Source organism: Amyelois transitella, chromosome 17 (assembly GCF_032362555.1).
Source record: "Amyelois transitella isolate CPQ chromosome 17, ilAmyTran1.1, whole genome shotgun sequence".
Taxonomy (NCBI): domain Eukaryota; kingdom Metazoa; phylum Arthropoda; class Insecta; order Lepidoptera; family Pyralidae; genus Amyelois; species Amyelois transitella.
Window position 1 is genome coordinate 111,316 of NC_083520.1, and position 72,089 is coordinate 183,404.

The 72,089-nt window shown below is 38.1% G+C and overlaps 2 protein-coding genes across 4 annotated transcripts; one reads left to right on the forward strand and one right to left on the reverse strand.

Moving 5' to 3' along the window:
- Positions 1–31,766: 31,766 nt before the first annotated feature.
- LOC106139613 (transcription factor Adf-1) lies at positions 31,767–40,581 on the reverse strand. 2 transcript variants are annotated; one of them, XM_013341092.2, is made up of 5 exons: positions 40,457–40,581; positions 38,768–38,921; positions 38,121–38,280; positions 32,653–32,833; positions 31,767–32,257 (listed from the first exon to the last, which is right to left on the reverse strand). In XM_013341092.2, exons 2-5 carry the CDS (start codon positions 38,910–38,912, stop codon positions 32,153–32,155), a joined length of 591 nt encoding a protein of 196 aa, XP_013196546.1. In that variant the 5' UTR covers positions 38,913–38,921; positions 40,457–40,581; the 3' UTR covers positions 31,767–32,152. The 2 variants fall into 2 exon arrangements, with proteins under 2 accessions (XP_013196546.1, XP_013196545.1); XM_013341091.2 differs by having other exon boundaries at positions 40,453–40,581.
- Positions 35,021–37,619, forward strand: LOC106139611 (uncharacterized). Of its 2 annotated transcripts, none has more exons than XM_013341090.2 (2): positions 35,021–35,173; positions 36,378–37,619. In XM_013341090.2, exons 1-2 carry the CDS (start codon positions 35,079–35,081, stop codon positions 37,003–37,005), a joined length of 723 nt encoding a protein of 240 aa, XP_013196544.1. In that variant the 5' UTR covers positions 35,021–35,078; the 3' UTR covers positions 37,006–37,619. The 2 variants fall into 2 exon arrangements, with proteins under 2 accessions (XP_013196544.1, XP_060804925.1); XM_060948942.1 differs by lacking the exon at positions 35,021–35,173 and adding an exon at positions 35,486–35,591.
- Positions 40,582–72,089: the final 31,508 nt, after the last annotated feature.

Genomic DNA, 72,089 nt, shown 5'->3' on the forward strand with positions numbered 1-72,089 from the left:
TACGTGTATTTAAATTGGAAGTGAAGTCTTGCGTCAAAAGATGCTTTATAATTAGTCCAGGGGCGCAGGCACAGCAAAGAAGTCGGCCTTGATCTTGAGAAATGACCGCGCCATCTAGCGGGATCTAACGATTTTTTGCGAGAAGAATTGGCTTAATGCCACACTTATCTTACCTGAAGACGCCAAGTTGATACTAAATGAACATCTTGTGTGTGACAGTGATATATTCAGCAGTGACATTTCTTTTTGATATTTTGCAAATAAACTAGACGCGAAGGTCAGTAACAATGATATTAGTGGACATTCGGACGAAGACATGACGTTAATAGTAAACGTTACAGATTCTATGAATAATCATGTTGTTACGACGGTTCAAAATATAGCAATTGATAACAATTTGACAAGTATAAAAGTATCTAAATGCGCATGTTTTTTCATTGGTACGAACGAACTATATCGTTACAAAATTTTGTTAGAAAAAAGGCTACCTTTAAATGCAAAATATATCCAATTCGGTCAAAATGAAATTGAGAAAAAAGACGTTGTAACAACTAGGCAGGCTGTTTGCAAAATATAACATTTTCAAACGCAAATGATAAGAATTAAGTACCATTAGCATTACTCTATTATATTTACAATATAATTATTGTTGTCATTCTACTCCGTACAAGCATATTTAGATTCAAAAAGTAAATAAATGTGACGTATTGCAGTGCCTGTAAAAGGTTGCAAGTTATAAGCTCCATTCCTAATTTTTAGACCAATGTATGGCACTTAGTTGCCAAATAAGTAAATATAAACATTATTGTAAATTTGTCCATCCCAGCCCATCAGCTGATTGACGTTTCCCGTGACCAGAACGCTGGAACCTTCTTAGGTCATCGTATAAGCAGTGCCATTAACGTGACAATGCTCCAGCCTTCAGGGCGCGATGCCGCAGACGAATGAAATTAAACTTTCTTAAAAGATCTCTCTCAAATAGGGATGCTTTGATGTCAACCGCAATAGTTTAAAATGTTTCTTGTATGATTTTACTAGCGTCTCGCCTCGGCTTTCGTTTGTACTAGCGTCCCGCCCGGATAGCATTTATAGATAGAAGGTTGATACCTTCTTAAAACCCTCTTTCCATCATTTTAATAAATAAATATATACGGGACAAACTACACAGATTGAGTTATCATCGAAGTAAGTTCGAGATTTGTGTTACGTGATACTAACTCAGCGATACTATATTTTATAATAAATACTTATATAGATAAACATCCAAGACCTAGACCAATCAGAGAAAGTTCGTTTCTCATCATGCCCTGGCCAGGATTCGAACCCGGGACCTGCGGTGTCACAGACAAGCATATTATCGCTGCGCCACAGAGGCGGTCACAAATTCAAATCAATCCGTCTACAAATTGCCAAGATTAGCACATACCTATGTACATACAGAGAGAAATGTGTAGTGATACGTGCCATACACATTATATTCTCCTCATAATTCAGAACAGAAATTTTACATCAACAGTAATAATTCATCCATCAATATTATGAAATAATGAAATACCTCCGTATTTCATACTCAAGTTTGATTGATGGAAAAAGAATGGAGAATCCTCGGAAGCCAGAAATTCCTTTTGCACACACGTGTAATCCCCAATACAAGTACTTGTCCCGAGTGTAGGGGGGGGGGGAGGGTTCCCACATCGAAGCGATGATTCCGTCCAAACTGAAAACTTTTCCTAGGAAAACCAGTGAACATAAATAAATATATACAGACATATAGTCACGTCTGTATCCCTTGCAGGGTAGACAGAGCCAACCGTCTTGAAAAACCAATAGGCCACGTTCCACTGTTTGGTTTAATGATAGATTGAGATTCAAATAGTGATAGGTTGCTAGCCCATCGCCTTTCAAAGTTTATGAGCATATCTCTTAGTCGCCTTTTACGCTATCCATGGGAAAGAGATGGAGTGGTCCTATTCTTTTTTGTTTTGGAGCCACACGGCACGGAAAAATATATACGGAACAAAATGGTATTGAACTGAATTGAATTAGCCTCGCGGTAAGTTCGAAACTTATTCAACGAGCTATTAGAATTCTTGGATATACCCTCGGGAGCGAAGATCGGGGGAAAACGTTAGTTTTACAAGATTAGTTAGTTTATTAGTTTTTCAAAATTTCGCGTTGCATTTCGATGGCCACTGTGGCGCAGCGGTAGTACGCTTGTCTGTGACACCGGAGGTCCTGGGTTCGAATCCCGGCCAGGGTATGATGAAAAATAACTTTTTCTGATTATTCTGGGTCTTGGATGCTTATCTATATAAGTATTTATTATAAAATACAGTACCTATCGTTGAGTTAGTATTTCGTAACACAAGTCTCGAACTTACTTCGAGGCTAACTCAATATGTGTAATTTGTCCTGTATATATTTATTATTTATATAGGTATATTTATTATACCAGTTGCGGTATACGGTCACCGAGCGACCACGGATCATTGTGACTTGATTCCAAACATCTGACATAAATTAAAGGTACGTTACGTGCGCGTTTAATACCTTCGTCCGCGTGGAATAGTTATTTTGGGCATCATTGAAGCCCTCAAGGATGAATAAGTTTTCCCGTTTTTTTCACATATATGATCACGTCTTTATCCCTTGCAGGGTAGACAGAGCCAACAGTCTTGTAAAGACTGATAGGCCAAGTTCAGCTGTTTGGCTTTAAGATAGAATTGAGATTCAAATAGTGACAGGTTGCTAGCCCATCGCCTAAAAGAAGAATCCCAAGTTTATAAGCCTATCCCTTAGTCGCCTTTTACGACATCCATGGGAAAGAGATGGAGTGGTCTTATTATTTTTTTTCACATTTTCCATTATTTCTTCGCTCCTAATAGTGGCAGTGTGATGTTATATAGCCTAAAGCCTTCCTCGATATATGGTCTATTTAACACAAAAAAAAATTCAATTCGAACCAGTAGTTCTTGAGATTAGCGCGTTCAAACAAAAAAAAAACAATCTCTTCAGCTGTATAATATTAGCATAGATAAATAGTATAATAGTCTTACAGACCGCCTTTCGGTGCTTTCCACATTCAGTGTTGCGACTGTTGTTTCCACCCCAATAGGGATGAAGACATGTTAAATGTAATATGTTCATAATGAGTTTTATGTATGCTCATGACGCATGGTAACCCTATTCGGGGGTGAGGTGGGAGGGGTTCACCTGCTTCATCCCGCTACAGACGAGCGGCGATCGTAATCCCGCAAGCAAACACTGCCCTTATAAAATACTCTCATGTAAGCACACCCTTATTACTGCTTTTATACTTATTGTAAGACACCGGATCGAGTGCTGACGATGCGTGAAGGTACATAAATCTGGATTAATTAGAATAGAATCACCCCATATCTTTCCCGTGGAAGGCGACTAAAGGATTGCTTCCATGGAATTTTCCACAAATTAAAGTAGGTACAAATGTTTTTTTCCAGAAGATCTAGTTCCTTTGCCACATTTTATCCAAATCGGTGCATAAGCTTTTGAATATATTCGTTACAAATGAAAAGTTTATGTATTTCCGTTAACACTTCTGTATGTTCTTTCTGTACGTTAAAATATGAAAAGGTTTCCTCTTGAAATATAAGTACATATTAAATAACAGATAACCTGATTTAGAAACATAACTAGCGACTAATACCTTCGACCAAAAAAAAAACGTACAAGCGGATCTTGGTCGTACAAAGTAGTATAAAGTTACAGTTAACGCCAGCTGGCTTTTGTTTTTTGTTGTTCCCAGCACTGGCGGGATGTGGCCGGTTCTCCGAAACTGTTGCGAATTCGGGATGTCCGCTTTTTCCTGTTTTTGTGGTCACCTGGCCGGGCGACACAGGATGTTGTCCGCCATTTTATGTTTAGGGATAGTGTTAGCCTGCGGTTGTCGTGTGGTTCTCGACATTTTAGAATTGGACCACTCCTTTCCATGGATGTTGTAGAAAGCGACTAAGGGCTTCCCGTGCAGATTGTAAAAGTCAATCGAGGGAACAGTTTATAAGCTTGGGATTATTTTTATAGGTAAGCGATGCTCTAGCAACCTGTCACTACCTCAATCTGGCCTTCCAGTCTTTTGAATATTTTGTCTACCCTTTTAGGGGATAAAGACATGATTATATGTATGTATGTATAGATAAAGCGACAGAATGCACGCAAACATTCATAGATAGTTAAATGTAATGTTGGAATTGCGGGGGAGCGTTCCCGGAAATTGATTCCCAATCGGATGGAAATGAGCGCCCGCTGGCGCCCGAATTCAATGATGAGAAAAAGATGTTATGAAAAAAAAACAAGGTCAAACTGAACTGGTTTGCTTTGCAGGAACTATAGATGTTCTTGAGACAGACTGTTGGTGGCGGCCGCTACTAGATGACTTAGAAGCTCGAATTGAGAAACTTACTACTACTGTAACTTCCGTAAGTTCAATAAAAGCATGAGTTAACCTGCCGTGTTGTGTGGGGCCGGCACTTCAGAATAGAACGACTTCATATCTTTCCCATGGATGTCGTAAAAGTCGACTTAAATAAATAAATAAATATATACGGGACAAATTACACTGATCGAGTTAGCCTCGAAGTAAGTTCGAGACTTGTATTACGAAATACTAACTCAACGAAACTATTTTTTATAATAAATACTTATATTGATAAACTTCCAAGACCCAAGCCAATCAGAAAAAGTTCTTTTCTCATCATGCCCTGGCCGGGATTCGAACCCGGGACCTCCGATTTCACAGACAAGCGTACAGCCGCTGCGCCACAGAGGCCGTCAAAGAGACTTAGAGAGAGGCGTTGCAGGCGATGGTCTAGCAACCTGTCTCTGTTTGAATTTCAATTCCACCATTACGCCATACAGCTGAACAAGGACGCTCTGTCTACTCTGCAAGGGATAGAGACGTGATTTTTATATAATTCGAGGTGAATAAAACAGTTTTGTATGCTTCAACCATCCAGATATAGAACCACAGTGTGGGACATTTCTACAGGGTTTATCATGGCCCTTTCTTCCTTTAAAATCATTTGTCAGATGTTGTCCAAAACAAATGATTACAATTCAATAATGACCCCTCATCGGTCGGCCATCTCACCAACAGATTGTATGAAATTCAAACGCGCCATTAGGAGGCGGAGACTTCCCGCTACGCCGGCGTGGAAACAACGTTGTTATGCTGAATAAGTAATTTCAATTTACATTTGTTTTGCTGGCACTAGAAAGAATCGTTGTTTCTTTATTCTTGGTCCATGGTAAGTACTTGAGTAAGTATAAAACATACTTCCATACGTACATATAGTCACGTCTATATAAGGATCTATATAAGGGAAGGTAGGGCAGGGTAGACAGAGCCAAAAGTCTAGAAAAGACTGAATGCGTCATGAAGGAACTGAGATTTAAATAGTGACAGGTTGCTAGCTTATCTCCTACAAGAGGTATCCCAAGTAAATAAGCCTATCCCTTATCCGCCTTTTACGACATCCATGGGAAAGATATGAAATGGTTCTATTTGAAAGTGCCGGAAACCACATGGCATAAATCTTTAAACTGAACCTAATTCAAACACTAAAATCCTACTACTATTATAAAGGCGAAAGTTTGTATGGATGTATGGATGTTTGTTACTCTTTCACGCAAAAACTACTGAACCGATTACCATGAAATTTGGTATGTAGGTAGCTGAAGACCCAGAATAACACATAGGCTACTTTTTATCGCAGAGTTCCCGCGGGATTGATAGGGTTTCCATGCGGACGAAGTCGCGGGCGGCCTCTAGTATCTAATAAACAAAATGAACTCGGTAAATACATGTTGATAACGCACGCTTCTTTCTCGGAGGGATAGGCAGAGACTATGTCTTTCGCATCTTTCCCAGAGATTCTTTTCTTAATAACCTGACTTTTCATCGAAACGTCTTTGATTAGATAATTTAACAAACAATTGACAACCTTTATGCTGTGCTTACCAATAGAATAAAAACTTTACGTTAAATTATGTTGCGGGCCTGAGAGTTTCTCAATATAGAAAAATGTCTATTATTAATTCGTACAAATAAATATACATACATACATAAAATCACGCCTATATCCCTTGCGGGGTAGACAGAGCTACCAGTCTTAAAAAGACTGATAGGCCACGTTCAGCTGTTTGGCTTAATGATAGAATTGAGGTCATATAGTGACAGGTTGCTAGCCTGTCGCCTAAAAGAAGAATCCCAAGTTTATAAGCCTATACCTTAGTCGCCTTTTACGACATCTATGAGAAAGGGATGGAGTGGTCCTATTCTTTTTTCTAAAGGTGCCGGGAACCACACGGCACAAAATAAATATACACTCACTAAATATCACCGATGCTCCTGAAATTTACCCTACACAAGGTTACTGCTCAAGTGCGCGCTTATTGAGCAGGATATAACTGATAATTAATTCTATATCGACGTAGAGGAAGTTCGAAAGCAATCGGATTGTCTTCGTGGGTCTACATCACAGACATAGATCTAGGTAGATACCGCAATTTTACTTATCTATTTAAATGAAAATCAAGCCTGTTAAGTTCTTTTTTCTTTACTAAGCAGGCAACAGGGTATGTGCTATGTCCTTTATATTCCGTCTAATTTGAGATGAGTGGATTGCGAAGGTCTACATGAACGTACCTTGATCAAATCGGAGACGTTCTGGCAAAAGGTCAGGTTAAGAGTACCCCAAAACCGATGACCTTGCATGAAGAGAGCTGTGAATGTGGATGACGCGAAAGTATTGATGATTGTTGCAAGTGGATAGATGGAGTCTTTGCCTACCCCTCCGGGAAAAAAGCGTGTTTTATGTATGTAGTGAAAGATTTTTAAAAACAACTCAATAGCCCAATTTAACACATACTTTCATATAAGATAATACTCGTTTCTGAGAACATTTCACATAGACGTATGAAATGTTCTCGGAACTTCTAATTATAGCAAAATACTACAGCGAGAGCTATGATTCCGGCTGGGCCTCTTCAACGTGAACGATCTTCAAAGAGTCGATGTTAATTTATGTTATTTATTATCTTTCTCCATTGTGGCTTATTGGCTAATGTAGGTAGATAATACTTATGTTGACGTTGTTGAGCAATAATTTATACATACAAAGATATGTACATACATACATATGGTCACGTCTATATCCCTTGCGGGGTAGACAGAGCCAACAGTCATGAAAAGACTGAATGGCCACGTTCAGCTATTTGGCTTAATGATAGAATTGAGATTCAAATAGTGACTGATTGCTAGCCTATTGCCTAAAAAAGAATCCCAAGTTTGTAAGCCTATCTCTTAGTCGCCTTTTAAGACATCCATGGGAAAGAGATGGAGTGGTCCTATTAAATATAATATCCTATATCAATGCAAAGTGATGATATCACAGCGCTCTTCCACCAGCGCAGTCTACCTAAATCACCTCTATGGTGGACACTACCTCGAATTGATCCGACCAATTTAGATAGGTATTTAGTAAGTCGGCGATAGTGCGTCTCCAGATTAATTTCCACTTTGGTGATTTATCTCGCGGAGGTTGACGATCGAGGCGGCGCTCGCTGCGGAATTGATGAGATCAGGAAATGGGGCGCTCCGGTTACAATCCGACCGGTCGTGATTGATTCCAGGGTTTATGATCCAATATACCATTAATGTAATGTTGATGTGATATAACAAATCTTTCGGTTGCTCAGAAATTAAGGTAGAATTACATATGTAGATACGTAAATGTCACGTATATCCCTTGCGGAGTAGACAGAGCCATCAGCCTCGAAAAGACTGAAAGGCCACGTTCAGCTGTATGGCTTCATGATAGAATTGAAATTCAAATAGTGACAGGCTAGCCTATAGCAAGAGGAATCCCAAATTCATAAGCCTATCCCTTTATCGCCTTTTGTCCATGGGAAAGATGGGGATGACCTAAATGGTAATGAACGTAGGTAATTTCAGAAAATAAAAGAAAAGCTTATCTATTTATTTCATTAAAACATGTAAAGGCCACTTGAGTAAAGTACCTACCTAACGAACATTTTCTATGACGTTAGGATAAAACGTAATATATACCTACGTAATTCCGTCATTTGGCAGTTTGTCTATAAATTATTTCGAGTATCTGGTTAGCGAGCGACTCCTGGTGTGACCCTCATTCTACACTATTCACAATGCAATGAAAGCTCTGAGCTCACTGCGGAGACGGAAGTAGCTATAACTAAGGTTCTATATGCTCCTTCCGTGAGCGATCACAGATTACGTAGAACCGGATGGCATGCCACATTGAATTGACCACCGACCTCTATAATTTACTCTGGACTTAATATTGGCGATATCAAATTATATAAATACATTCTTTTTCACAATTTCTACAGTGATTTTGCTTCCGCCTTGATAACGAATTTTATAATTTACTAATATTTCTATGATCAATATAAAAATACCAATAGAGAATTGAATAGAACCACTCCATCTCTTTCCCATGAATGTCGTAAAAGGCGACGTAATGATAGGCTTATAAACTTGGGATTTTGTTTTAGGCGATTGGCCAGCCTGTCACTATTTAAATCTCAATGCTATTATTAAACCAAACAACTGTCGCCTATTGGTCTATTAGGGACTGATGGCTCTGTGTACCCCGCAAGGGAAGAAGTGACTATATCTAGTATATTATTGTTAAAACCACTTGATGCCCTTATAAATGGGGCCGAAAATTTGGCTGTCATCTAAATAATAGAAGCCACTGATATAACTGATGACATATGACAATGCACACACACAGCCCAATCCACTGGTTCTAGAGATTTGAAATTAGGCTCGTAGATCTTTATGTTTTCTAGGGGTTCTATTACTAGAGGACTCCCCGAAATACCCCCGAGGGCCGCCCTTCCTATACTTTGTATAAAACATTTTGTCCAGCATATTTATATTTCAGGTCAGTGCTTGACAATAGAATAGAGGCCACGTGGCGAAGCGATTTATAATGACAATCGCAATTAATATTATGAGCCGTAACGTTATGATGATGGACTTGCTTTGTTTGGAGCTGTGAAATGTGATCGTTTGTTATTTACAGCAGAAATTGTCGGCAAAGGGGATTCGAAGCCGAATGAGGGTCATACAATATTTTATGACAATTTATTATCATTTTCTTATTCATCCCTTAAGACTTCTCAATGCATTATCGTTCTATAGCTTCGCATTATTTAATTAAGTTTTTCTCATTTATACACTTGCTTATGCTTATTTATACTTATTTATGCAAATGCACTTTTTTTCTCTAAAAGAAAACTGTATTTACGGCTGAATTTTTTTTAAGCTGATCACCTGAGTCACCAGTCACTGCGTTATGCGTTTAATAACTGCCATCCGAATTCGTAAAAGTACCGATGAAATCGTATTCCAATTAGAATAAAATAAATAAAAAAGGTATCTTACTGTTTAATATAATTTGAATTGTGCAACCTCTTTTCTGTTTAGTCCAGAATGTGTCATAACTGGCCAGTAAAAAAAAAGAAAAAGAAAATTTTTAAATGTGAATTTGATTCTTTTTTACAATGTAATATCTAGTACAAATCAAATTGTTCAAACATTATTGTATCAATAAGTTCAGCGGTTTATTACATTGCATATTTAAAGTTAAACCAAAGTGCAGTTGTACTTCATCCCAAGAGCAACCCAGTTTATTTCCATATCTAAGTTTTACTTTTTATAGAGTGCTTTACCGTCTTTAACACTTACAAAGATAATAAGATAATAGAAACTTCGCGCAATGGCGTAACCAACTTTCTGTACTCTGCTTGTACAACCTCTGTGCGTCAAATAATATCACTCACGCGATCTGATCATCTGAATTCAGCATTATTACCATCAACATTAAGTTCAAAATAGCTACTTACGACCTCATTCACGAACGTTGACTTCGCATCATTTCTTCTCTCTTTTCAACACTTCGAATTACCTCAAAGACAGACAGAGTGGGGAGATTATGTCTAGTTTTGAATCCTGGCCAATTCGCCGTAGACCTGGTGGCGCGGTGACGTCCAGATATCGTCGTCAGTCATCGCTGGCAGATTACACCCACTTTAATTATGTGCGACCAAACGTCGGCCGCTCTCAGCAGTTTCCCTCAGCGCTAGAGATATCTTGGTGATGTTTAACTGGTAATAATAAACATATATAAAGCCACGTCTATATCGCTTGTGGGGAACACAGAGTCGACAGTCTTGAAAACACTGAAAAGCCACGTTCAGCCGTATGACTTAATGATGGAATTGAGATTCAAATAGTGACAGGTTGCTAGCACATTGCCTGACAGGAGAATCCCAAGTATATAAGCCTTTCCCCTAATCGCCTTTTACGACATCCATGCGAAAGATATGGAGTGGACCACACGGTAATAATATCAAACCCATGTTTTTCCTAGTACCGGGTTACTATCATACTACATCAGTTTACTAATAAAAACATGGTAGATCTCCACATGCCTGCTGGCTTTGTCTACCCCGCAAGGGATACAGACGATATTGTATGTATGTATGCATGTAAATACACCAAATAGATTATACTGCACTAAATATATCAATCAAGTTTTTCATGCTACATCGTTTGGAGTTAGTCCCAGTTGTGTCCCTAACTTTTTGTCTGGAGAAGCCCGGATTTAACACTATACCTGTATTCATTCCTGTGTTTTCACCTGTGATGAACAAGAGAAGGGTTACTAGCTCGTATGATTAATTTATCAACGAAAGCAAATTCGTATCACTTCTTGGCACGCTCGCGCTTGGCATGCCCGCCTCCCGTCACATTACTGTCATTGCTAAAATTATTGCGGCATCATTATCTATTACTGCTTCTTGTCTTTAAGCTCTTAATTTACAATGTGAATCGTGAGAAATAAATGTGAATAAGAACGTGGCCTTTTAGTCTTTTCGAGATGTTGGTTCTGACTACCCCGTAAGGGATAAGGACGTGATCATATGTATGTTTGAATGATAGAAATAACGCGTTTTTAAATTTTTACACCGACAGATTACTATGGTTTTTGTCATACTTCTTCGTAATTATTGTAGTTCACAAATTTATCGTTTATCGTGATATTAAAATAGGCTACTATTTGAACAGAAATTAATCGAAATTCCCGGACAAAGAAAATTCCAAAATAAAGACATTAAGAATCCAGGACCTACAAGAAGCCTACGCCGACACATTCACCGATTAGTCTTATCTAAAGTTAGGCACCTAAAACTGAATAAAATCCTTATTTCAGATGAAAATGAAAGCGACAGTGCCGATGATGTAAGCGGCAGTGAACAAAGACGTGAGGTCACAGCCGGGAATAGAACCGGCGGCCCTGAACTGCTCACTGTCACCACTCGGCCACCGGTACTTTTAGATCTTTGGCCTGATCGTGGACAGTTTGTTTTTCATAAATTAGCGATGAAATGCTGTGTTCTGTTAAAGGTCAGGTCAAGAGTATAAAGCAACGAGTTTGCGTGAACAGATTGATGAATGTGGATGAAAGAAAAGTTGTACAGGGAGCGATGTTCTCGGCCGTTACAAAGGGAACATCTTCTTAGCTAGGTTTAAAGCCTGGGGAACCGCGCGACAGATATTAATACAATGTTGTATTTGTGCTTCAATTCGTAGAATTTTGCCTGTGTGATTTACAATTTTGCTATTTTATGTCGTAATAGGACGTCGACAAAGAATTATGCAAAGATCGTAAAAATTGTTGTGGCCCCATAGGGAAAGGGGCGAATTTAAATATAATATACGAGTATTCTACCAATTGCACTTATTTTTTTTAATGAATGAAGAAGAATCCCATATTTTGTAAACAGTTCCCTTGATTTCCTAATTAATATAATCTAGCAGACAGAAAGTCAGCGGATACACTACGTTCTTTCTGCGTTATCAGATCAGAAGCATGGAAGGTTTCACTGGATGAATCATAGGGCAGATAACTACCCACCATATGAAAGGCAATTTGAATAAAGACCACTTTGAGGCCGCCATCAAACTTTTTCATCCCACAATGCTACGCTTTTCTCTCAGAGATCAGCAATCGAATTAACGAATGAACCCCTAACCCCCTTTCCCAAAAGCCCTGTGTTATATAACTCATTACAGCCCCAACATGTGCCACGAAATTGAATCAGCGCCGTCGCCCAATCAGCCGAGAGATTTGAATATCAAAAAATAATTTGAGAACGGAGGGATGCCGGATTACTTTCTTTATAAACAGAGTCCGCTGTAATGAGGGTAAAACTTGACAATGGCCGGTTTAAGGAAACATTCCGGGATTCATTTCTTTGTCAGAAGGTCATCATTAGATGAATGAAGTATTTGGAAGTTGGGGATTAGGAAGAAAGAAAGCGGGTACTCGACTGTGAAATTTTTTACAAATCTGTTAATTGAAGTCTGATGTGGAATAGAAAGGGAAAGGAGGACGGTATTGACTTTATTTAAAGTGCAAGCAGCTGGCAATACTTCTGAATCACTGAATATCCTGAGACATACATACATACATACATACATATAATCACGTCTATATCCCTTGCGGGGTAGACAGAGCCAACAGTCCTGAGCGGACTGATAGGCCACGTTCAGCTATTTGGCTTTAAGATAGAATTGAGATTCGAATAGTGACAAGTTGCTAGCCTATCGCCTAAAAACAGAATCTCAAGTTTGTAAGCCTATCCCTTAGTCGCCTTTTACGACATCCATGGGAAAGAGATGGAGTGGTCCTATTCTTTTTTGTATTGGTGCCGGGAACCACACGGCACTTGAGACATAAGTATAATACCATTAATAAGCGTTACTTTTGCCTAAACATACTTAAATAGTGTTTAGCTGCTCTTATCTTGGGCAACGCCTTTTGGAAATTAACAACATGACAATAATTAGTTGAGAAAAAAATAAGATAAATAGATTTAAATTTTCAATTTCAATATTTAACTTGTTTTTGCCGGGGCTCGCCACAACCGAGAAAGGTTAACAAAAGACCAAATTTAGTTCTCACTTGTAATGGCATCGGCGAGTTACTTATCGGGTTTACGGGCAGACTCGGGGCACACAATTATGCAAATTCAGCCTTAATTTCACTCTCTGTCCCCGTGTTCTTAGTTCTGAATTAGGATGAGGAGACAAGATAACGTGAACGGCAATAAAGCTGAATTAACGACATTAACTCGACATTTTATCGCGTCACTGAAAGTTGCTGCCTATGAAACTCTTGAAGTAAAACCCTTGATGTAGTGAAAGTTCTAATTATAATCTTAATCTCAATACCATCATTAAACCATCTGGCCGAACTTGTTCTTAGAGTCTCTTCGAGATTACTAGCGTTCGCCCGCGGCTCTGCGCGCCTAGACCCATCGCGGTTATACATACGTTGTTTGTCAGTCACTCAATCAATAACACAAGAATTTTATATATATAGATTGCCTGTGTCTCCCTCTTAAAAAATAAAGATGTGATAAGAAAACCTCATTCTGATTTTTTAAGCGCAGTATTATCAACCTGTCCTGATATCGGAATCTTAATTCCATTATTACGCCATCCAATAAAGTATCATATATCCAACTTTGAGACTATGACTACCCTACTACTTTATATTTATTTTATTTTTATTTCTTTTATCTACCCATGTATGGGGTAGATAAAAGAAATAGCTGATAAAGTCGGGGTCAAGTGCGTTTCCGAGTGATTTTAAATTAACGACTTCAAAATAAAGAAGTAAGTACCGGTGTATATGGAATCGTGCCAGGTCGTCGCTTCTCGTGACGGCCCTCTCATTATCACCCGTCTGTACCTGTGCCATGGTCACAAACACACCCCGGGCTCCTCTCCAGAAAGGTGAGGATGCCACCAGGACTAAAGCCGAAGGTCTTGTCTGTACCTACTTGTTCGTGATGAAGTGTTGTACTCCTAAAATGTAACGCAATTTTAACGACCGGCAGGAGAAACGTGTTAAAAAGTATAAAAAAATGAACTGGCGGTACGATTAGTGCTAGGGTATTTTGCACCATTGGCTCGGCACCAACAGTCCAGTCCGAACGAGATGTGACGTGCGCGGGGGCAGCCCGTGCCAAACGCACTTTAGCTGCTGTCAGCTTACAGGGATCCGCGGGTGAGATGGAACCCTTTAGTTTCGCTATATCGGCCTCTTCTTCCTCCGGATGTTACATCCTCAGCTCTCTGGAGAGGAGCTGAGTATGCGGCTTTTGATCAAAATCCTGGATTGGGTCAGTCAGGTGTTTACATGAAGAGAAAGTTGTACAACCTTTGCAGGAGCACCTGTAATGGTAACGGTAGGTCTGCCTATCCGTCCACAATCCGGAGACATCTTTACCCCCACACTTACTATGTGATTCTTCTGTACGTTGTACATACTCAGGTAATAGCCAATGGACACGAAAGGCTAGTCACGTATCTGGATGGCTTCACAATGGAATTGAGATTCAGAGTTTACTAGCCCAGTGCCTAAAAGAAAAATTTAGTGCTTACATCTCATGTATATAATCACGCCTTTTCCCGAAGGGGTAGGCAGATAAAATACATATTCATACCGCTTTTACTTCATATTTGCTTCAATAGTAAAGTAGCAAGTAAGTTGTTGAAAGTAAATTTTAACAAAATTCTTATGCTATTGACCACTCATTAAAAGTTGCTCCTCGGAAGCTACCATTGCGTGTCCAGACACGCACTTGACCAGTTGTTTTTCTAAACCTGACTAAAAGTTAGTTCCCAGTCACACTGTACCGCTTGGCAAGCGGCTTGACAGCGGGGATATGGGTAGGCACACATACCATTAGTTACTTTGTATTTGACATGATTTTAGAGACGAGCGAAAATGGAACATCTAGAAATTCGTTTGCATTACAGAAATCAGTATAGCTTATGTATACCTATTGGGCTGATGTTAGTTAGTGTTTATTTCATAGTTAGTCTTGCAGATCTTTATTTTGATATGAATATCGCTATAGCTAGAACAGGCGTTATTGTGCATATTACATTCGTATATATCATTACGTCTTCAAACCGTCTGTCCAACAGACTTCAAAAGACTGAAAGGCCACGTTCAGCCGTTTGTAATAATGTTATCGACAAGTGCCGTGTGGTTCCTGGCATTTTAGAATGGATATCGTAAAAATTGACAAAGGGAATACCTAATACGTTTCTTGTGGGCGAAGGACTCTACCAGCATGTCATTTTTTCAATCATAAAAGAAGTCATATAAAGCTGAACGTGGCTTTTCAGTCTTGTCAAGACTGTCGGTTCTGTGGACGTGATTTTATGTATGTATCTATGTTCTCAACAAGTAATTAAGTAAAATATTTTCAGAGTGCTAACATAAACATGTAAGCAGTGACTTATTGTTCGTGTTTGCTCAAAATAAACATACTTTTATTAAAGCACAACTTGAAAACACGATGCAGTACCCGCAGGAGGTAAAACAACAATAAAAGCTTGATTGATGAACACGTGGTCACGTTATTTACATTTCGTAAGGTGCAGGGCATAAACAAGACTAAACAGAGGTTATTTCCAATTTTAGACGCAATGCACGGTCTTGTAAACTGTTTGTCTCAACGAACAATGTTAATCTTAATTCAGGCCGGCTTTGACACGCTCATGTTGGTCTCATTCCAAGATTCCCAAACAAAAGTGTTTACAATCATAAAGTTACACGGCCTAAAAGAGTAATTTTGTCACAATTCCACCGACGAGAAAATTTTGGCATCTGCTTCGTGACAGATTACGATCTTTTGGCAAAAGTTTACGGATTAATTTCCTCCATTCCCTGCTAAGTTCGGCTTCATCACAACGCTCATTTTATGCCGCGAAACAAATCAGATCATAATGAACTTCTTGAAGTTGATGGTAATCACGTCTTTATTCCTTACGGGGACGATTCAACAATTTCGAAAAGACTGGAAGGCGACGTCCAGTTTTGAGATTCCGATTTCTGTCTTAGTTGAGACGTGAGCGAGTTCGGTGTGGTACGAGGTAGGTATTGATTGCTCTCAACTCAAGTAATTTATTTATTCTTCTTGTCATTAGTTGGTATTTATTGTTTGTCGGTCGGATGCGTCCCTTCATCATGTTTACTAACATCACAAATCTTGAATTTCTCAAAAGTATTGTTGGACTAATATCATGATTTAATGAAAATAGTCACACTTACTATTTATAATTAAAAGTATTAAGCGCGCACCTCACGTACTCCTTTAATTTATCTCGGACGTTTCGGTCTCATGTTACAGCATCAGCATGATGTTAGTAGCATGTGATTTGAATTTATCCTATCATTGAAATCGTAAAATATAGATGATGATTGAAGAAAATATCTGCATTCTAAAATTTTTATTGAAGCTAAAAATGCGACGAGCTTGTATGAAAAGTGTGCTGAATGTGGTTGAAGCGAAACAAGATCGGGGCAAGTGGGAAGATGTGGTCTCTGTCCACCCCTCCGAGAAAAGAGGCGTGAGATTTTAACGTGTGTATGAAAAAAAAATTCTCCTATTTTATCACGGAGAAACAAGTCGAACAAGGCTTGTCTGTAGACATTATTATAAATTATTTTTTTTCTGGTTCTATAAAAACATTTTGAATGTTACAGGATACGAACCCAGGAATTTCCCACAAAGGATCTTTCCCAGACATAAGACCCGATCCACTAATCCGACCAAATACTAAAACCTCACACGAGTTAAACGACACGGGAGTCATCCAGAATGCCGACCGGGAGCGGCTGCTATCAGCGGGTTAATTAAGTCCCGAGGGAATAGGGGGCCCGTATGTATGTGTCTACACACACATTCGTGTTAACCTTTGAATTATAAAGGCGTTATTAGCAGTGTTGAGTCATAATCTTCATAGGGAATCTCGACTGAAGGATCGCGGCTGAAGGTGCAATTGGGAACCCCAATATTACAGCATTGAAAGTTCCAGTAAAAATAAAAGTAGAAATCGTAAGAGATTCAAATAGTGACAGATTGCTAGCCCTGCGAGTACAAAAATAATCACAAGTTTATTTGCCCATCCCTTAGTCTCCTTTTACGAAATCCATGGTAAAGAGATGGAGTTGCCCTATTCTTTAGTGCCACCACCGCGATAAAATCAGTTCTTAACAAACTTGTTAGAAAATCATCAGTCGTCAGCCGGCGAGAAGTTGGCTTCAAAATACTTTTATTTATATCCTGGTGCTGTGAAGTGCCGTGGGTGACTGGACGCGGCGGGTGACAGGTTCAGGGTCGCGGAGACACGGTCACGGCTGATGTAGCCGTGGCCTGAAAGGTTTCGGCTAATTATAAATCTTTTTCTAGCAACGTAAAGACAGACGGCCAAATTTTATATAATGAGTTAATTAATACTGAAAAATAACATACATACATACATACAATCACGTCTATATCCCTTGCGGGGTAGACAGAGCCTACAGTCTTGTAAAGACTGATAGGCCACGTTCAGCTATTTGGCTTTAAGATAGGATTGAGATTCAAATAGTGATAGGTTGCTAGCCCATCGCCTAAAAGAAGAATCCCAAGTTTATAAGCCTACCCCTTAGTCGGCTTTTACGACATCCATGGGAAAGAGATGGAGTGGTCCTATTCTTTTTTGTATTGGTGCCGGAAACCACACGACACTGAAACATAATATGAAAAATAATATGACAACTTAACACTAACTAAACATAAACTGAAAAATAATATGACAACTTTAAACAAGATCGTAATATAAGTGAGAAATCATTAATTCCTCTGACTGAGATCAATTTCTTAAATTTATCTTATTTTCGTCAGACAAGTAACGTATTCCTTTATTTAAATAGTTTGATTTATACATTGTCCAGTGCTAACATGGAACATGACAGCATTATTTAACTTCGAGTGTAAATAAAAAAAAATCTCACTGTTGTATTAAAAATACCTAGAAATAAAATGTTAACTAATAGTCAAATTTATATCTCTAGGTATACTAATACTAATTTATCTCTCTCTCTCAAATGCCGTGTGGTATCGGGCACCAATAAAAAAAGTATAGGACCACTCCAATTCGCTCTCTTCTTTTGTTTGGGTTCTTTCGTGGCGCTAAATTCACGCGGGCGAACCTCCGAGTAAAAGTTAGTATGAACATAAAAGCTAGCATTAAGTAACATGCAACAGGCACAAATAATCTTTTTTTATTAGTTCTTCACACTATAACTGTAAATGCATTAACGAAACATAAAACAAACACCTCTGCGAAGAAATTAACTATAATTAACCCATAAATAGAGAAACGAAAGTCGTAAACGTCGAGCAGGAATACCTCGCTGGTAATTTGTCAGGAATTAGGGATTGTCATCCCGTAACTGTTTGAAAATCTATAAGTAGACTCATTAACTTAAAATTAAAAAGTCCATATACTGCCATATTCATAAATTCACTTCATTCTTTTCCGTGTGTGTGTTGATTACACTCAGTTTCATGAATTTTTTTAAGACATAATTTTAAGGTGTGAACGATAAAGGGTAAAGGGTTTATTCCAACTAAGGGATAGGCTTATAAACTTGGGATTTTTCTTATAGGCGATGGGCTAGCAACCTGTTAACAGCTGAGCGTGGCCTATCGGTCTTTTCAAGATTGCTGGCTCTGTCTACCCCACAAGGGAAATTCAATTAAAATTATCCTTTTTTCCGATGTTTTTCTTTAAAGTTCACAAAGCTAGTACCTATCTAGTATTAAGAACTTTGAAAAGTATGTGCATGCGAACGACTCGAGAATGTGTGCTAAGAATGGATGGCCCGAAATTCACCCTTCGAATCTCAAAGGCCCACCTTCCGCATTCCTCTCACACTCCACACAAAAAGCTACGTGTGCATGTGCATTGCATTCTCAACATTTATAATGCACTTGCAATGTTATCAAGTTTTTGTGAACAGTTACATTTCAGACAAAGGAACAGCTGTTCAGAACACTCGTTAACATCGACAACAGAAAAACGCGAAAAATACGTTAGGTAGGTACATTACAATACAACAATGCATAAAGGACGAACGCTAACTATAAATAAAATCGATAGAATGCCAACGAAATATTGTCAGCTGATGTGTTGCTAGGCGCCTCGCCCCGACCCGTTGCTCGATCGGTTGCACAACTTATCTAGCCTTACTGCGCATGGTAGCCGTATCGACTACCTGGGTTAGACCTGCGAACGATTCCAGCCTCTCACACTTTACAATAAAGTCCACGGTAAATTTGGGAATATCAATAATAACACCGATGTTGTGTAAAGGAATTTCGTCGCTATCCCCCTGGAATAGAAGTGATGAAGTAGGTAGGCAGGGTGTAGGATCATCCTAATTATAACAAGGACTATACTTAGCACGTGTAAGTGCTGGGGTAGGGGGCGAGGGAGCCAAACAGTACCTAGATAAATTTATGTTAAGAGGAAAAGCTAATGTAAGTATTATATACGGAACAATTCCAATAAGTTCTTCACAATGACGGTCTCGGTAGTGAACTTGTCTGTGACATCGGAGGTCCCGGGTTCGAATCCCGACAAGGGTCATCATGATGAGTAACGAACTTTAACTGATTGGCTAAGATGTTTATCTATACTTGATCACCTATTTATTACTAAATATAGTATCGTTGAGTTAGTATCTCGTATCACAAGTTTCAAACTTATTGCGAGGCTAACACAATCTGTGTAATTTGTCCCGTATATATTTACTTATCAAATTGCAATAAGTTAAACCCTGTCTTAGCATGACCAGTTGGCGTTCTTATCCATTTGTCGGAAATTTATCTCACACGTCAACGACATCTGAAAACGTACAAATTGTTACTCCTTTTCACAGCTGGGTAAAATTCAAAGATTCTTCCAATATTGAAAGCTTTGATAATTATAATCAAACGTTGAATTAAATACAAAATGGTGGTCGCTTCATAGTAGGCACGTTTGAATAGGACATACATACATATATGCACAACTGCCTGACAGATAATACTATTCCCGTGCTATTTTTTATAAACAACAATGTACTTACTGGAGCGAAGCCGCAGAAAGTGACTATTATACGAGAAAATTATGTCGTAAGTATAAAATAAACTGCCTTAGCAACAGCATTTAATAGTAACAGCACCCATTATATGTAGATACACCAGCCTGTCACCTAAAAATAACGAAGCCAATTTACAAAAAAAAAACGATTGGAAACACCTTTTCCATTGACGTAAGACAGAAATGCTAAAATGGTCCTTATACGACGTCAGACGACAGATGGCCGGTGTCTGGAGTGTCGTCGTCACCGACTTTGTGCGTAAGAGTGTGAGTTAAAAATCATAAAGAGTTTCATAACATACATACATACATATAGTCACGTCTATAGACCTTACGGGGTAGACAGAGCCCACAGTCTTGAAAATACTGAAAGGCCAAGTAAGTCATAACACTAATATACGGTTTTCTATGCTGGTCTGGAAGCCAAGAAAATCATAGCGTGTGCTTCTTTACCCTGATATTATATGGGTCCATAGCCTTCCTTGATCGCCTTTTACAATTATTAACGTATCTTTTACAGCTACAGTTTATCGATTTATGGAACACTACCTGATCTTATACCCCCGATTTTATGAACGGAGGAAGTCCTCGATTGGATCCTGTATGTTCTTTTTGGCCTTCCCCTTATTACTTCCAGGAAAACCTGCTTAAAGTCCTATATGCATAACTTAGTAGCTACAGGATCACCCACTTTCATTTCCTCTTTAATCCTTCCTGTCAATATGAAGCGGTGTTAACACAAAGATGGTGTTAATATCGCCGCTTGCAAATATTTGTAATGACAGCCGCGGGTTATATGCTACAGAACAAAAACGGGATTTGAGCTTTATAGGAGATAAAAAATATCTAAGTCCTATATTTGTACCTTTCTGTGGGATTCAGTGCATAGTACAAAAAAGGATTGAATGTACGTGTTAATATAGGTGTGGTTCCCGGCACCAATACAAAAAGAATAGGACCACTCCATCTCTTTCTCATGGATGTCGTAAAAGGTGTCTAAGGGATAGGCTTACAAACTTGGGATTCTTTTTTTAGGCGATGGGCTAGCAACCTGTCACTATTTGAATCGCAATTCTATCATTAAGCCAAACAGCTGATCGTGGCCATTCAGTCTTTTCAAAACTGTTGGCTCTGTCTACCCCGCAAGGGATATAGACATGACCATGTGTATGTATGTTAATTTAAGAATACAACTACATTGGAAGTGTTGCCCGTGCCCGGGGTAAGCTCTTGACCACGGATCCTGGATGGGGTGAGTCAGGTTTTTACACGAACCGACTCCCGTCTGACCTCCGCAACCTTTTCAGGAAAAAAAAACCCTTATTGGATCATATGGTTACACATCCAGTTGCCTGAATGTGTAGGTTTCCTCACGATGTTTTCTCGCAGTGTAAGCGCATTGATTAATAATAATAATAAAAAATATACATACATATAATCACGTCTATATCCCTTGCGAGATGGAGTGGTCTTATTCTTTTTTGTATTGGTACCGGGAACCACACGGCACTAAAAACTAACAAAAAATATCTATTACCAAATTCGCTTAATCTGTGTGTAACCCCTCAAAACCCGCGGCGGAGCGCGCGCGCGCGGCGAGGGCGCTATCGATCGTGCGCGACCTTGGCATTGGGCGCTGCTATTTTTAGCGGCTGCCACCGGGGATGACTTCGTGATTACAATTTTCAATTCTCTTCTACAAATATCGCTTTGTGTAATTCAAACATCTAAGGCAGAATATCTTCGTGATACATGTGAAACCAAAAGCGAATAAATAAAATTGAATAGTTTTTCTCTACTTAGTGATATGTGTGTAAAAATATTAAAACAATTGTCATATATTAAAATTTGATTTTTTTTGATATGGCAACTTATTGCTGAAAACACAGAAACAGTAATGTTTTGATTTAATAAGATAATAATTGATAATTATAATTGTATAACAAAATGAATATGTTAATAACATTAGAATAAATAAATAAATACTCTTAATTGGTGTATAATGTAACATGACAGTAAATAATACATAAACAGAATTGTATTGACCTCGGTATACAGTTTTAAAAAAGGCGGCCATTATTACTTTTGGTTGGATACTGTTTCAGTTTAACAAATAATCTTAACGGTATGAGTTTTCACCTGATACCCCGACTAGAAAAGCATCTTGATTTATTTAATTTGGTCACAAGCGGTTTATTTAAGAATTGTGATGATAAGTATCTGAACTGGTCTGTACGCTGTGTCGTCAGATTTAGGTATAATATTACTTGTAACTAGAATAGCTTTCGTAAGACAATTACCCTTTATCTTTCGTCGCACTTCACGCCTTATATATGTAATAATCTCATGGAGATCTGTTTAGTAGTTTTAAAGTGAAAGACGAACAAACAAACACGTTTATTTATATTGATATGGAGGGATTGGTATTTCTAGCATAATAACTTTTATCTAGGAAAAAACAAAACAAAAAAAAACTTTCGAATCTTTTTGTATTTCGGGTTATAAGTGTATGATTTTCAATTAATTAATCTAACATAAAATATTGTGATTACTCTTATTTTATGGACGGCCTCATGTACTTGCAATAAATTGTGCATTTAATTTTAAGCATTACAAGGAGGGGTTGTAATGGGTTTAGTAATTCGGCAGTAATCGGGTCTTCACATAAACACGCTATAGCTTCGATCCGTAATTTAATTTCGCCATAATTGTGTTTAATGGCGATGTGCTTTATTTACTAGGATTCGTTTTGTTGACGACTGGGAGATCATTGTTAACCGCATAATGGCATTTTTTATTGCGCGGAAGTAATTCTTTTGAATGGGAAAATATGACTTTATGTTTTAGAATTTTTTTATTTTTATTTAATGTGCTTCTCTTTTAGTCACTATGTCATTACATAAAAAAATATTTGGGTTAAAATTGAGATAAAAAAACAGATCAACAACTTGTTAAAGAGTTTGATTCTATAAAGCAAACGAACAGCGAAGTGTTGTTCCCGGCACCAATATAAAAAAGAGTAGGACCACTCCATCTCTTTCATGGATGTCGTAAAAACTAAGGAATAGGCTTATAAACTTTGGATTTTTCTTTAAAGCGATGAGCTAGCAACCTGTCACTATTTGAATCACAATTCTATCATCATGCCTAACAGCTGAACGTATTCAACGTATTATCAGACGTTATTATATGTATGAATGAAGGCGAAATAATATAATTTTTCAATGACACTACGTTATATAATTATATATACTCGGCGTTACTGTAAGTGGTAATGAAAACTTTGAAATGGCTGCGAAAAAAAAACAAAAGTTTATGTAATTGAGATATTACATCTACTTCCCCCATTCTCCTACACGATTAGTTACTATGTTAGCACATATTTATCACGACTTTGCCTTTAGAAAAAGTCAGCCTACGCAAGAATCAAGGCTACGGGTGGCTTTTGTCGGAAAAATGAAACTGAAATTCATTAAAAGAAGAATCACAAGTTTGTAAGTTATTCCTTAGAATTTTATTTACAATCTACAATTTTTTTTTTCTATCAGGTCAGCATGGATAATGCACTATTATAAAGTTATTGCAATAATAAATAAATGAAGCACCCTATCTAATACGGATATTCGATGTAAAAGATTTAACGGCATAATAAAATAAGTGATTTACAATTGATTGTATGCTGTCATGATTTGTTTGCGAGAGATGTTACCATTTCTCCGCGTCAGAGATTGGAAAGTGCTTGAAAATTAATGGACGCAGCGGAGGGCGCGTCCATAGCAGGAGGGCGCGTTCGTAGCATACAGGCGGGTGCGTAGCAAAGACTCGCTTTCGTAGCAAAGACGCGCGTTCGTAGCAAGCAGGCGGGTGCGTAGCAAAGGCGCGCGTTCGTAGCAAAGACGCGCGTTTGTAGCAAGCAGGCGGGTGCGTAGCAAAGACGCGCGTTCGTAGCAAAGGCGCGCGTTCGTAGCAAAGACGCGCGTTCGTAGCAAGCAGGCGGGTGCGTAGCAAAGGCGCTCGTTCGTAGCAAAGACGCGCGTTCGTAGCAAGCAGGCGGGTGCGTAGCAAAGACGCGCGTTCGTAGCAAAGGCGCGCGTTCGTAGCAAAGACGCGCGTTCGTAGCAAGCAGGCGGGTGCGTAGCAAAGACGCGCGTTCGTAGCAAAGGCGCGCGTTCGTAGCAAAGACGCGCGTTCGTAGCAAGCAGGCGGGTGCGTAGCAAAGACGCGCGTTCGTAGCAAAGGCGCGCGTTCGTAGCAAAGACGCGCGTTCGTAGCAAGCAGGCGGGTGCGTAGCAAAGACGCGCGTTCGTAGCAAAGGCGCGCGTTCGTAGCAAAGACGCGCGTTCGTAGCAAGCAGGCGGGTGCGTAGCAAGCAGGCGGGTGCGTAGCAAATAGGCGGGTGCATAGCAGACGCGCGTTCGTAGCAAAGACGCGTTCGTAGAAATGAGTCGCGTAAACGATATATCCGTCGTACTAATATTATAAATAAGATTTTTTCTGTTTGTTCTTCTTTCAGGTAAAAACTACTGGATAGATTTCCATGACATTGTGCATATATGTATAGTGTGGGAGAAAAACCAATATGTGAGTGTTGAAGTACGGTGTAGGACACACGCAATTTTCTTCTTTAGCTGTATTACATATATCTTATATAAGAACATAGTTAAAGCGCATATTGCAATTGTATTAATTAAATTAATAACGAATTTAGACAAGTGAAACAAATTTCACTTGTTTACGACTTCCGAAATTAGCAAGTCCCTAAAATCTATTTCACTTTTCTGAAGAAGTCCACGGCGATTGATATATGATTTTAAAAAGATTCCTTACACACATAATTATGTCTTTATTCCTACGGAGCGAACAGTCTGGAAAAAAACTTAGAGGCCACGTTCATCTACTAATGGCCTAATGACAGAGTTGAGAATATTGCCTAAGCGTGTCGTTTCCGAAACTTTAGAATAGAACCACTCGATATCTTTTCCATGGATGTCGTAAAAGGCGACTAACGGATAAGCTTATTAACTTGGAATTCCTATTTTGGACATATGGCTAGCAACCTGTCACTATTTGAATCTCAATTCCATTATCAAGCCAGACGTTTGTATGTATGTACGAGACTATAGGCAAGTATTTTTTTTATAATTTTCATATCACAAAAATTCGTTATATAAAAAGTTTACGGTGCGTGAAACTATTACTGGCCTAATGGCCAATTTACACAATTTCTGATAAAGCAGTATGCCGCCGCATGTAACATGGGTGTTTATAATCATCGCATTATGTAAGTACTTACTCAAATTCCTAAGCTACTCTACGTAAGAAGTGACTAGGGGAACAAACACTTTAACTTCGTGCACCAACCATAATTCAAGGTAAGGTTTTGCTGAATTCATAGCGTGTCGTTTCTCCGGTAAAAGAAGACATTTGCTTACCCAGATAATTTGGCCATGAATTCATTAAAGTATTTTAACTAGCAGATATATAAAGTTTAAATGGGACAAATCTTGATACATATTTGTCAATGCTTGATTAAATAGAGGGGGGGACGGGGGGGGGGGACATTCTTGTTAAAGAACAAGGGTACCTAAGATCGAAAAGCCGTCATAAACGGCTTCAAGAATTGTGGATGAAGCAATCGAATTTTCAAGAATGACCTAACCCACGATCGGGTTAGGATTTCGGGTTAGGCTAGTAATAATCCAGGGATATTCTCAGGAAGAAAGTTATGGACCTCTTCTTCCCAGGTTCTAATACTAAAAGGATGATTTTAATTTTTAAAGGTGTGTACTCTGCTACGGCAAAAAAGAGCTTCATCTCCCTTCGAGATGAGGATTTCGATCGCGAAGATCCCCGGATTCTTGAGGAGCTCCGACGTCGGACTGACCACGACCAGCTGATCAAGAGCTTCCGAGCTCCCAAACTGCTGGGTGGCCCAGGAACAGAACCCGCTCCGAACAAACACGCGAACCTAACGACGCAAAACCCAGTGCGTTTTACGAATTTCAGGAGATACGAACAGGAGTTCATCGGCACGACGGACAGGAGGTACGTACATACATACATACATATAATCACGTCTATATCCCTTGAGGGGTAGACAGAGCTAACAGTCTTGTAGACTGATAGGCCACGTTCAGCTATTTGGCTATAAGATAGAATTGAGATTCTAATAGTGACGGGTTGCTAGCCCATCGCCTAAAAGAAGAATTTCAAGTTCATAAGCCTACCCCTTAGTCGCCTTTTACGACATCCATGGGAGAGTGATGGAGTGGTCCTATTCTTTTTTTCTATTTGGTGCCGGGAACCACACGGCACCTAATAGTAATTACACATCTTTTTCTCGGAGAAGTAGGCAGATACTACATCTTTCCATTTAGCCCCGTAAACTTCTGTCGTAGGATGAATATTTGTGGTACTGTAATACTACTCCACTATTACAAAAGTCGTGATGTACAGAAGGGTAAATATTCCATAATACCGATTGGTAACCGATGCCCTTACGGTGAGGGAAAACTTCATGAGGAAGCCCGCACTACATCAGGTAACTTCGTGTTAACCTGACTCACCCAATCCAGGGTCATGCAGCACCAGCCCGGACTCTCTCGGGACAAGGAACCAGCCAGGACAAATAAGGAGGATCATACATACATAAAATCACGCCTCTTTCCCGGAGGGGTAGGCAGAGACTACCTATTTCCACTTGCCACGATCTCTGCGTACTTCCTTCGCTTCATGCACATTCATAACTCTCTTCATGCAAGCTCGGCGGTTTCGGGTACTTTTGACCTAACCCAGGACGTCCTTAATTTGATCAATATACGTTCGTCTAGGTCTTCCCACTCCGACCTTTCCCTCCACACTCTCCATATACATATACATGCAGATAATATACCTTTTAAAAGGTGAAAAAAATTTCATGTTTGGTTCAGTATTTGTACGATGCACAAGATATACTACGAAAACAGACAAAGTTACAAATTTAATGTACGGTCACGTCTATATCCTTTGCGGGGTAGACAGAGCCAACAGTGTTGAAAAGACCGAATGGCCACGTTCAGCTATAGAATAGAATTGAGATTCAAATAGTGACAGGTTGCTAGCCCATCGCCTAAAAAAAAATAATCCCAAGTTTGCAAGCCTATCCCTTAATCGCCTTTTACGACATCCACGGGAAAGAGATGGAGTGGTCCTTTTCTATTTTCATTGGTGCCGGGAACCGCACGGCACAATTAATGTCTTTATAATATAAGTATTTCTTTTGTGCAGGTTCCCGCAGGAGCCCCGAGACCGCGCGGCGCGCCACAAGATGATCGAGATGGTGGAGCAGGCCATCTTCGCTGCCCAGTACCGCCTCAAAGACTTGGAGCCCACAGCCAAGAAATACCAGGACACCATTGAGTAGGTCCAAAATTACATAGATAGGCTTTTAAACTTGAAATTCCTCTTGCGATGGGCTTGCCAGATGTGATGTGTCAGATTTGGTTAAAGTAATTATTCGTGCCGTGTGGTTCCCGGCACCAATACAAAAAAGAATAGGACCACTCCATCTCTTTCCCATGGATGTCGTAAAAGGCGACTAAGGGATAGGCTTATAAACTTGGGATTCTTTTTTAGGCGATGGGCCAGCAACCTGTTACTATTTGAATCTCAATTCTAACATTAAGCCAAATAGCTGAACGTGGCCATTCAGTCTTTTCAGGACTGGTGGCTTTGTCTACCCCGCAAGGGATATAGACGTGACCATATGTATGTATGTATGTAGCGCTGGCCTTGCCAGATGTGATGTGTCAGATTTGGTTAAAGTAATATTTCCTAGGCCTCACCCATCCACGGTTCCAAGCATACATATTTTATATTTTTTTGTTCTCATTTCTTTCATCACCATCCCAGATTCCGCATCAGCTTCATCTTCCAGCGCCTGCAAGCGATAGAGAAGGAGATGGCGTCCATTTACACCATCCTGCTGAAAGACAGCTGGGACCCTTGGTACAAAAATGTTTTGACGTAAGAATTATTCTTTATGTGTACCTACTGTAATGATAGAACATATAACATGGGGATTTTTAAGGCAAGAGAGAATAGGCACTAGTTGAGCTTGCGTGACCACCATAGGCATCTTGCTTACCTCATTGATAAATTTCATACAAACTTTCATCCCCCATTTTAGTATCTTAGGGGTTGACTTTTGAAAAAAAGGTATTCTATGTTAGAACTTGGGTTTACATGAATACCAAATTTCATTGGAATCGGTTCAACGGTTTAGATGTGAAGGCAGAACAGACAGACAGACTTTCGCATTTTGTTATTTATCGCAAATTTTTTCTACTCAATTCAAAGTGCCGTGTGGTTCCCGGCACCATTACAAAAAAGAATAGGACCACTCCATCTCATTCCCACGGATGTCGTTAAAGGCGACTAAGGGATAGGCTTATAAACTTGGGATTCCACTTTTAGGCGATGGGCCAGCAATCTGTCACTATTTGAATCTCAATTCTATCACTAAGCCAAACAGCTGAACGTGGCCTATCAGTCTTTTCAAGACAATGTATTCTCTCGTCTACATTCAATTCTAAGTTTGGATAATTGTGAAGTTGACGTTGTTGAAGAAAATGCTGCAGTGCAGTTTGTTACCGCTTCTTCTGCACTGACGCCTTGGAAGCGGCAGTAAACCTAGTTTTAAGTAATTTATTTGACGTCAACCAATGTTGTTAAACCATACGTTTTGACAATTATTAAGCGATACGAAGTATCCTATAATAATGAATAAAAATTTTGAATTTTGAGTTATTCTACTCGAAAAAAGTGTTCAATTTCCAGAGTTTATTACTACATAGTGTATTACCAAATGGTCCTGATGAAGAACGTGGACGTCCAGTACATCTGCGAGCACCTGTTCCAGATGCACACTCACGTGGAGAACACCATTGGCCAGGAGAGGATGGCCGCGATGGAACAAGTGAAGGCCCAGTGAGAACGCTGCTTTATATTTAACTAGCGACCCGCCCCGGCTACGCACGGGTGCAATGCTGATTGTCGTTAAATGACAAAAAAAGTTAGTGTGCGATATCCATGAGAGATAGACATATCGCGGAGTTTTCTGTAGACCTTTTCAATGTGTACAAATAATTAGTGCATTATTTTGATAAATCTCATAGGGTTCAGCCTGCGTTTGCAATGTAAGCGGAAAAAAATATGATAATTAACGACATCACATTAGAAACCTCCAAAATAACAGTATTTCTCTACTATTTAATGGATATTATTATACATATAAACCTTCCTCTTGAATCACTCTATCTATTGAAAAAAACCGCATCAAAATCCGGTGCGTAGTTTTTAAGATTTAAGCATACAAAGGGACATAGAGATTAGAGACAGAGAAAGCGACTTTGTTTTATGCCACGACGAGTATGTACTGGCAGCGCCCCAGGCCGTGGCTCCCCTGGGAATTCCGGGATGAAAGTACTTATTATGTTATTCCGGGTAACATTCTATTGTAAAATTTTATATTTTTACGACTTAGGTATGATATTTAAACAGAATCATTTGTTTTTAGGAAAATGGGTGCGGCAAATCTACCTGGTGGAGGTAATTTTGTTATTTTTTTTAAATCGAAATTTTGTCTTTATCCCTTACGGGGAAGACAGAGCCAAAAGTCTTGAAAAGACTAAAAGGTGAAGTTCAGCTCTATGGCTCACCAGTTGTAGGAAGTATGTTATAAAGTTAGTTATTCCTACAGAAGATAGAAGGAGAAAAGAGGAGAGAAATATGTTTAAACATCTAGTTAGTTACTCTAGTACAAACAGTTTAAAATTATTATATTAATGAACATAAAAATTAAGAATCTTTGGCAATAAAAATATTTTGACATTCCTTATAAATAAACAACATCCATTGCAACCGTTGCTATGGCGTACAAGAACGTTGCCTACATCAGAACGTGGCCTAAAGGTCGTTCAAAACTGCTGGCTCTATCTTACCCGCCAGGGATGTGGACGTAATTATATTTATGCATTTTTTATGGGCAATAAAGATAATTTGTTCTGTATTGTAAGCTTCATGTATGTATGTAACAATTTAATTTCCAGGAGGCGGATTTCCTGGTGCCGCCCCGGGGGATCCGAGTGGACAACAAACTTTACCCCCAGGAGAGACTATGCCTTCTGGAGCGACCCTCCCACCTGGAATGACGACGCCTCCAAGTCGCAAATAGTCCAAGTAATGGTAAGGTCTCGGATGTTTATCTACATACATACAAACATACATATAATCACGTCTATATCCCTCGCGGGGTAGACAGAGCCAACATTCTCGAAAAGACTGATAAGCTACGTTCAGCTATTTGGCTTTAAGATAGAATTGAGATTCAAATAGTGACAGGTTGCTAGCCCATCGCCTAAAAGAAGAATCCCAAGTTTATAAGTCTACCCCTCAGTCGCCTTTTACGACATCCATGGCAGCGCGATGGAGTGGTCCTATTCTTTTTCTATTGTTGCCGGGAACCACACGGCACGGCAATGTTTATCTATATAAGTATTTATTATAAAATATAGTACCGTTGAGTTAGTATCTCGTAACACAAGTCTCGAACTTACTTCGAGGCTAACTCAATCTGTGTTATTTGTCCCGTATATATTTATTTATTTAATGGTAAGGTCAGGTCAAGATCAACCTTAACCGACGAACTTGCAAGGGCTATGAATGTGAATGAAGCGAAAGAATGCAAGTTCGTGGCAATTGGAAAGATGTAGTCACTGCCTACCCCTTCGGGAAAGAGGCGTGATTTTGTGTAAGCACGGTAATAAATTAGACTACATCTGCCGCCCGTATAAGCAAAAAATCCTTGAAATTTGGGAAAAGTGGTCTAATCTTTATATTTCTCTTTTCGCAGTAAGTAACAATGTACCTAAGTACCCACAGCCTAAAAAAGGGCTGGGAAGGTGAAAGGCATGTATGTTCCTTACGTGGTTTAAGGGTGCACTAAGACAGAGTTTCCCGAAATTCCATATCTCCCTTTCCCGCGGGAATTTCCCAAAATCCTTTCTTAGCGGATGCTTACATCACAGCAACTATCTACATGTCAAATTTCAGCTCGATCGGTTCATTAGTTCGGGTTATGTGTTGATACATCAGTCAGTCGCCTTGCGTTTTAATATTTTATGGATTACTAGCTGTTCCGACAAACGTTGTTTTGCCATATATATAATACTAGAGGCCGCCCGCGACTTCGTCCGCATGGAAACCCTATCAATCCCGCGGGAACTCTGGGATAAAAAGTAGCCTATGTGTTATTCTGGGTCTTCAGCTACCTACATACCAAATTTCATGGTAATCGGTTCAGTAGTTTTTGCGTGAAAGAGTAACAAACATCCATACAAACTTTCGCCTTTATAATAGTAGTAGGATTTTATATACTTAAGGTAAATAATTTTGAATTAATTTCTAGTTAATAAAAATGTTCAGGGTGGACAACCCTTATCACTAAGGGGTTTGAAAAATAGATGTTGGCCGATTCTCAGACCTACTCAATATGCTTATAAAATTTCATGAGAATCGGTCAAGCCGTTTCGGAGGAGTACGGGAACGAACATTGTGACACGAGAATTTTATATATAACATAGTTTTTTCTTCTGTTTTAGCGATCGTGGGTAATGTGAACTTTGGAATAAAAATAAAGATCTACCGAAAACATTTGATTTATTTCAATCATTCATAAAAAAGGTTCAGTTGAGACTCTTCATATAGGCGAGGAGCTGGTGAACTATTTCAATCTAAATCCTTTCATTGAGCTATGTAGCTGAACTTGGTCTTTCAGTCCTCGTAAGGGACAAAAAGACGTGATTGTCATGAATTAAAATTTTATAACCTAATTAAAAACCACGTTTCTATGTACTTAATATATTATACTAGCTGTACCCGCGACTTTGTCAGCGTGGAATAGTTATTTTTCAACACAAAAATATTTTTTATATCGAACCAGTAGTTCCTGAAATTAGCGCGTTCAAACAAACAAACAAACTCTTCAGCTTTATGATATTAGTACAGATAAATAATTCTTATTAAGTACTACATCGACGCCTGAGTATAATTTTTGTTCAACTCGGCTTTGGAATCCTCCGCGTTGTATTCGTCTTCTATTCTGAGGACCACGTCCATAACTTGCCTCTTGACCTGGAAACAAAAACATACATACATACATACATATGGTCACGTCTATATCCCTTGCGGGGTAGACAGAGCCAACAGTTTTGAAAAGACTGAATGGCCATTTTCAGCTATTTGGCTTAATGATAAAATTAAGAGTCAAATAGTGACAGGTTGCTAGCCCATCGCCTAAAAAAGAATCCCATGTTTGTAAGTCTATCCCTTAGTCGCCTTTTACGACATCCATGGGAAAGAGATGGAGTGGTCCTATTCTTTTTTGTATTGGTGCCGGGAACCACACGGCACTTTATTAAGGACATTAAAAAGATTTCTAAAGTAAACTTGAAAGCAGTGCACTTCTCCTATGATTCGGCTCCTATAACCTAAAGGTGGGAAACCATGGGTGGTGATGGAATACTGACCTGGTTCTGTAGATGGCGAGGCAGCCGCTTGGCGCTCTGGCAGATACTGGCGAAGAACAGGTCCATCGAATCATCATCACCCACGTTCTCGTGGTCCCACGCGTCCGCCTCCTGTTCCTGTTCCGATTGCTCCGGCTCGGCAGACTCATCCATTTTAACGTCTTGCAATTGTCTTTGATTTCTGAAAGAAACATATAGATTTAAAATATTTTTGGACATATGTTGTTCAAAAAAGTTATGAATGAAGTTGAAAAAAAGTTGAGTTATGAATGAAGCGAAGGAAGTATGCAGAGATCGTGGCAAGTGGAAAGAGGTAGTCTCTGCCTACCCCTCCGGGAAAGAGGCGTGATTTTATGTATGTATGTTGTTCAAAAGTCACTTCAAACACTCGAAACCACGTATAACTTGATGGCTTGAAGACTAAATTGAGATTAGGATAGTGGCAGGTTGCTAGCACTTCGCTTAAAGGCTTATTAAAATTGGAATTATTGTATAAGGTGATGGGCCAACAACCCCTATCTATGAAACTTGATGTCATCACTAACCCAGCCCGGTCAACTTGGTCTTCCAATAACTGTCATTTGCGATCACAATTTATTTTACAAGTTATAGTTAAATTTATTTGAAAAGGTTTATTAAATACCGAAAGACTTTTTTACATAACATATCATAAACATAACACATAATCAAGTCTATATCCCCTGCGGGGCAGACAGAGCCAATAGTCATCAAAAGACTGAAAGGTCACGCCCACCTGCCCGGTGCAGTGATAGAATTGTGATTCAAATACTGACAGATTGCTAGCTAATCCCTTAGTCGCCTTTTACGACATACGTGGGAAAGAGATGGAATGGTCCTTTTCTTTTTTCAACGAAAGTTAAAATAAATAAGGCGCTTATTTCGTCTCGCTCCGGCGAGGAACTACCAAACCAAATAGGGACATAAAAGTTAATTCACCAAAAAATGCTGATGAAACAGGCGGCTGAAGGATCACGCCGAAATGACAGGCACATTTGCCGCGGCAGGGCTGCACTCCACTGATGCTAGCGCTATGTTAGCGCTAATGATACTATAGCTCGAAATTTGACAGACTGAACTTGCGGTTGTGTGATTTCCGGAAGAACCTTACATTACCCGATAGGACCTCTGAATTGGCTAACTTTTTCTTATCTACAACAATTTTTTCTTAGTTCTGTAGCGTCCAATAGCAGGTTATTGAGATATGTGTTTTATCTCCGTTAAATACTCATCAACTTACAAATTATTTAAAAAATACTGTTTCGTAGGAAAACGCATTAACAAAAATTTCTCGTTATATGACGACACGCGGACGGCGGCGCAAATTATTATCTTATAATTAATTTCAAACTTTCTAAATCACAAAATAAAAATATGGGACTAGTAAAAAGAAGGCTTTTTCTTTATTATTAAAAAATATTTTAAAGCGATAGGTTAGAAAAGTTTACTTAGCCAATTCATATTTTTTCTTTTTTGTGTACATAAATATACCTCTAAATGGAGCTTTAAGTTAAAATTAACTTCGAGAATAATGTTATAGAAATTTAATATTACAACACTACAGAATTATCGTATATCTTTGAGTGGAAACGCACCTTCATGAACAGCCTCGCTTGGTAATTTAACAGTCAAATGGAGAAATATTACGAGTTTACGAGTGCCTGGTCACAGGAAGAATTCGCATACTAGCGTTTTGCACGCGGCTTTCCTCACATATATTTATAGTAACAGACATATAGTTTGTTGTACTCCCATTAACTTCGAAGTAAGGTGTTTTTTTGGTTTATGGTGTAAAGGGAAGTCTTAATTCTACCATTAAGCCAAATAGCTGAACGTGGCTATTCAGTCTTTTCAAAACTGTTGGCTCTGTCTACCCCGCAAGAGATATAGACGTAACCATATGTATGTATGTAATAGGTCATTACGTAGTACAGGCATGACCGCTATAATTAATTTTATTTTTTAAAACTAAATTTTGTACTGTCAGAGTAGGTATATAATCATTACGAGTCTTTGTTACTTAAATAAATCAACCCACAAGGGACTAACACCTGATTATAGGTATGTATGTGTGTGTAATGAAAAGGAAACAAAGTCATAAACCGTTTACCAAACCCCAAATTACTAATAACACAAAAGGTGATTTCAACTACGTAGCAGTTCCTGGCCCGCCCCTTTTGATAACGGAGGCATTTAATAGAAAAAAAAAATCAACAGAGGTATTATTCTATCCGGAGTAAAAGTTGCATCTGCTCAACAGGAGCTCTCTGTCTCTCTCACGTGAACGAGTGAGATGCGAGATCGTTCGAAACCGGGTTCCCAGGGGAAACGCCGTTAGTCTGCGAGCAAGCTTTGCCCGCGCTGCTTGTGTGTGATGTGGAATATTACAAACTTTTTTCTCCATCATAATGACCTCGGGAGCGTACTGCGCGGTGGAAGGGTGCAAGAATCAGAAGACAATGAAGGAGATATCGTTCTTCAAGTTGCCAACAGACGCGAAACGGTGAGTGTTCCAATAGATGGCGTTAGGGAAGCGATCTTGGAATGAGAATTCAAAATGGCGTGAGAATTGTCGTGCGGCTCTGTTAACCTCGTAAGGATAAAGAAGTGTAAATTAAATAGTTTCGTATTTGAGGCTAGAGTAATGTTTGTATACAGTTGACTGAATATCCGCTCACATTCAGGTCACTTCTATCATTAAGCTGAACGTGAGGGGTAGACAGATCCCATAGTCAACAGATCACAAGAATAGTATGTGATTTGTGCGTGTGTATGTGTTGTGTATGATTAAAAATAGACCTTTCAAAATTACCACGTGAGCAGTGTTTCGGGCAAAAGTCAAAAGCATGATTACCATCTACAAATTAACTTTTAACGCGAAAAGCTTCGAACACTTGGTCTGATTTTGAGTAATTTATAGGGTATGTTTTGACGATTTTTAAGTTCGTAGGGTTCCTCAATAGTAATTGGATTGTGTGTGATTTATGAATACCTAGTCAAAAATAATATTATCTAGGTACTAAAAATATTCATTCAATTTTATACGATTTTGTATTCGCGTGTCGAAAATACTTTGTAAACATAGTGCCGAACTAAATCTCCCAGTCTGCTGGCGTATCGAGCCGGTGCCTCTGTCTCCCTCACACTTGGCATTAATCCCTTGACAAAGTTATTGCTATCTCGCTCGCGATTATCAGCTGTTGCCCCGCGGGAAGAGCGTCCAATTATCACGCAACAGGATTTATGAGTTTTTTTATTGTGTTTTCATGGTTGGCGCAGCAGAAGCTTAAAAGTTGTATGTCTTTGTATGTGGTGGTGTTGTAAATCGGTATGAAAGCAAAAGTCACTAGCATAATAAATATTTTTACTAATAAGTATAAGTACTTATTATTATTACTGAAATTTTCAATTTCATATGTTTTATTTTTGACAATTCGCATACATTATATTGATAGTAACAATATTAACTTACGAAAAATAAATAGGTTTTCAAAGTGAAAATATAAAAAATGTTATTTCTCTGCGGTGAGAAGCCGCAGCCATCGCCTAACTACGGGGTCTCCCAATGGTCCAAAAATACCTTCAGGATTCTGTTGGACCAAATACGCAAGTGCTAAGTTGGTTTTAAAAAATATGTAGGAGGAGTAGATAGCGAACGCTACATTCTTTGTGTATCTGTTACAAAACACGTCTCAACTTTGTTTCAGCCGCGAGAATTGGCTACACATGATTGGGAGACCGGATCTTCTACAAAAGCCACATTTGAAACCAGAATGCCACTTCGTGTGCCACATCCACTTCGAAGAGTACATGATGATCAGGAAACCATTGCTGAGACCCAACGCGATCCCCACCAAGAACATCCCTACCCTACCTATATTGAATGAGCCTGTGGAGGTCACTAGCACCAAGGCGGACAAAGCAACGCAAACTAAAAAAAACATATACAAAAATCTAGTGAATTGTAAAAGAAAAGGAGTTTCTAAAGAAGAAAAAGAGATGACACCTGAAAGTGGTGATAGCTTTCTGTATGGTGAATCCGGTAAAAAGAAAAGAAAAATAAAAGCTAAAAAGAAGCTAAGAAGTATAGAAAGTGAACAGAAGCAGAATAAATCGGAAGAAGAAGATGAAGAACATAGAAGAAAACAATGGGATGCTGCGAAGGGTGACACAACAGATGCTCCATTATCACCTTTAAATTTAGTTAAAACAATTAAGACTGAGCCTTTAGATGTATCAAGAGATTCAACTTACTGTAGTCCAGAGGACAATAACGACATGCAAAGAACAGTTCTTGTGGAAATTGAGATTAAAAAAGAAATTGAGGACGATTAAATTATTATACGTACCGTACATACAGATAAACACGTCTTAATCCCTTACGGGGTAGAGAGAGAGCCATCAGTCTAGCAAGGACTGAAAGTGGCCTTTCAGCTGTATAGGTTAACGATAGATTTAGGATTCAAAAAGTGACAGGTTGCTACCACTAAAAACATTTTGTTGATAACTGTGTAAATTATTCACCTAGTTAGTATTCTGTCGACAAGCTTTTATGTAATATTAAATTGTTATAATTGTTACAAAATGATGAGATTAGACATCTTAATTTATTATAGTTGACGTCCAATAAGTAACTTAAAGTGTACAAACTGTACTGCAGCATTTTTTTTATTTATATATTTATGTACATCAAGAAAAATAAGAATAAAACTTAAAATAAAGAGAAATTCAGTACAAGGGCACTACTTATTTCTAGCGAAATTTCTTCCAGCAGACCCACGACAGGAAAGTGTAAAATAGCATTTTGTTTAACGTCTCTTCAACTCAAATACAAAATTAGAAATGTGTAATTTTGGATTTTGGAATACATTGTTATGATATAATGGAAATTAGAATAGGAAAATCTGAAATGGAATGTCAAATTTAAATAAAATTGATGTTAAGTAAGAGTGTACCCAATTTTTTTTTAGATTTGTACCTATAATACAATTTTTAGGGTTTCTGCTAGAATTTTTTTAAATTTATTTTAAGCAGCACTATGCCAGAATGTTTTTCCACCATAAAAGGCACTGACATATATCATATAAAGGTCACTGACATATATCAAGCAAAGCAATGGTCCTAAGATTGAGCCTTGAAGAACATCTATTCTAACGTTTGATCCGTATGACTTTACAAGTTTACACCATTAATATGCTGCTTGAAAAGATTCTTTTGTCAATAAACAAAGAATAGGACCACTCCATCTCGTTCCCATGGATATCGTAAAAGGCGACTAAGGGACAGGCTTGGGATTCTTCTTTTAGGCGACGGGCTAGCAACCCGCCACTCTGAATCTGAATTCTATCATTAAGCCAAACAGCTGAACGTGGTTTATCAGTCTGTTCAAGACGGTCAGTTCTGCCTACTGCAAGGGATATAGACGTGATTATGTGTATTTGAAAACTGACCTCCTGGTCATGTAGGGCAGAAGGAAGGCCATCTGACTTTGGAACCGCCACTTTTTCCCCAGCGCCCTCGCCGACGTGGCCGCGTTTGTGTTTCGTGACCTTTTCAATGCCTGTCGCATCGAATCCCGGAGGATCTTCCATTCCCGCTTGAGGATTTCGCCTGTGTTAAATGAACGATAGAAACATTTATCTTTTTTTTTTTCTTTTTGCATTTTAAAGGAAGAACTTTATCTGATTGGCCTGGGTGTTGGATGTTTATCTATACTCGTATACAGTCCAGCACGATACGGGATTAAAAAATGGGTGAAATTTGATGGCGTATCCTTATAATCTAAAATAAATTTGCGCGGGCAAAAGGTAGTACTCGTATAAGTATTTATTGTAAAATAATAGTATCGTTAAGTTAGTATCTTGTAACACAAGTCTCGAATTTACTTCGAGAATAACTGAATCAGTGCAACTTGTCCCGTATTACCTATTTATTTATTCGTATAAGCTTATGAACTAGGGATCCTTCTTTTAGGCGATGGGTTGGCAACTTGTCACTTTTCATTGAGCCGAACAGCTGAACCTTCCAGTATTTTCAAGACGGTTGTCCCTACCCACCCCGCAAGTTATATAGACGTGATAATATGTACAGTACTCACAGTGTACCCCGAGTTTGGTGGAGATCTCCTGCCAGCAGCGGTCCCTGGCGTTGATGTCCCGGTGGTTCTCGTCCCGGGTGTCGTACAGCACGGGGCACTTCTTCACCTCGTTGATCAACTTCTCCCGATACGGCCGGCTGGACATTGTCCAATTCTTAAAAGGTATTAAAGAATTTTATAGAAGGTACTGTTTTATTAGCCTAACACCTAAATAAGAATAAAAATTGTTATTGTACCAATTGTCTTAAAATTAAGTTTTTTATACTGTTCTATTTAACTTAACTGTAATTGATTATGGTGAGCAATAAACTTATATTATATTATTATATTATAAAGAAACTACATTGATTTTGAAAGGTTCGTTGCAAATGAAAATATAAAACTTTTCTCTTTGTTTGATTAGTGTGGATAATTAGTTTTGCACCTCGTCGGGTTAGGAAATAATAGATTTTGATATGATAACGGACGTCCTTAGTTCCCTTCCTTAGTACATCTATGGAAGATGATATGTTTTAGGAAATCTAATAATTTGAATTAAGATAAGCACGTGAAACTTAATTTAATTTTAAGATTCTTTAAGTTTTTTTTTTCATTGTTAGTTCTATTCTACTAATTTAATCCTTTCATTTGATACCCATATCAAGGTACTTGCGACCAAATATTTAACCCGTTATTTCATGGCGGCGGTCATCTTGGATTTTATTTCATAGTGAGCTCTATTCTACTTAACAAGCCCTTTCATTTGATACCCATATCGAGATAATTCTTGTATATATACAATCTTAAAAATGTTCTTTATTGAAATATCACCATAACTACGAGTGTGTACCAAAAATCGAATCAATATACCAATTATCAGAAAGGGGGTAAAATTCTAATTACTAAATTTGACCCAAACAATCAAATAAACTGGAGAAACAAAATAACACTTTGAAAATCAAAATCCTAGTGCATGAAATAGGTACTTAACACCTTAATTTTTTTAAGATGATATGAATTAGATATGTTTAAACACGGTAACTTAACCAATAAAGCTACCTTCGTAATGACACACACGCACATCAAAATATCATAACACATTTTGCAAAGTGCCGTGTGGTTCCCGGCACCATTAAAAAAAAGAATAGGACCACTCCATCTCGTTCCCATGGATGTCGTAAAAGGCGACTAAGGGATAGGCTTATAAACTTGGGATTCTTCTTTTAGGCGATGGGCTAGCAACCCGTCACTATTTGAATCTCAATTCTATCATTAAGCCAAACAGCTGAACGTGGCCTATCAGTACTTTTCAAGACTGTTGGCTCTGTCTTCCCCGTAAGGGATAAAGACGTGATCATATGTATGTATGTATGTATGTAAGTATTTTGCAAAGTCTGGTAACCCTCACATTCATCCGCTAGACCACGCATAGACAGCAAAATTATAAGATTTTTCTTTTACTACGGGGTTTGATACATACGTATACACCAAATTACGTCCCTAAGGCATAGGCAGAGACTACTTCTTTCCACGATTCTAGCATACTTCATCAACATTCATAAAACTTTTGCGAACTACCGAACCGTGTTTGATTACTACCGGCTTACTCGTATCGTGTTTCAAACATACTTTTGCCCAAAGAGAGTGGTAAATTAAATCTAATAATGCAATGTTAGAATGAAAATAAAAGGTAAGTAGGTACTCACGTACAGTTGACAGCTATGCGAGCGACGCGGCGACGCCAAGCGACGTCCGAGCTACACTGAGCGAGACGAAGCGATGACGGGATATGCCGCGCGTGTTGCCGCTCCGTGCGTTCGCGCCCGGCGCGTTCGGCGACCCGCGGCGTGCCATGGCGAGCCGACGCCGTTTTTTATCGAGCGGCAAACTATCGCTGTTTCGCTTTTTATTACGACGTGAAACGGAACAGGGATAGTTTATTGCGCGATAAAAACGTCGACGCGCGTGCCTTGCTAGCCCCGGCGAGACGGCTATACATTTTATTGTCTCTCGCTCATCGTCACAATATTTAGTTTTTTTTTATAAGCAGTTAAAATCACTACATAGTATAAAACAAAGTCGCTATTTTAGTCTGTTTGTCTGTATGCTTAAATCTTTAAAATTACGCAACGGATTTTTGTAACAGGTAGGTAGAGTGATTCAAGAGGAAGGTATTTATGTATAATTTTTTCCGAATTTTGCACCCGTGCGAAGCCGGGGCGGGTCGCTAGTATTAGATAAATCGCAATACTGTTCATGCTGGTCGGACAGCGAAGTAAAAACATAGTGCGCGTCAGCTGCTCCTCTTGCCATGCAGTTTGTAGAAGTCAATTAAGGGAAAAGCTAATAAACTTGAGATTCTTTTCAAGGCAATGGCAAAATTTGCGCCACTTATTTGAATCACAATCCCATGCCGTGTGGTTTCCGGCAGTTTATGATAGAATACATACATACATAGGTATAGTTACGTCTATATCCCTTGCGAGGTAGACAGAGCCAGCAATCTTAAAAGACTGAAAGGCCACATTCAGCTGTTAGGGTTAATGATAGAATCACTTCATATATTTCACATGGGTAGCTTATAAATTTGGGATTTCTCTTGTACGTCATGGGCTACAAATGAATCTCAATTCTATAGTTTTTTTTTCACAATTCTTGGCTCTGTCTACCCCGCAACGGATATAGACGTGACTATATGTATGTATCCCATCGCAACTCTAAGACATAAAGCTGAACGTAGCCTTCGAGTCTTTTCGAGACTGTTGGCCCTGTCTACCCCGTGATAAAGACGTGATTATAAGTATGTACACCTAGAACACTGTATCTTGCCAACATAGAATTTGATAAACACATTCCATTCATGCATTGTTAGTGCTCAAAATAAATTTGGGATGTCCTAACCCCCAGGTCACCTCGCCCACCCATCCCGAGTCAGACAAATCTAGTGTTTACTTCGCTTGTTTATCTTTCGGGACGCATAGTAACAAGATAATTCAGTTTTCGTGAATGATTGTGACTCTCAATGTGATTATTCTAGCCACCTTTTCTGTACATATAGTCACGTCTGCATCCCTTACAGGGTAGACAGAGTCAAAAGTCTCGAAAAGACTGAAAGGCCATGTTCAGCTGTATGGCTTCATGATGGAATTGAGATTCAAATAGTGACAGGTTGCTAGCTCACCGTCTACAAGAGAAATCTTCAGTTTATCGCCTACAACAGGAAACCCAAGTTTATAAGGCTACGCCTTAGTCGCCTTTTACGACATCCAGCAGGAAGATATGGAGTGGTTTTTAATCTAAAGTGTTGCCTTTTAGTTAGGGAACCCTAAAAAGGAGCAATAAAGCCAGGGGACAAAGAAGAGGATTCTGAAAAAGTCCCACTTGTTTGGGGTCCCGGGGGGCGGAAATTAAGGGATAACTGAAATGGGGGTCTTCCGCGGCCACCCAAGCGATTAAAATGACAATTTCAACTTTAGTTTCTTGAAAATGAAAATGAATGAAAATGAAAATTATTTATTACCTGCAAGTACATAACACAGTATAAACATTTCTTATAGCTATTTACATTAATTAAGTACATGTATTGCAGACATTTCTTAGCAAAAATAACCTAACATTGGTTTCCTCACTAGGCAAGCCTGTATCGAGGAGACCAGAAACAACCAAGTATTAAAGAAATTATTTACACCAGAATTCTCAGTCAAATATAAGTTACATTATTCGGTGCTTTTTATAATAAAAACATTTGTTATCTTAAAGAACAACTATTTTCTCTGTTTCTTCGTACGATAATGTTGTTAACCATTTAAAAATAACTTTGCGAGCCTGAAATGCAGTTCTGGTCTTAATGTCACACAACTTAACTATATGATTATAAATATGTATTCCAATGTAATTTCCCAATCTTTTTGCAAATTTAGTGTTGACCACAGGAGTAGGAACACGAAAAACTCTACGAGTTAACAAAAAATCATAATTGCTTGATATTAAAACTGCTTTGTGCATTAGTAATGAAGTATTTAATATAAAGAGTTGACGCACGTTAAGGACTCTAGCCTCTTTGTAAAGTGTTGATGTCGGGTATCTGTAAGGCTTGAAAAGCATTGTCTTCAGGACAGCGCGTTGAGCCCTTTCTGCTCGAACAAGGAAAGTTTTAGCAGCACTTCCCCAACATGAGATACAATACACAATAATAGACTGACAGAGCGCATAGTATATTGTCTTTAAGGTGTCGATATCAGCAACATTTCTTAATTTTCGCATCACACTAACCACTTTCCTTATTCTAGCCGAAAGAGCTTCGATCTGATTTTTATATGAAAGTTTCTCATCAATGTGGACACCCAGATATTTCAGGACTTTAGTGTGAGTAAGCGTATCACACTGACATATATTTGCACTGCATGATGGGTTATGAATTTGTATTTTCACTCCTGCCGCTCTGGGTGCCGATGTAGCAGTTTTATGAAAGCACAAGTACATGGTTTTTTTGGTGTTTAAAGTCAGTAAGTTTCCTTGGAGCCACTGAGATATTAATGCCATGCCATTTTCGGCAGTAAAACGAACTTCCGACCATGTCGAACCATAAAATATAAGTGCAGTATCATCTGCATAACACAATACGTCAGAATTTGGGATGTTTATTTCAAAAATATCATTGATGTATAAGAGGAACAATGTTGGTCCAAGTATACTGCCTTGCGGCACTCCAAAATTAATGGGCATAATGCCACTAGTGTTTTGACCAATCCTAACACACTGTCTCCGATCCATCAAATAACTTTTAAACCATGCCAATGTAGTGCCACGGATACCCATTGACTCAAGTTTCCTAAGCAGAATATGAACAGAAACGGTATCGAAGGCCTTGGTCAAATCCAAAAACATCCCTATACACTTTTGATCTTTATCAAGGTGTGATGCTACAGTATTTGTCAATAATGCAACAGCATCTTCTGTATTTTTGCCTTTCCGAAACCCAAATTGCTTGTCAGATAACAAATTATGTATATCTATAAAGTTAAGTAAACGCCTATTTACTAGTTTTTCTAATAATTTTGAGAAGGTTATTAAAAGTGATATAGGTCTGTAGTTGTCCAGTAACTCCCTTGCTCCATTTTTGTAAATAGGAGATACACAAGCAACTTTCCAAGCACTTGGGAAAATGCCGCTTTGGAGGCTTAGGTTGTATATATGGACAAGGGGACACACAATTTCATTTTTGATATATTTAACCAGATAATTGCCAAAGCCATCGACACCGGGGGCCTTATAATTTTTCAAATTGATTATAATGCGATCAACTTCGTCACAATCTGTCGGACTTAAGAAAAAAGAATTTAACGGAGAATTTTTTAATTTTACATTTGCGGCAAGTTCGGCTTCAGTCTTGTTCATATTCGAAAGAATTTTGTTAGCTAATTGTTGGCCTATCGAAGAGAAATGTGCATTTATTTTATCCAGAGATTGCTGAATATTTAAACAACCCGGTTGTTTTAGTAACTCTGTGGGCTCTTTGTTTGGGTGCGTTAGACTGCATATGTCCCTAATAGTACGCCATAATCCTTTAGGATTGTTTTTATTTTCCTTTATCTTTTTATTTTCATATTCAGTTTTAACCTTTCTTAAAAGATCTACAAAGAAATTTTGATAACGTGTATATGTGATTTTCAAAATAACATTTTCCGGGTCACTTTTAGAGCGTAAATGCAGTCGGTCGCGATGTCTCATGCAACGCATGAGACCAGGCGTTATCCACGGTTTGAGATTGTACTTAGTTCTACTGATTTTTACTTCTTTTGAATGTTTCTGGAATATCTCGGTTAGACGTTTCATAAACACGTCGTTAGCAATATCAACATCAGTTACATCAGTTACACAGGACCAATCAGTTTCTTTTAGTTCTTGTCTTATCGCTTCATAGTCGCGTTTTACTTTAAGACGACTTTGTCTGGCAGGTATTTGTTTTTGTAAGTTCATGCCAATCATAGCTATATTGTGGTCCGTTATGACACACTTCCAAACGATACCCAAAGCACTTTCATAGTTGTCTATATTTTTAACGTATATGTGATCAATACATCGGCTACCCCTAGTTGGTTTCGTGATTGCTGGAAGAAAACCATGTTCTGCCATGAAAAACAAATACTCTGTACTTTTCGGTGTACTAAAACTTAATTAAAACGTTAACATTAATATCTCCCGCAATCAAAAATGGAACATTTTTACCGTCGATATAACTTTCGAGTGAAGTTAAGAAGTTTTCTAATTGACGGAAAGAAGGGGAGCGATAAATGGCAAGTATATCAATGACGTTTGGGATATGAATGCTCAGAGAATCACATTCTGTTATGGATGGTTCACATACCAAAGCACTCCATACATCTCTGACGTAAACTACGACACCACTATTTTTATTATGATATTTTTCCGTTCTATAATTGTTATACCCAGAGATATGAGGAATTAATGTTGCATTAGAGAGTTGACATTCAGTTAGAACCAGAATATCAAATGTCACATTTAGGCGCTGAAGCGCTACATGAAATGCATCGGAATTTTTGCCAATACCTCTAACATTGAAACACAGAAGTTTAAAATCATGATTGGGTTTAAAAGATTCCCTACAATCGACTTCGTCAGAAAAAAGTTCACATTTAATTATAATCGAATCTAATCCACTCAATATTTCTTCATCAACCAGGCCTTTTAACCATATTTTTCTTTAATCCAGTTATCCATATACCCAAGTACGAATTCCAAAACAATGAATCCTTGTAAACATATTAATATTGATAGAATTTGGTGACTTAGAACTAAAGATAAGAGTACGATCACATGTAGATACGCTAGACAAAACAGATAATCATACAGCCAAATTAGTAAAATTACGATAGAAAATACTTTACGTGACAACGAGCAAAAATATGCATGACAGAGTGTAATAAAAATCCTGCACCAAAAACGTTGTATGTAGATTATAGAATGTAAATGGCTATGGGGTTCCGGCAGCCGCTGAAGGAGAAATTGGTAGAACACGATCCAGGTCCCGGTCGGAAGAGATACGGACAGCTCCCTGCCCCTCCCGCTGCCTGATGTAAATAGCGCCCTGGCTGCACCAGCAGTAGGCATAACCATGCTGTTTTGCCCTGAGTCGTGTTTCGCGAAATAATGTTCTGTTTTCTCTTGTAAGCCGTTCGTTAAAGAAAACTCTTTTCGTACTGCCCGAGAATTCCAAATCAGCACCAGTAGTATGTTTACGCGATTTCGAGGCCTTCAAAAATTGGTCGCGCTTGAAACGACGAAGGAGCCTCACCACAACTGGACGTGGGGCAATCAGTCTGTCCTCGGGTAGGGCTGTAGTTATAGGAGGCCGCCGAGGTCCTACCCGTGATACCCAATCAATATCATTTTCCAGCAGTTCCACTCCCACCTTCCTGGCCGCCACAATAACAATGTGATGAAGATTTTCATTTTTATTTTCATCTACACCTACTATTTCTATTTCATTTCTGAGATTAAATTGTTCTTGGGCATTCAGTTCTTTTTGAAGGCTGGTAACAGTGGCCCTTAGCACGTCCACTTCTGCATCCCGTTTCTCCAGATATTTTATCCTCTCGCCAGTAGCAACAATTTTTGTCATAATCTCGTCCAATCTCTCATTGTTATATGTCACCGAACGTGTGAGATCCTCCAAATTTGTCTTGACAGAAGAAAACTCGTGAGTAAGAATGCGAAGCTGTTCAGTTAGCTGATTTAATTCGTTCCCAGTTGAATCTGTTTTCTTACGTGTAGTAACATTCTCGCTGCCAATCCGGACAGGTGTTTGACTATTATCACCTCCCTTCTTGCTTAAGGCACAACATTCAGGGCATTTCCATACCTTTTTCCGTTCCGCTGTGAGGTTGGATACGTTTATGCACAAAGAGCAGAAACTTTTTTCACAAGAGGTCGACGAACATTTAACTGTATTTGTATCTTTACTAGACTTCATGCAACCAGCACACTTCATTTTAACAATAAAAATTATATCCAGTAATTTCAAGTAAATGTCCTCACAGAGACAAAATAGGCGAACGCACCCTCTGCGTTGATAATCTATGAAGCGCACTCGCTACTACTCACGGTGACGTACCGCTGGCGCTTGCTATAGGATTATCAGTCCTGCGCGGACTGCGTAACCGTGCGGATGCTCTGCCGGCCGCTGTGTGGTGTCAATAAGATTACCCTCACGCTCTTTTATTCACTTCGCCCAAAGCAAATATTTATCGATGTTATTTCGTATTTGTAGCTATGCTTCACTTTAAGAACTTGTAAACACTGTTTATTTAGGCGATAAATAGTAATGTTGTATAATAATTTCGCCAAAAATATCACTTTTATACCGATTTTTTAATTTAATTGTTTTAGACTTCAAATACACAATGTTGACTATCTGACCGAGATGGCAAAGATGATCTTCAACAATAATACTATTTTACTTTGCACAGTGCGGTTGAATAACTGATCGGTTGGTATCCAATTCTTACTAATAATATTACATAACATATAATCACGTCTATATCCCTTGCGGGGTAGACAGAGCCAACAGTCTTGAAAAGACTGATAAGCCACGCTCAGCTGTTTGGTTTAATGATAGAATTGAGATTCAAATAGTGACAAGTTGCTAGCCCATCGCCTAAACGTGGAATCCCAAATATAAGTACTCGTATAATAAGTATGACATGTAGCAATTTTGAGTACGGGAGTTTTTAGGAATTCTCATTTCTTCTTCTTCCTTCTAGCATTAACCCTGGTTACGTTACACTTCCAGTTAGCACTCTGACGCAGTTTAAAATTACCAATATTGTAAAAATCACGAATAATATTTGTTCGTTAGAGAGGCAACAAAACGCTGTATGAAAATTTCAACACAGAGAACTCAATAATTTCTAATACAAAAGTAATCCATCTATATCATCAACTTAGCAAGAAAAAAAATCTGAATCGTGGCAAAACCCACAACCAAAATATTCTATCTCACAAATCTGTATGTCACTTTTTAGAAGTGGCAAACCATTCTGTAACAATCGAATTGGCAGGACCGCTGCCAAATTGCTCTCGTCTCGCGTCAAGGCAAAAAATATAACTTTTTTTTCCTATAATGAGTACCATAAGAATACATTTTACCTGTCGATCGAAGTAGTCATGCATGCTCGTGAAATATCGGCCTCGCGTCAGCCAAAAAAAGCTTTTGTTCGCCTCTAAGCAAAAAATGTTATAAAGTCTTCGTCACGAAAATTTTTATGGAAATATCAACTTAAATAGGACAAATTTAGGTTGAAAATCGATTGTGGTTTTTTAAATAAAAATAATTGTCAAGACCTTCCGTAAGAAATGGGGTTGCTGCGAATTTTTTTTTGTCCTGGGACCTGTTCGTGCCCGAACTAAGTATAAATACATTAAGGACAGGTGCTGCATTGGAGGCTGACAATGGAGGCGTAGTAAAATCTTTTAATGCGGGTAGTTAGAACTACGATGTGGGTTGGGGCTTCCGTCAGCTGTTTTGTGACGTAGAGAGGGAGGTCGGATTTTGTCTAAATATGTAACACACACATACTATTTTGGCTTAAGTCTTTATAAAATACTAGCTGTGCCCGCGACTCCGTCCGCGTGGAATAGTTATTTTGGGCATTATTGAAGCCCTCAAGGGTGAATAATTTTCCCCGTTCTTTTCACATTTTCCATTATTTCTTCGCTCCTGATAGTTGCAGCGTAATGTAATATAGATAATATATAAACTTGATAAATTGTCCATTCAACACAAAAATAATTTTTCAATGAGAACCAGTAGTTCCTGAGATTAGCGCGTTCAAACAAACAAACTCTTCAGCTTTATAGCATTAGTATACATAACTTTAGTTTTAAAAGTTCCTATCAATTCACATGATTAATCTCAATTGTTTGTTTGTTTGTTTGTAAACTCTTTATTGCACATAAAAAGAAATGTGACAAAAATAGAGTACCTACTCAATTGTTGTATGTTCCCAGCTATTCTGGATATTGGTGAGTCATTATTATATCTTACCAATTCATTATTTCAATAATCACCAATTCAACACATAAAACGAATATCCTAATTAATAATGCAAGAAACCGTGGATCATACAAGGATCTGATTATTTAAAAAAATATATTTTTCAGCAGTCTTTTTGTCTATATCCATCGATTTGCAGGTTCAGAAGGTAATGTCATTTATAAAAGTGAATAGGACCACTCCATCTTTATCCCATGGATGTCGTAAAAAGCGAATAAGGGATAGGCTTATATACTTGGGATTCTTCTTCTAGGCGATGGGCTAGCACTATTTGAATGTCATTCTATCATTAAGTTGGCTCTGTCTATCCCGCAAGTGTTGTTACTTATCACAATACAATGGCCAGGGGGTTCGTAATTGAAATCAAAACCATAAAGGTTTAATTATTTCAATAGAGAACCTTATTGCCGAGCTATAAGGCATCCTTCTTAAAACACTTATTATACACTTTGTACAAAAACGATGTAGGTACTAGCGCAACCTACGTAGACTGCGCTGGACAAGTCATCTATACTAATATTATAAAGCTCAAGAGTTTGTTTGTTTGTTTGAACGCGCTAATCTCAGAAACTACTGGTTCGAATTAAAAAATTCTTTTCGCGTTGAATATACCATTTATTGAGAAATACTTTAGGCTGTATAACTTCACGCTGCAACTATAAGGAGCTAAGAAATAATGGAAATTGTGAAAAAAAAACCACGCGGACGAAGTCGCAGGCACAGCTAGTTCTTTATGTGATGATTGTTAGTTATGTATTCGTGCGTCACGTCTCAATAATTTATTCTTAAACAACCTGACTACCCAAAAAACACGAGTTATTTAACATATACATAGTCAGAATTGGATTCACAAAAGTTTCGCATAATATGTAAGTGAAAAAAAAAGAGACAAAAAATGTTACTTCTTGGAATTGGATCCCGATTGGGATACCACGACCTTAACTGTTAAATATTGCTATTCACTGTTACACTATTAGTTAGGTAATATGATTTGTTTCACTGCAAAGGCGACATACGTGAGAGAGATTAATAAATATTTTGTATGTATGTACATATGATCACGTTTGATCCCTTACGGTGTAGACAGAGCCAACAGTTTTGAAAAGATTTTAAAATTATAATGTGATACTAAGTAGGTACCTTTATGTATAAGTTTGTTTGTCTACTAATACATAATAAATGTTTGCAACATCCGAAAGGGTAAATATGAAAATCTGTTATACATAATATTTAAGACCTTGTTGTACTCATATTATGCAAATAAAAGTTTGAATTTGAATTTGAAAAGATTAGAAGGCCACGTTCGGCTGTATGGCTTTATAATGCAATTTAGATTCATATAGTGACAAGTTGCTAGCCCATCACCTAAAAAAATCCCAAGTTTATTAGCCTATCCCTTAGTGGCGTTTGACGACATCCATGGGAAAGTGATTGATTATTAAAACAAGAAGTACCTATACTGTTTAAAAAAAAAATAAAGCACAACATGTTAGTCATGTCATGAATGAATGTATGTATGGTTGTATTATATAGGTATCTATGTATGTTCTCGATTAATTTGCGTTTCGTTGAACCCAATTCAATGCCGTTTGTTAATTAAGAGAACGTTTACACAATTTAACCGACTTCAAAAAAGTAGGATATCGATTCGAGGCGATTCCGTTTTTAACAAAAGATGTATTATTTGAAGTTCAGCAACCACTAAAAACTTCTTTAGCACTTGCTGATCGACGTTAAATTTTAAAACACTCATCAAAGAAAGTAGCACATTACTCACATTACCTTACACCCAAAAATAATAAAAGTCTATCAAAATTTTATTAGTACCTTCTAATCCTAACAAAACAATCGCACAGTGCATGGCTACCTTTAAATATTCACGGTTCGCTGCGCACGCGTTTCGCTGGCGACAGTCTGTCTAGCAACACCGCTGACAGAGACGGCGATATACGATCGCTTGAAATCAGAACGGGATGGAAGAAGGCGCACGGCGACGAAAGGTCTTAAGCGACAAACTAAGGACCTCCCGTTTTAGCTTACCATATAGCTTGCTGCTAGAAAAAGATAGGTGATAATTGCGTGGCCTTGACTCATGCCTTTTGAAAGATGCAATTTAATGCAATTATTTTGCGATATTGTAGCAATTATGCATGGTTTTATGGCTGGCATGTAATACGCAGTCTTCCGAGTGGAATGAATGTCAAGTAATTACCTATGTTCCTGACAAAGGAAGATGATATAATGCAAAATGTCACCATCACTTAACGATGTCTCATTTTTTTAGGCTATATCCTGAAAACATGATCATCAATAATATTTGCCCGGAGCCAATAAATGGTAATAATAACATGGTCTTACAATTAATTCCAATAGCCATTTACCGCAGCTTCGTCCGCGCAAATTTAGCGCCACCTACAAATAAAAAAATAATGTTTTTCGCAAATCTTATCTTTGTCGAGACTTTCAAATAGTAACGGTGTTTACCGTGTCACTATTTGAAAGTTTTTAGATCCAATTCCATATCTGCAAAGTCGGAGGCAAAATATACACATACATATAAATAAATAAGGTAAAGGGTCAGGTCAAAAGTACCCGAAACCGCCGAGCCTGCATAGAGTTATGAATGTGGATGAAGCGAAGGAAATATGCAGAGATCGTGGCAAGTGGAAAGAGGTAGTCTCTGCCTACCCCTCCGGGAAAGAGGCGTGATTTAATGTATGTATGTATGTATATAAATAAATAGGATCTGGGAAACAGAACGTTGGGTTTCCATCAGCTGCTCCGAGACCAACACAAACAAGACTATCGTTTGTTATCAGCCATAGACTGCACAGAACATAGACGTAAAATAATGTTAATTTACAAACCTACATACATATGGCCACGTTCAGCTATTTGGCTTAACGATAGAATTGAGTTTCAACTAGTGACAGGTTGCTAGCCCATCGCCTAAAAAAGAATCCCAAGTTTGTAAGCCTATCCCTTAGTCGCCATTAACGACATCCATGGGAAAGAGATGGAGTGGTCCTATTCTTTTTTGTATTGGTGCCGGGAACCACACAACATATTATTTACAAATTACGGCTATTAACAAACCTATATCTATGATTTCTGATCTAAAAGATGGTTTGACCAGTTTCTATGCTGAGCTGATAGCTAAGATAAAACATACTTTATGTCAGCTTCTTCTTTCCCGTGCAGATTGTAAAAGTCGATTAAGGTAAAAGGCAAATAAACTATGGGCTCCTTCTTTTAGGCGATGGGCTAGCGACCTGTCAATTGCCAATCAGAAAAAGTTCTTTTATCATCATGCCCTGGCCGGGATTCGAACCCGGGACCTACGGTGTCACAGACAAGCTACCACTACTACCACTGCGCCACACAGGCCGCCAATTTGAATTTAATTCTATCATTAAGCCGTACAACAGAACGTGGCTTTTAAGTATTTTCAAGACTGTTGTCTCTGCCTACCCCGCAAGCGTAAAGACGTGATTATTAATGTACATATGTACGAAGACTAAGCAAATATATGAGGAGAATATTCTGGGCGTATATTCGGAGCGTTAACTTAATCTATCTAGTCTATTTATTAGGTTAACAATGTTTAACGTATACAGGGTGCCACTTAAGACTGCCTTAAGCCGTCCTGTATAAACAGGGTGGTCGTAAATTATTTACTTGTTCTTCCCGCAACGTAAGTAAACGTAATATGTGCATAAATAGTTAGGTAGGATAAACAGGCTTTGTTTGCGCACTGAATTGAAATGTTGCCTGAAGTGAACGCACATTCTCACTATATAAGAGGTGCCGTATGGTTCCCGGCACCAATGGAAAAAAGAATAGGACCACTCCATCTCTCTCCCATGGATGTCGTAAAAGGCGACTAAGGGATAGGCTTATGAACTATGGATTCTTCTTTTAGGCGATGGGCTAGCAACCTGTCACTATTTGAATCTTAATTCTATCTTAAAGCCAAATAGCTGAACGTGGCCTATCAGTCTTTATAAGACTGTTGGCTTTGTATACCCCGCAAGGGATATAGACGTGATTATATGTATGTATGTATGTAAGAGGTGAACTTACACTAAACAAGTATACCAAGTTTTGTTTTACTTATCTGAAATTTACAACATTTTTCACGAATGACCTTGTTAAGAGCGTCGCTGGTCGAATCAGTAAAGTTCCCGGTTAAAACGCGAGATGCGTATAAAGGCTCAGGATCAAATCGGATCGCAAAGTGTTCGATAATGTAGTCGTTGTGCAGTGTAATAATCCGCGTATTTGTGCTATAAAAGTAGTAATAAAGGAAAGGTCATTTCTTGTGTTCAGTGTCTATATGCCTACGGACGAGTTGGTAAACTTAGCTGACTTCACGGATATTTTAAGTTCGGTAAGTGCTATAATAGACAGCTGTAGCGTAGACTGTGCTTACATATTAGGTGATTATAATGCCCATCCACATGAACAGTTTTATCATGAATTAATAAACTTTTCTACAGACCAGGAATGGTCTTGTGTGGACTTTGACATTCTTGGTATATCTTCTGATACATACACCTATGTCAGTGACATAAACGGTGCTAGGAGGTGGCTTGACCACTGTATGGTGACGAAAGCAGCTTTAAAGTCTGTTCAAAATGTTTTTGTTATTTGTGACGTTTTTTGGTCGGATCACTACCCGCTCGTAATAGAATGCAATCTAGATGTCGTTTTACCTTTTAGATGTTCTAATATTTTATTACATAATAATGTTGTCTGGGGTGAACGCACACCTGCACAAATTGACTTGTATCAGAATGAATGTCATAATAGGTTGAAGCTAATTGACCTTCCTTCCGAGCTGCTTGAATGTAGTGACAGAATGTGTCAGAATTCTAGTCATAAAATTGTAATTGATAGGTTTTATAATAATATTGTGCAGGCCCTTAAAGACTCGGCTTCATTGTCCTGGAAGGAAAAAAAACCTGCCAAAAAGTTTGTTGTGGGCTGGAATAGGCATGTGGCTGAGGCTCACGGGCTGGCTCGGTTAAAATTCCAAACGTGGGTTTTGCTGGGAAAACCTAAGTACGGTATTGCATACAAAGAATTGTGTGAATCTCGCAAAGTATTTAAGTCTCGTTTAAAGTGGTGCCAGGACCATGAGACTCAGATAAAAATGGACATCCTGGCCTCCTACCATTCCAAGAAGGACTTCCGTTCATTTTGGAAAAATACGAACCGCTTGCAATGTAAACCGAATCAGCCCGTGAGCGTTGGCGGTGTTAGTGATCCCGCGAGTATTGCTGATCTTTTTGTTGATCATTTTACTATTAAGTCGCCTCTCGGCCCTTCACAGTCGATACTGAATGTTGCGCCCGACGTGAAAAGGGAACTGTCTTTTTCAGTTAAGGATATAGCTCTGTTGGTGAAATCGATGTCTCGGGGTAAATCACCTGGCCGCGACGGGCTCAGCATTGAGCATCTCAAATTTGCGGGTCCGCATTTGCCGCGAGTTCTATTTTTACTATTTAATTTTTGCTTGGGTCATGGGTACATGCCTCAGGAAATGATTCGTACAATAGTAGTACCTATAGTGAAAAATAAGACAGGCGATCTCGGGGATAAATGTAATTACAGGCCTATTTCGTTGGCCACGGTTATATCAAAGGTATTTGATGGCGTGCTTAATATCCGGTTAAACAAATGTGTAAAACTGCACGATAATCAGTTTGGGTTTAAACCTAATTTATCAACTGAGAGTGCAGTACTGTGCCTTAAGCACGTCATCACCTACTATGCAGAGCGCAAAACGCCAGTTTTCGGTTGCTTCCTCGACCTGTCGACCGCTTTTGACCTGGTTTCTTACGACATCCTATGGAAGAAACTTGAAAGGACCAACTTGCCAGTTGAATTTATCAATATCTTGAAATTTTGGTATTCAAACCAGGTCAACAATGTGCGATGGGACGGGGTCCTGTCTAGATCATATGGGTTGGAGTGTGGTGTGAGGCAGGGGGGGTTGACCTCAGCTACGCTCTTCAATCTATATATCAACGACCTGATAGAAATGCTCAGCGGCGCTAGTGTTGGTTGTCACATAGACGGAGTGTGCGTCAATAACATCAGTTACGCGGACGACATGGCGCTGCTGAGTGCGTCTGTCTGCGGGCTGCGAACACTGGTTGCCACATGCGAAGCGTACGCCCTCTCACATGGTTTGATATATAATGTCAAAAAAAGTCAAGTCATGGTCTTTGGGGACAGGAGGAAACAGTATGCAAGCTCTCCACCCGTTTTTATTAATAATACTGCACTCCAGAGTGTAAATAAATTTAAATATTTGGGTCATATGTTGACTCCTGACCTCAAGGACGATGAAGACATTGAGAGGGAGCGGAGGGCATTGTCAGTGAGAGCGAACATGGTTGCTCGCAGATTTGCACGTTGTTCTGGGGAGGTTAAAATTACCCTATTTAAAGCTTTTTGCTCTTCATTTTACACGTGTAGTCTGTGGGCAAAATATACTCAAAAAGCTTACAATGCCTTTCGTGTACAGTACAATAACGCTTTTAGGATGCTGCTGGGGCTACCTCGCTTCTGCAGCGCTTCAGGGATGTTTGCAGATGCCCGCGTAAATTGTTTTTACACTGTGATGCGCAAGCGGTGTGCGTCCCTGGTGCGCAGGGTGCGGGAGAGCGACAACAGCATCCTGCGCATGATTGCAGCCAGGCTGGATTGCGTCTACGTAAACCACTGCTGTACTGTATCTGGGGGGACAGTGCAGGAGTGGTCTGCGCAGTAATTAATTAATTGTAGAATTTTAATTTTATTTTAATTTTAATTTTTATTTATGCCTACTAACATAGTTATAAGTATACTAACATAATGAGTCTGGTTACTTGAATAAATAATTTTTCATTCATTCATTCATTCATTCATTCATTCATTCAAATCCCATGATCGGTTGAAAAATTGGTATGGACAATGACAAATCAATTTTTGTCACGATAATTAGGCCATGGTTATCACACAATTATATATAATTCCATGTTTTGTTCCAATTTTCCTCAACAGGTTACATAATACGTGCAATAATTAGTACAACCTCGATAATTTAAACTGTAGTTACCAAGATTAGCGCACACACACGAACAGACTTGTTTATTCATTAGATGGGCTTTTGTTAACTAACTCTTAGCAACTGCGGTGAATGTTAGTCACTTGATAATACAATTAAACCCTTTTTAGACCCTTTCCCAAACCAAACTAAACTTTAAAATTATAAAGTCAAGGGACAAATTTCATCAACCTGTATATTTAATGTTATGAGCTATTTCCCAGAGAATATTGTGCTTTATTTTTTATAGCATTGAGTTGAATTTCAAAGGAATGCAGTTAAATTTCGAATTAATTATAATGCGTGCATCATTCCACACACTTGTTTAAATCTAAAAATAATTTATTTACGATATGCGACTGTATTGCGAGCGGTGCATGGTTCAAATCCGTGTGGTTTGTCGAGGTCGTCACGGGGGGGTATGCACATGTCAGTACTTATGAGGGTGGACCCAAAACAATGAGACTACAGAATTGATACTCTATACAAAAATTATAACTTTATTAAAAAATTCTACGTTTTTACAAATTAACTAAATAATTGTACAAATTTATTCTAGTTACTTTTTTCCATCAAGTATTCACTCATTAAAATAGTCTCTAGTACCGTGAATATTCTTGGAAAGTTATCTGTGTCGCCATTATTCTGTTTGTGCCGGGCGGATCTCAGCACTTTAGAATAGTCTCTAAGTATTTGTTGCCCGCGGATATCGTAAAATGCAGTAAAAGGAAGAAGTTCATTCATTTAGTTAGCAAACTTTCAGACCGATAAATATTGAGCACAGAAAGAACTTTTATACAAACAATAAAGCTTAACGTGGTGGGTTTAAGGCTGTTGTGACTATTGGTTACGTCTACCCTGTAAGGAATAAATGTGTGCTATTGACCTGGTTGAAAAATACAACACATCTAACAACGCTTTAATAATAAGCCTCGGTAACTTACGATACATATTCAACGATACTACATTCAATTAAGAAAAGTTCAATTGTCATCATGTCCCGGCCGGGATTCGAATCCGGGACCTACTATGTCACAGATAACGTCAAAAGATCGCACAACCGCTGCGCCACAGAAGCTGTCAAGATATTTTCTTTTTACGGTGAACAATAGTATAGGCATTTAAATATTAGTCTCATTTTAAGAGAAAATTAAAAGCGTTTTTAAAGAGAGGCCTACACCACACATCTGGTTGAGCAAGTGGGAAAAGACGTTAAATAAATAAGGGACATATCCATCTATAAACTTTTTATTTTACGCGTAGGGTTCGATTTCATTAATGACAGCACAAGTGGTTCGGCTGATGGTAATTGATTGCTGATGTAATCCGAGATAACGCGCGACGGATAATGATCGCTGGAGAATCATCACCACTTGGCTTACTTTGAAACTTCATGCTTACTATTTAGTTCATAGTTTTAGTCTTCATCTGAAACTAGCTGTGCCCGCCACTTCGTAAGCGTGGAATAGTAATTTTGGGCATCATTGAAGCCCTCAAGGAGGAATAATTTTCCCCGTTTTTTTTTTTCACATTTTCCATTATTTCTTCGCACGTAATAGTTGCAGCGTGATGATAAATAGCCGAAAGCCTTCCTAGATAAATGGTCTATTAAACACAAAAATCATTTTTCAATTCGAACCAGTAGTTAAACTCTTCAGCTTTATAGTATTAGTATAGATTTAATTTCTTAGCATAGGGTGTATTTGTGTTATTCAGGTTACCAAATCTGAGCTAGCAACCTGGCACTCTTTGAATCTCAATTCAATCTTTAAGCCAAACAGCTGAACGTGGGCTTTGCTTTTCAAGACTTCTGGCTTTGTCTACCCTGCTAAGGATATAGACGTGATTATATTGTATTTATGTGATGTATCAGTCTAAAGAGATAACAAAATATTAATAAATGGGTTAAGTAGCTTGTAAAAGTATGTAAAGCAGGGAAATAATTATGAGTTTTTCTTTAATAAAATATTAAATGTCATAACTTTGAAAAGGTTTTGTTTAAGCCAATTGGCGTCAAGCTTAGTGGCTTTATTTTACTCTATTAATTTAATAATAAAAAAATTAATATCCTCAACAATGATTAATGACCAAGGCTTTTAGGAAACTTTTTAATTTAATAAAATTTATTTGACAAACTTTAATAACCCTTTGTTTCGAAGCCGGTAATGCTTTAAGTTCGGGCGACTTTTAATTACTCGAGCTAGATTAATTCCCTACCTTTCACTTTTGTTTCGTCTTGGTAATTAATTACATTTTGATTGGGATCCCAAATATATTTGACTCCAGTTTGTTCGTATTACAGCTACAATGTTTAATTGCGTTCTAATATTACTTTTGTTGTTTAGTTGACGTCTAAAATTGTGTTAAACATACTTATGTATTAACAAATTGTGGCTCTAAGATATTATCTATATTCCTTGCGAGTAGACACAGCTATCAGTCTTGAAGAGACTGATAGGCCACGTTCAGTTATTTGGCTGAATGATAGAATTGAGCTTCAAATAGTGACAGGTTGCTAGCCCATCGCCTAAAAGAAGAATACCAAGTTTATAAGCAAATAACTAAGTCGTCTAGGAAATTCTATCAAAAAAAAATACAAAAATCTTTTCTTATATTATTTGTAAAATTAATATTCTTATCATTAATTAGCGAAATCACCTTAAATAATTAGTACCTAACCACATTCTTATTCCTCCGGGCTAAAGTCCTGGTTACATCCTCACCACTGTGGAGAGGAGACCGTGGTACCCTTGATCATGGATCCTGAATTGGGTGAGTCAGGAATTTACACAAAAAGACTCCAATCTGTCCTCCATATTGCAAATTATCACACATTTTTTTAAATTTTAATAACCTCATTGTAAAAAAAATACTTTATTTTATTAATTTTTAAGAATATACCATTAAAATTTAATTTGCTGCAGTAACAGCTGACTAACAGCTGATTTTTGACAATAACTTATTATATTAACTTTATTACTTTCTTCACATCTTGCGGGCAGATGTATAGAACAGACGCCACCTTTCGCTAGGTACTTAACGGGCCATTCCATGCTGTTATGACTTTGTGTCAATGGTGCTTAGAGATATTGTTACGGTTTACACGTAAATAAACACCTTTGATCGGATTTCTATGATGCAGACCGCTTTGTATGGGCTCAGATACATGATGGCTATATTCTGATCAATTTAAGTTTATATGCCTTATTGGTTAACTAAAAAGAAGTCTGAAATCAATGAAAAAGCAATTCCCTATAGTTAATTGTATTGAGGGAATATTTCAAATTGATTTGTCATTAGTAAAACCATTAATCAACTATCAAACCAACTACCCTACATTCTGACATACATATAGTCACGTATATATTCCTTGCGGGGTAGACAGGACCAACAGACTTGGAAAGACTGAAGCCCATGTTCAGCTGTTTGGCTTTATGATGGAATTTAGATTCAAACGTTGCTAGCTCATCGCCTACAAGAATTATCACAAGTTTATAAGCCTATCGCTCAGTCGCCTTTAACGACATCCACATGTCGGAAACCACACGGTTTTCGAGCTACATACACATAATTTCAGTTTTCTTTAGAACCATCTCCATGCATTATTATATCAAAAAATATTCAACAAAAACAATATAAAAAGAAATGTAAAAAAACAGAGCAACACGCCTCCTTTCAGGGTGCGGGTTAATTATCTGCAAACACTCCATTTCCTGCATATTCCCCGCTGAATAAATATGCAAGCTTTTCTCAGAAGTATTTAATATCTCATTAGGGCCTCCGCAAACATTATCTTAATGAAAGTATAGCTCAATTAATAACAACGATCGCGAAATGAAGAGAAAATATAAAATTAATCCGGAAAATCTCTGTTTGCAGCCCGCCGCAGAGGTGGTTACAGAGACTACGCTGTTTAAGGATAAAGAACCCACTTTTTTTACTCATTCAAGTCTAAAACAAATCCAAACAATAACCTCGTTAACATTGATGTCGGATAATATTTTAATTGAATTATGGTTAATCATCATCAATATAATGATACTTAGAAATATGAGAAGATAATTAATATAAGTAACTTATGTATGAAAGACTTGTCTTTGAAATAATGGATTTTTGAGCTCGGTATTTAGCGAAATCATAACTTAACACCAAAAAAACAATAAATATTGTAATAGTTTATCTATGGTTTGTGTGTTAAATGGATAATTGATTTTTAAATTTTATTCACGTTTTTTTTCTTTGTTAATTCTGTTCTTAATTCTTTCCTACAAAAACATAAACATGCTTGTTCTCTGTTTAGTTAGCCTCTTTGACTCCGCATAATTACGATATAAAAATGCAAATGGGCTCTTTTAAATGCGGCCTCCCTGCCATCCCGTGTCCACCCCGCAGGGACCACGCTGGTCTTTGGACAGGAACTGCATCAATAATTTAATAAAAGACTGGAGAAATTACTATACCCACTGTAATGGAAGTTTTTGTATTAGGTGTCGGATGTCAAATTATGTGATGAAGTAATGAGGAAAACTGACGAGTTTGCATGAAGAGAGTAAGAGATAAGACCCAATGGTTGCCTGGTAAATTCTCTAGCATTAAGCCCGCCAATTGTGTCATCCTTGCCACGTGATATAGTACGAGATATTCAATTAATGGTGTTGCCAAACCGAATAAGCAGGCCCTTTAATCAGGCAGGCTAATGCTACCAATTTATTTTGCAACTTACCCATCAGAACTTTTGTTATAATTTGACTTTATAAAATAAGATTATAATAAAAAAAATTGTTCTCTTTGATGTTTAGGTTGATAACTGTAGTCAACTCTGTGGGCAGTTGTCACAGACATACTTATGACCAAATACTCAATAACAGAATCTTCAGTTTATTTTTATTTCTAAATAATAAAATAATTGGTGCCGTGTGGTTCCCGGCACCAATACAAAAAAGAATAGGACCACTCCATCTCTTTCTCATGGATGTCGTAAAAGGCGACTTAGGGATAGGCTTACAAACTTGGGATCCTTTTTAAGGCGATGGGCTAGCAACCTGTCACTATTTGAATCTCAATTCTATCATTAAGCCAAATAGCTGAACGTGGCCATTCAGTCTTTTCAAGATTGTTGGCTCTGTCTACCCCGCAAGGGAAATAGACGTGACGATATGTATGTATGTATGTATTGTGCTATACATTTGTATTTTGTGCAATGAAGTTTAAATAAATAAATAAATAATGAATGTGGATGAACCGAAAGAAATGTGCTGGAATTATGGCAAGTGGAAAATGTAGTCTCTGCTTTTATAATCACGTCTATATCTATTGCGGGGTAGACAGAGCTCACAAAACTGCAAGACAGGAAGGTCATGATCAGTTGTAGGTATAGCTCAATGACACAATTGAAATTCAGGTCGTGACAGGCGCGAGACCATCGCCTACAATAAGAATCCCAAGTTTCTAGACTTTTCCTAGTCACCTATTACGACATCCATGGGAAATAACATCACACAACAGGGACAGTCTTCCCATGGATGTCGTAAAAGGCGATTAAGGGAAAGCTTGCGATTCTTTTTGTAAGCGATGGGCTAAGTGACCTGTCACAATTAGCTGAACTTGGCTTTACAGGCTTTTCAATAATATTGTTCTGCGTACATCGCAAGGCACATAGACGTGATTATATGTATATAATATGTAAGTTATTGGAGACTTGTGAATACATACAACATAATATTCACATTATACGTTGAATATTTCAAAAATCCGGATTACGGATCTGACGTAAAATATCCGGGATGATTGGCCCCGGCCAATGGGCTCCGTAATGAGGGTCTGATCAAATAATTTGTTCCCGTGCCCTCCCGGTTCGGGAGGGGTATTGTTCGTAAGCTCATTACAAGAGTTCGATTCGGTAATGATTGGCAGATTCTACTTGTTCCGTGTAATGAGATGAACAATGTTCTGTTTCAAAGCTGCTTTTTAGCCATGGAAGGGCAGTATATATATATATTATTACGTCTACATCCCTTACGGGGTAGATGGAGACAACAGTATTGAAAATACCAAAAGGCCACGTTCAGCTATTTGGCTTAATGATAAAAACATAAATATATATAATAGTGACAGGTTGCTAGCCCATCCAATCTGAAACTTATAAGCCTATTAGTCGCCTTTTATGACATCCATGGGAAGAGAGGTAATGAAAATATACAACATACATACATACATAAAATCACGCCTCTTTCCTGGAGGGGTAGGCAGAGACTACACCACACACTTGCCACGATCTCTGCATACTTCCTTCGCTTCATCCATATTCATAACTCTCTTCATGCAAGCTCGGCGGTTTTGGGTACTTTTTAATATACCACAACATAAAAACACAATAGTATATCAACTAAAGGCCAATATGGGTAATAACTTTCTGTGAACAGGGTAACGGAGGTCAGATAGGATAATTGTGTGTCCCGACTTACTCACCGCTGAATCGAGCTCAAAGGATCCTTCCCAAATCGTATCACGTTAAGAGGATGATGAAATATCTGTAATATTTTCAAGTTTTGTCATGTGGTCCACACAGTACATAACATGACGTCAAAATCAACAAACAAGTTGACTGCAATATTTATTATTTTGAAAACAAGCCGATCCATCATGGCAGGTTGTTTCCACAGGGCAAGCGAACTCGAATGTTTGCGCTAGTTTCACATGTTCCTAGAAAACCTAAACACCAGCCTTTCTGGGAAGGTGATGTAAGACAGTCATGAAGAAGAAACAAAGATAACTTAATTTGGTAGACTGCGTGTCTCCGAGCATTGTCTTGTGATAAACTCGTTCTTATGTTGTTATTAAACGATTCTTATTAGAAATAAGAGTGTGATGAAGTGATAAGCGATTGTATAGATCGATATCGAATAGTTACCGTCAGATTCTGTTATCCATTTATATTTATAAGTAATCTTTTTTCTTAGCAATCTGTATGTGAAGAAGATAAAAAATACTGATGATTAAAGTAATGAGGGTTATAAACAAATACTTTTCTAACAAAAAGTCTAAAAACTCGCGTTGAGACGAAGAGCAATAGAGTCGAAAAATACGTAACAATTCCTTTTATTTTTATTATTTTTATGTCAAACAAATGTGTGTTGTCTAAACAAGTTAGTTGTCAATAGCTAATTGACGCAAAATTTAACAAAACAATGATCTCGTGTTTTACAAGATTGATAGCATATTGTTATCTGTTATCAGTCACTGATAAAGTTCAATAACAATGTCGCGGGCGTCACCGGGTCTCTAGCGAAATTTGGAGGAAAAATTGACATCTACATGTGTAAGGCACCAATACAAAAAGAATAGGACCACTCCATCTCCTCCCACGGATGTCGTAAAAGGCGGCTAAGGGATAGGCTTATAAAATTGCGATTCTTTTTTAGGCGACGGGCTAGCAACCTGTCACTATTTGGATCTCAATTTTATCATTAAGCCGAGCAGCTGAACGTGGCCATTCAGTCTTTTCGGGACTATTGGCTCTGTCTACCCCGTAAGGGATATATACGTGACTATATGTATGTATATTAAAAACGCGAAAGTAAGTTCATTTGTTTGTTACCTCGTCACGGGTATCTACTAAATTAATCTTCTTGAAATATCACGTCTATATAAATAAGAGTCTGGAGAAGGACAACGGTGAGTGAATACATCGTGAGGAAACCTGCACATTTAGGCAGCTGGATGTGTAACCATATGATCCTATACAGGATACTTCCCCTACAAAGGTTACGGAGCTCAGATGGGAGTCGCTTTGTGTAAAAACCTGACTCGCCCAATTCAGGATCCATGGTCAATAGCTTACCCCGGGCGTCTCTCCAGAGAGGTGAGGATGCAACCGGGACTAAAGCCAGAAAGAAGTATGATATATATTGTTTATTTCAACCCTAATACCTTAATAAACATACAAACATATACTATATCCCATACGAGGAAGACTAGAAAACACTAAAATGCAACGTTCAGCTGTATGGCTTTATGATGGAATTGAGATTCAAATAGTGACATGTTGTTAGCCCATCGCCTACGAGAGTTCCCAAATTTATCCTATAAAGGTATAGGTATAGGATGTCGTAAAAGGCGACTAAGGAGTCGCCTTTTACGACATCCATGGGAAAGATATGGAGTGGTTCCCTAAGTGCCGAAAACAACTCGGCAAACCTGATTTAACGATATCATCAATCGAATTGTCTCACCCAGACAAATTTTGAAACAATTTTTTCACGTTTCGTTAAAAAATGTAAATGGTTTTTCACAATTTTCATATTTATAAGCGCAGGGAAGGTTCATAAAAATTCTATTGCGTCATAATTCAGTTTTAAAAGGAACGATGTCTGCTGTCGACACCCGCCATTTTGTTTCGGAAATATGAAACAAGTTTTGATTTACATCTAAAGAGACCTAAATCATATCCACTGGCTTCTCAGGAGGGGAGCCCGTGGTGAGCCGGTACAGGACCACTCCATCTCTTTCCCATGGATGTCGTAAAAGGCGACTAAGGGATAGGCTTACAAATTTGGGATTCTTTTTTAGGCGATGGGCTGGCAACCTGTCGCTGTTTGAATCTCAATTCTATCATTAAGCCAAATAGCTGAACGTGGCCATTCGGTCTTTTCAAGACTGTTGGCTCTGTCTACCCCGCAAGGGACATAGACGAGACCATATGTATACGGTTACACACCGTGTATTTGTTGAATTGTGCAGGTTTCTTCATCATGTTTTCTCTCGCTGAACAAAGATTAGCAATAAAACTTATAAGGAAGATCGAAAAAGAATCACTGAAAAATAAAATTAACCTATATAAAAGTAATATACATACATATATTGTGTAGAAGGAATTCAACCGATCAAAAACTAAGTCAATGTAACGTTAAAAACTATCGATTTTTAATATTATTTTAGGCGAGACTAGTAACTGACTGTCTAGGTAAATATACAAACATACATAAATTTTCACGTCTTTATCCCATGCGGGGTAGACAGAGCCAACAGTCTTAAAAAGACTGACTCAAATAGTGACAGATTGCAAGCCCATCGCCTAAAAGAAGAATCTCAAGTTTAAAAGCCTATTCCTTAGTCGCCTTTTACGACATCCATGGGAATGAGAGAGATTGGTCCTATTCTTATTTTTTATTGGTGCCGGGTACCACACGGCACCTAGGTTAATCAAAATCCCACTATTAAGTCATCCTGCTCCAAACAGCCTTCTGGTCTTTCATCGGGACCGTGAGCTCTGTCTACCCTGCAATGGATTAATAGTAGTATACTATACATATGTATGTGGAAACTACGTCGCAGGCAGTTAATTACATGTCACATTACGTTCCCGTTGCCGTGTGGTTCCCGGCACCAATACAAAAGGAATACGACCAATCCATCTCTTTCCCATGGATGTCGTAAAAGGCGACTAAGGGATAGGCTTACAAACTTGGGATTCTTTTTTAGGCGATGGGCTAGCAACCTTACACTGTTTGAATCTCAATTCTATCATTAAGCCAAACAGCTGAACCTTGCCATTCAGTCTTTTGAAGACTGATGGCTCTGTCTACCCCGCAAGGGATATAGACGTGACCATATGTATGTATTACGTTCCCGAGGTTAGATCGCAAATAACAACATAAAAATCGGAAAAACAAGCCATCAAAGCCGGTCACCTTACTAATACATTCCGATGTGGAATTGGAGGCGTTATCGACTCCATCCGATATCTTGCACGTGCCAAAGCTGAAGGAATTACTAATGTTTTTATAGGTTTGTTTGTTATTGTGACACTGAAAATATACATACTAAAGCACGCCGGCGACTTCGCTTGCGTATATTCCAGGCATTTCGGGAAACCCCCTCTTAGTACAACCCTAGATCACATAAGAAACCCTATATTTAAAATTTTAAGTATCTAGAGTGCCGTGTGGTTCCCGGCACCAATGGTATAGGACCACTTTATCTCTTTACCATGGATGTGGTAATAGGCGACTAAGGGATAGGCTTATTAACTTGAGATTCTTCTTTTAGGCGACGGGCAAGCAACCTGTCACTATTTGGATATCGATTCTATCATAAAGCCAAATAGCTAAACGTGGTCATACAGTCTTTTCAAGACTGTTGGCTCTGTCTACCCCGCAAGGGATATAGACGTGACCATATGTATGTATGTATTTATGTTTGTAATATATTATATGCAAATGTATTAAGTAACCTATTATTATAATATTTATATAATTTTTTATTTTTCAGTTATCGCACTACCCGTAGTACATCCATCTCAGTTTTGTCCAAAGGTTCGACTGGCAGAGAATGCCTTGTGGCATTAAGTCCATGTCGGCGATGTTCCAGCATGACGATCTTTAGGTTCCATACTAATAGTATAAAGAAAACTATTCACACACACTTGTAGCTTTTAATTATAATTTGAACATAGTAACGACCTCATAAACAATTCAATATCGAATGATCACACTGAGATGTCGATCAGACTTAAATACTAAATGACAAACAACCCCACTCTTTGCCTACGCAACACAACACGTGATTCACAATAAATTGAACTTCTATTAATCCATTTTTACATTAAAAACAAGTGATTAATTAGATTAATATTTTTAACATGTAAATATAATAAAATAATTAATAAGGTATTAATTTCACAGTTTAAACAAATACCAACCGAACAGGAAATCGACAATTCTTTAATCAGCACACGCATTAAATACTTTTTAACATACCCTAATAAAATTTTACAATCATTTATTTTTTATAATTGTTATAACTATTTAAAATAACAAATACAAAAAGTTCGCCGCTCATATCCAACTGTTGTACATTTTACGTGCATAAAGTTTAAATAAAATAAAATAAAATAAATCATATTCATCAGATTTTTAGACAATTATCCGTTCACTGTGATGAGGCGGCCTTTATTCGGATCTGGTTTATGTGAGGCGAACATGTGGAGGCCGCGTGGTGCGCATGCGTCAACAACACATGGCCACACCATGACCACATACTATGTGTTATGATTTCTATGAGAATTTGTGTTCTTCTTTGTGACATAGAAAAGTAAAAGTGCATAATGTTAGCAGGAATAAATGAAAAAGGAATAAATTTAATATAAGGAATTAATGGCCTTTTTCTCATTGAGTCACTGTTGGCTCTGTCTACTCCGTAATGTATATATGTAAGTACAAAAATATCGTCACGTGGTGTAGGCAGAGCTGACATTATCGAAAAGACTGATAGCCCACTTTCAGCTGTATTGCCAAATGATTTAAAAATTGAGATTCAAATAGTGACGGGTTGCTTGTCCATCGCCTACAAGAGGAATCCCAAGTTTACAAGCCTATCCATTAGTCGCCTTTAACGACATCCGAAGGAAAGAGATGGAGTGCTCCTATTCCGAAGTGACGGGAACCACACAGCACTCGTCTACACGTGTTATCATGTTAAAATTAGATATCTGTAAAAGTAAACGAGCTATATTTGCACGGCGTATCAGAATTATCAGCCGATCGCCAATCAAAACGGTGTTTATTTATCTCTTTTATAAAATATGGATATCATAGAAAAGGCTCATGAGGCAATCCACAAATTATTTGTAATTTCTTATACATCATTTTTGTTTAACGCTATTCCCGCGGGAAGGAGTCTTAAAAAGACTGATAGGCCACGTTCAGCTGTTTTGCTTAATGATAGAATTGAGATTTAAATAGTGGCAGGTTGCTAACTCATCGCTTAAAAGAAGAATCCCAATTTTATTAGCTTATCCCTTAGTCGCCTTTTACGACATCCATGGGAACGAAATGCAGTGTTCCAATACTTTCTATTCTTCTATTGGTGCCGGGAACCACACGGCTCTATCATTGGATAGTATAGAATTATGGATATGGAGTAATCAGTTTATAGGTACCTATACCAGAGACCGCGACTTCGTCCGCATAGAAACCCTATAAATCCCGCATAAACTCTGTGATAAAAAGTACAAGCCTATATGTTATTCTGCGTCTTCAGCTTCTCACATACCCAAATTAATTTTAATCGGTTCAATGCAATATTATAAATGCAATTTTAGTTGTTGCGTGAAAGAGTAACAAACATATTCCATACTGACAACCTGACATACTCACAAACATTCGCATTTATAATATTAGTAGGATGTTACCTGTTTGCACTCTCCATAATTTATACAAGAAGTTTCCTCCCGACCTCGCGCGCCACGCGGTCTTCGCATGATAGTCACGGCGTCCGCCGGGTACCAGCTTCAATTCTCAGTCAATTGTTTCGGTATTGGCACCCATTAGTATACTAGACTTCAGAATTAATATGCACGTGTTGCAATGCAAAGTATTATATTCCATCTATACTTATACATATTATAAAGCTGAAGAGTTTGTTTGTTTGTTTGAACCCGCTTATCTAAGGAACTACTGGTTCGAATGGAAAAAATCTTTTTTCGTCGAATATCCTACCATTTATTGAGGAAGGCTATATAACATCACGTTGCTACTATAAGGTGAAAAGAAATAATGGAAAATGTGAAAAAAAAAAACGGGTAAAATTATTTATCCTTGAGGGCTTCAATGATGGCCAAAATATCTATTCCACACGGACGAAGTCGCGGGCACAGCTAGTACAGAATAATAACCAGATGACTTGATAGCGAATTTATTCTAATATCAGACCACATCTTCCTCAGCACTTGAGAATAGGACAACTTCAAATAATTTTCGATGATGTAGTAAAAAGCGACGTAGGGAATAGGCACATTCTTGTGCAGCTTTTGCTATAAGTCAATAACTTGACTTTATGACCACCTTTGGCTTCCCGGCACCAATAGAAAAAAGAATAGTGCCACTCATGTAAATAGGACTAAGGGATAAGCTTATATACTTGAGATTATTTTAGGCGATGTGCTAGCAACCTGACACAATTTAAATCTCAATTCTATCATTAAGCATTTCAGCCTTTCAAGACTGCTGGTCCTGTCTACCCCGCAAGAGATATAGATGTGATTATATTTATGAATAAATTGAAACAAATACAGATCAAAATGTATCAAATCACAGCACGCTATCGAGTTAACTTTTTTAGTTATCGTTGCATCGATTCGCAAATAAATGGGGAAAAAATAAATAAAACGCCTCCCCTCACCCCACGAAATCCGCACCTTTTTATAATCTCCCATTTCAGTCGGCTGCTGATAGAGATTGGCAGGCGTCGGTTTATTTTATGGCAACACTGATATTTAATGCCGAAATAAGCTTTCGGTTCGTATAACATTCAAAGATTTCAGATAGGTGAGATATACAATTGAAATTAACAACTAAGTCAGCTTTTTATTTTATTTTTTTGTGTTTTCAATGTAAAAAAATATTAGTGCTGTGTGGTTCCTGGCACCAATAGAAAAAAGAATAGGACCATACTATCTACCATAATCACCTTCTCAGGGATGTCGTAAAAGGCGACTGAGGGTATATACTTAGGATTTCTCTTGTAGCCGATGGGCCAACCAACCTGTCACTATTTAAATGTTAATTTTTTTAGAAAAACAACTGAACGTGGCCTATCGGTCTTTTCAAGCTGTCTACCCCGCAAGGGATGTAGACGTGTTATATGTATGTACATATGTTTATCAATTGGTACGAAAGGAAAAATTCCATAACTCAACATTTTAGTTCCAAGTTATTGCGTTCAGCACATATTTTTATTTGCACATGCCTTTTAAGCAAACAATGTTTAATATGATATCACAAATATTGGGAAAATAAACAAGACATCATGCAATAATATGGGTAACGTCTGCGCCAGAAGTGAAACTGAATATTTGCCATACATTTAAAGTGTTCAATTATTTATCTGTCCTTCGGCGATAAATTTGTTTGCAAACACATAGATTGAATCCAATATACATATATGTATACGAATATTGTAAAATCCCATCTGATATTATAAACGCGAAAGTAAGTTTATTTGTTTCGTATTGTTCGCAGCACAAATAGAAAAAAGAATAGGTAATCCATCTCTCTCCCATGGATGTCGTAAAAGGCGACTAAGGGATAGGCTTACAAAATTGGGTACCTACCTACGAGGGCATCGTGTCAAGTTAAGATGTCGTCTCTGCCTATCTCTCCGTGATATAAATAAATAAATATATACGGGACAAATTACACAGATTGAGTTATCCTCGAAGTAAGTTCGAGACTTATGTAACGAGATACTAACTCATCGATACTATATTTCATAATAAATACTTAGATAGATAAACATCCAAGACCCAGGCCAATCAGAGAATGTTCATTTCTCATCATGCCCTGGCCGGGATTCGAACCCGATTATCCGATGATTGATATAAGCATGATTTTATGTATGTTTGTTGAGAGGTTCAGACAATGATTCATCATGACCTTGAATCGCTGTTAAAGTTCGACCTTGGCGTTGAAAGAGCTCAGTATTTGCACTGATAACAGTGATAAGGAAACACGAGGCGGCTATCTGTAAACAGGGCGCGGCTGTATGTCTGTTTGTCTAACATTTGTGTTTAAACCTCCAAGAATATGCCTTATTTTAACTGGAAACTTTAATCATGATACCTACTGACATATATATGTAGATACATGTCACTTCTATATCACTTACGGGGTAGACAGAGTCAACTGTATGGCTTGAATTGAGATTCAATAGTGACAGGTTGCTAGCACATCGCCTACAAGAGGAAAATAGGAATATAAGCCTATCCCATAGTCCTGCCATGATTGGAAAATTTAGTTTTTTGTTTATTGTTCTTCCGCACAGGCGTTTTAGAAGCTTCGGTGTTTTAAGCAATTGATTCGTTTTGCAAAACCCAAATATGTGACAATTATTATGTGATATTCAAGAATTTCTTTTTATGGCCCTTGGCCCTGTCCACTCCGTAAGAAAAAGAGGTGTGTGTTTTGCGTGGGTTATTATTTAACGATTACCCTATATATTTTTGAGTTTCTACGTTTCCGTTTTTTTTTTAAATACTAATCTGTTTTATTTTTGCTTCTTCAGAGAGCTGAATAAATCAAAAAATGGTAAGAAAGCGTTTAAAAAAAGTCACAACTGAATTTTCGTATACCGACCACATAGTACATACGTATTACATAAAGTAAACTGTTGTTGTTTTCCGTGTGGTTCCCGGCACCAAGTGTCGTGTAGTTCCCGGCACCAATACAAAAAAGAATAGGACCACTCCATCTCTTTCCCATGGATGTCGTAAAAGGCGACTAAGGGATAGGCTTACAAATTTGGGATTCTTTTTTAGGCGATGGGCTAGCAACCTGTCACTAATTGAATCTCAATTCTATCGTTAAGCCAAATAGCTGCACGTGGTCATTCGGTCTTTTCATGACTGTTGGCTTTGTCTACCCCGCAAGGGATATAGACGTGACCGTATGTACGTAAACTGTTTCAGTTTACCAAACACACGCCCGGGTGACCGCTTACCATCTGTTATCTGGCAGCTGTGCCCCAGTTCCAGCTGATAACGCTTTGATAACACCAACTATATAGTATTTGTTTATATAATATATGAAAATATTGTCGATGTTTATATATAACTAAAGAATATTGAATCTTTTTTAAGAGATTTTTCTTTTCACAAGAATATAATATGTATGGATGATATAAGTTATTTTAAACTCGTTTTTAATTTCTTAATTTTTTTACTAATTTTTGTACACAGAAAACATATATCCTACTAATATTATAAATCCGAAATTTTGTGAGTATGTCAGTATGGATGTTTGTTACCTTTTCACGCAAAAATTACTGAACCGATTACGATGAAATTTAGTATGTAGGTAGGCTGAAGACCCAGAATAACATAACAACTTTTTATCCCGGAGTTCCCGCGGGATTGATTGTTAAGTTATGATAGGGGGTTTCCACGCGGACAAAGTCGCGGGCGGCCTCTAGTTGGATTATAAATACAAGTAACAAAAGTGCATAGGTTCTGCTTATTTCCAAAGAAATTTCTTCCAGCAGACCCGAGTATTTTTTCTGTTATTTAAGGTCAAAATCTGGCAAAATATTCTTACGTATAAGATTCGTTATTACATAGTTAGTTTGAAAAAAACGTTATTCTAATCTTTGGTTATTACACTGTTGATATGTTTACACTG

What these genes read in the sequence shown, in the direction of transcription:
- LOC106139611 (XM_013341090.2), top strand. Translation starts at nt 35,079, where the DNA reads ATGACCTCGGGAGCGTACTGCGCGGTGGAAGGGTGCAAGAATCAGAAG. An exon ending in TTGCCAACAGACGCGAAACG is followed by an intron (nt 35,174 to 36,377) that starts GTGAGTGTTCCA and finishes ACTTTGTTTCAG; the next exon opens with CCGCGAGAATTGGCTACACA.
- LOC106139613 (XM_013341092.2), bottom strand. Translation starts at nt 38,912, where the DNA reads ATGTCCAGCCGGCCGTATCGGGAGAAGTTGATCAACGAGGTGAAGAAG. An exon ending in CTGCCCTACATGACCAGGAG is followed by an intron (nt 32,834 to 38,120) that starts GTCAGTTTTCAA and finishes TGTTTCTTTCAG; the next exon opens with AAATCAAAGACAATTGCAAG. An exon ending in CTCGCCATCTACAGAACCAG is followed by an intron (nt 32,258 to 32,652) that starts GTCAGTATTCCA and finishes TTTTGTTTCCAG; the next exon opens with GTCAAGAGGCAAGTTATGGA.